Below are 67,014 nucleotides of genomic sequence, written 5' to 3'. Positions count from 1 at the left end.
CCTTTATTGATCCACTTTATGAAATTACTCCTCTCTTTTTACCTATCGCATGCAAAGTTAACCTTAACAACACATATCAGTGGACTGTCATGGAGTGGCACCCAGGGAACTGGTGGGGTCAATGGGTCGAAGCTCAAGGACCTGTAGTTGTAACCTATTGACAATGGGATTCACACCTGCAAACCTTCGATGACAAGTCTGCTTCTTTACCCTCTAGGTCATCCGTGTCCCTCATTAAGCAGTTAACACGCTCACTTGACATGATCCATGGTTGGCGTGTTGTTCTCCTTTCTGCATGCTTTTTTTCCCTGAATTCTTAGGTTACCTCCTACACTCCAAAGGCATGTGTCTGAACTCAGCTGGCTACTCTGCCCATAGGAATGAATGTGTCAGAGAGATTGTCCTTGTGTATGCCTGATAACGGGCATATACAATGGTGCACCTTGCATTAATTCCAGTACTCCACCACCCTGAATTGAATAAAACGGTATGAAAGATGGATAGATTATTGGAAGGAGGTCTGGATCACTCATCAATCTTCTATACAACAGTTCAAGGGCCCTTCTAGGTAAACTCTAGACACTTCATCAGTCCATCACAGGGTAAATGTATTAACAGACACACTCAATTCATACCTGCAGTCAGTTTAGGGTTAATTGAACGCACATGCATGGTTTGGGCTGTAGAAAGAAACCAGAGTGAACACATACCCTCCCGGAGAGAACATGCAAACTCCCCACTGGCCCAAACTTGAATCCCTCAGATTCTCACTGTTAAGCGAGAGTGCTAACGACTATGGCACTGTGCGTACAGGTTCTGAACCATCTGCTTACTCCTTAAGCACAAAAACGATTCATAGAATGTTTGCACTCTAAAATAGTTTATTTGCTCCAATTGCAGATTGGGTTTTGTTGAGTGTTCTTCCATAGGAACACGTGCACTTTGGAAGTAGTGCACTGAGACATAGCTCTGAATCATGAGAAACTGTCAGCATAGTGGTAATACTTGGTATTGCAGGATCATTTGAGACATTGATTTTCACATCCCCAAATAATCATTAGAAAAGAATTTAAAAGCTCAAAATTTGCACCAAGAACATAAAAACCTTGTCATATCCACATAACTAGTGATCAGTTTTCAGTGGTATGACACATTTCTTATATTGTGGGAAAGTCTGTAAAGATTTACTTAAAATTCAAGTAAAGTATATATGCGATTCATTCTTTTTCAAGGCAAAATACAATTTACTGGTTCTAAGGTTTGGTCTAGCAATTGTGATGTCAATACCAGCTAAACTCAGTGTTGAGTGGCGCTGGAGCCCTAATATTAAGATTGACATCGATGTGTGGCTCACTACCGATCATTTGGGGCAGACACTCATTATATGTGCGACAAGACATCAATCTTTCTATACCTTGTCATACACCAATGTTCCGACTTTGAATTCAAATTTTAAATAGAAGATGTTTCACCCCTTCCAAATGTAATATTGGCTTTTTAGAGCTAAATGCTGTTCATCCCTTTGATTGGACAGAGCTTACGTTCCTCGCTGTTGTTATGGAATCCATTAAGTATACTTGAGAGGCCATTGACTTTCCCTTAGATTACTTGTCATCCAAAAGACATGCACCCATAAAGGGATTAGCTGGACCCGTGTTTCTCAAAATAGGGTTTGGGACCCCCTTGGAGTGTAGCAAAGGGTCATGGTTAGCCTGCAGTTTTGTCTGCTCAAAGGATGTCAAGATAGTATTGGTACATGCCAAAGAAAACTATAACGGTGCACTTTCTAAATTGAGTAGAAAACTTTGGGAACTTTCTCGAGCTTTCACTTTGGTGAGAGTTTGTGTTTCACACATTGTTTGCCTCCACTGTAATGTTCAGAAAATCAGAGGCCAAAAAAGGAGGTCTGCAGCCTTTCTCAGAGAAAATCTGAGGATGAGTGCTTCAAAGAAAAAGGCTAGGAAACACTGCTCTGAACATACTCATCAAGTACTTAAACTGTCAATCCCATACCCTTGTTTCCCAATCGCTGTTGCTGAGCAGCCCACTGCCCTGGCTCATTGAAATATTTCTCTGCTCTAGTGCACCTGATTCAAATGAAAATGTAGTCTTGAAGATAATTGATGAGCAACCTAACTGAAGAGCCATCTACATGAGGACACCGTTTCATGTAAACGCAATGTTTTCGGCCGATCATCCACACGAGACGCTGTTTTAGGAGCCCAATTTGTTATTTTTAACACGAGTCCTGGAGTGGGGATATTCAAAAACCCAGATCGCCTCTGAGGCGTGGACAGCAAAAACGATCATCAGTAGAAAAAAGATGACAATCGCCCTGCTTTTTCTCCCCACCGCAGTCCGCGATGTCACCTAATAACCACAAGAATCGTGGACAACATGGTTGAGCTGCAGAAGCTACTGATGCTAGCAGGAGGAAGAGCAGGAGCATACAACTCTGAGATATTTAGAAGTCTATGAGCAGGAGTCTACTTCTAAATTTCTATGTGCGTGTGTCCTCTGCGTTTTTGGTGAGCCACAGCACCCCTAAAGGCCTGGCATATGCACTACATGCCCTTGGGCCTCATGTTGAGCCATGTTCATAGTGACCTGTGGACGGAATTTTTGTTTGTGAAAGCGAGAGAGAAAAAAGGTCCTTTTTGACTCGTGTGGACGGGGCCTGAATCTGGTGTGAAAGAGCAGAACAATATCTACAACATGCAGGGCATTTTTCTCCTGGTGCCTGGTGATTGTAGAGTGCTGTGGAAAAGTATTTGCACCCTTCTTGAGTTCTACTTTTTTTGGATATAATTTAACCGTAAATGTTTTAGATTACAAAACACAGGTTAATATTAGACAAAGATAAACCATGTAAATACAAAATACAGTTTTCAAATTACTTAATTCATTAAAGGGAAAAAAATTTACCTGGCCCTATTTGAAAGAGTAATTGCCCCCTAAACCTAGCAACTGGTTGTGCCATCCACGGCCTCAACTGCAATCAAGCGTTTTTGCATTGACTGCTAAAGAGTCTTTCTCATTGCTGTGGAGGAATTTTGGCCCACTCTTTGCAGAATTGTTTTAATGTAGGCCCTCTCGACACAAGCCAATGCAATCTTTTTTCTCCCCGTTGTTCTCAAATGTCCATGTCACTATGAACCCTGCTCAAACCCATGTAGTAGAAATGCCAGGCCTTTAGGCGGTGCTGTAACTGCCACAGAAATACAGCAAAAATGGAGAAGAAGACATGGATTATGCAAAACCATAGAAGATGCAGAGAATACTCCTGCTCATCCTTATATTCTGGAACTCCAACATATCGCCTTACTAAGCCTACTACGATCAGTAGCTTCTGCAGCATGACCTGGAGCAAGTAGTCCGCCATTATTGTTGCTGTTAAGTGACGTCGCAGAGAAGGTCACAAGGCCTCAAAGCTGAGTCCGTTTTAAAATTTCTGCACTCTGATACCCGTTTCCAAAAAAACCTGTTTTCGGCTCCTAAAACGCCACACTGTGCAGATGATCGGCCAAACACAATGCGGCTACATGAAACAGCGTTCCTGTGTGGACAGGGCCTTAGCCACATTGGAGGGTTTTCGAGCTTGGGCTGCCTGTTTAAGGTCCTGCCACACAGCATCTCCATTAGATTTAAGTCTGGACTTGACATTAGGCCACAGCAAAATCGTCATTGATTGTTTTCACAGCCATTCAGAGGTGGAATTGTTGGTGTGTTAGGACGTTGCTCTGCCTCATAACACAGTTGTGTTTGCGCTTAAGGTAACAAACTGATGGGCAGTCATCCTCCTTCAGAACTGTCTGGTGTAGAACAGAATTCTTGGTCCCATCAGTCGTCCAGGTCCTGAAGCAGCAAAACAGCACCAGACCATGACAATACCACCATGTTTGTCTGTTAGTATGATGTTCTTTTCATGAAATGCTGTTAGTTTTACGCCAGTTGTAACGGGACACTCACCTTCAAAAAAGTTCAACTTTTCTTTAGTCAGTCCACCGAATATTTTCATTAAAGTTTTGGTGATCATCAAGATGTTTTTTTGCAAACGTGAGTTGAGCCTTTGTGTTCTTTTGTTTCGCAGTAGGTTTTGCCTTGTAACCCTCCAATGGATGCCCTTTTTGGCCGGTCTGTTTCTAGTTGTTGAATCGTGAACAGTGACTTCAGCAGAGGCAAGTGAGGCCGGCAGTTCTTTTTAGGGCTGTCAAATTGATGCGTTAACACAAATTAATCCATCATCATAATTAATTAGATTACATTTTTCAAATGCAATTCACCAAGCGCATCACACAAAATCCCTAAAATGTCTCTCGCAATGCATTTCCAACAGGATGTCCAAATAGACATACCATTGTACATGCTGTCGTTCATGCCGCCCGTGTGTGCAAATGGGCAGTTGAGCCAGTGGACAGAACCATGTTGGCATCCTGTATGCAAAATTTAATTCCCCAAAAAAAAACTCCCAAGACAGAAAGTTCTCTCTCAGACAATGTAAACAATTCAATTTGTCATAGTCGCTTGCTGAAAAAGGAGTAACGGGGCCACAATAATGTGGATAAATGTTTGCTTTAAAAAAAGAGAAAATTTTTGTTAACATGAACTGTTAAGGTGTTTAATAAACACTTTAGGTGCAAATATATGTCCTTGATTCTTGAGTCTGTTTGATACTGCAAAATGAAAAGCAATTAATGTAGATCAAAAATGTATATTTAATCGTGATTAATCCACAGCAACCCTGTCATTATTCTGATCACCATGGTTCGCTGGAGTCTTAGAAATTGATTTATAACAATCTCCACACTAAAAAATGTCAAGAAATAACCTTAGACACGTGTTGCTCTTTCAGAGCTTTTAGCTTGTTTCACGTTGACAGACAGGTTATAGGGGGTTATAAGGGATTTCTCGATTTAAAATGTCTGGCCGTAATCGGGTCACGGTGTGGCTAGTGAAATTGAACTAAAAAAAATGCAGCTAATCCATCTTTCAACAAGGGGGGGACAATTAGATTCTCACATAAAGCCTGGTAGGTTTGCATAGCTTTTTTCCTACATACATGCAATCATGTAAAAACTGCATTTTGTATTTACTTGTCTGGATCCGATATTGAAATTTGTTTGACAATGTGAACTATATAAGTGTGGAAAATATTCACCCCCCCCCCCCCCCCCCAAAAAAAAAAATCCAGAAGGGGTCAAATACTTCACAACATGGTAAATCAATGGTGTCCATTTACAATCTAATAACAAGATCATCATAGAAAAGTCTGGCTACTTAACATAGCAAAGGCAACATTCTTTGTTGGATGATAAAACAGAATGGCAGGCTACTGAATAAACTCAAAAACAATACAAATTTGGGCAAAATTGACTTTATACTTGGTATCCTATCGACATTGATGGACTACCAACGTTAAACTTTTTTTCCCGGGACATTGCTTTCACAATTTACAGGTCACATACCTAAGGAACATTTATAAGTCACTTGTGAGTGTCCAATGCAATGCATGCCCTCCGTGTAGGCAAATGGGTGTTCACAAATGTCCTTCAAAACAGAGAATAAATGAAGAGCATTCTACCATATTCACACACCAATGGAAGCAGCTGCCTTGCAAGGCAACTAGTCCATCCATAGGTAGGAATTTGGGATTCAGTGTCTTGCTCAAAGGCACTGTGGCATGTAGAGATGTGGAACTGAACCTGCAACCTTCTGGGTGGGAAACGACCGCTGTACCAACTAAGCCATAGCCGCCATGTGACAATGGTCATTTGGACAAGAAATCCCACAACTAACCAACTAATAGTTGGTGTAGGGGTTTGAATTCCAGGCTTGTGAAGTAGGGTTTGCCATGTAGACACAAGACGTGAACAGGAGCCAAGTGAACAAAAGTGTTGTTTTTTTTAACCTCAAACAAAAACCGCATGGAAAAAGCAATTGGTGATTGGTCAATTAGAAAAAAGAAAAAAAAAGGTTTGAGGAACATAGCAAAGCCTGATGATTTCCTTTTGATATGGAACTACATTTGTAAGATGAGCAGAGTATGTGGGTTGCGCCCATGGAACATTTAGCCAAATCTCTTATCAGCTTTACCTCACGTTTGTTTGGTTGATTGAAGTCTGGCAAAACATCACGAAACAAGTAGGAATCCCATTAGCAAGCAAAAGACCCATACATAGCTATAACAGCCACTTCATCCTGAGGGTGTCTACCAACTTGGTCACACACTGTTGCGGAATAGCATCACGTTCTTCAACCACCATTAGTCACTAATCAGTTAATGTGGTTGTTTTGGTCACCTTGATATGAACACTGTCCCCAAACTGATCAAACAATCAATGGGGTTGAGGTCAAAAGTACCGGAAGGCCCTTCCATATGCTACACTTATATATTCCATGAAGTGTCTCAGATAAACTCCACTCTCGTGGAGGCGAGTGTTGTCATCTTGGACATTAGAATTTGGCCTCTTAAGATTTGGCAATTTCGTCCGAGTTGCCTTTTTTTCCCCAAAGGCATCACCCTTAAAATGTATTTGAAAAAGGAGTGAGATCCACTGTTTGCACCTCGTAATGTGATATGGCGTGCAATAATTTCATAAATGGACCACTGTCACAATAGTTGCATCAGCTGATTTTCACAAACCAAAGCAAAATTAACACATTGTTCCTATTAAATACCTACAAAAAAGTAAAAGCAAAACTGACTTCAAATTAAGTCTGTACAATATTTATTACAAAATTTAAAATCTACAGAGAAGGCAATACTTTTTGAAAAAAACAAACAAACTTGTATATTTTTATATATATATGTGCACATGACAAATTAAAAATGTGTTTTACTGCATCAAGCAAGTTTACAAATACAGCAATATGATTTACATAAACAGAATTGGATCAACCAAAAGAAAGAAAACATTTCGCAGTATTCTGTAATAAGCTGATAGGGCTTGTAAGGTCATCACAACTTGTGTGGGTCATACAATGTCTGAACATGCAATATATCACAATGAATTCAATTTATCACTATAGCTTTGCCTACCAAGCAATGGAGTTTCATTAAAAAAAAAAAACATTTGGTAAGCTCTTCACTCATGATTTACATCTGTTCATAATTCTTTTGACATCACCAGAAAGTAAAATTTTTCAGACCTGCTAAATATGTAATGAAGCACAATCGCTAAAGGAGCATTGCCCAAACTTTATACCACTTAACATTGTAAACATGTGAATTGCTTGCTTTGTAACAATTGAAAACTGTTCACACCAAGTGTGAGGAATGGGTTAGATGGAATAGTTATCCATGGTTTTCTGAGCCATGAGAAGTCTGGTGGTGAAGAAATGTTTCCAAGCAAGAGAACGTTTCAGTACACTCCGTACATTCATACAAAACCTCTGTAGAATTTGCGTTATCTTTTTGAGGAAGGTCCATATAGTCATCCTCAATGTCCTCCGTGTTGCCCTCTTTGAGGACAGAATCCATGCTGATGCTGGGGCTGTGAGATGTTTTTTCCATATCATCTGCTTGTCCAGCGTTTGGGCTATTCTGAAGATCAAGCTCATAGGATGAGAAGTTCTTCAACTTAGTGGAGCCTTGGGGATTCTTACTGGGTTCCTTTTTATGATAGCGTAAATGCCGTTGGTACACACATAGAAGCCCAAATTTCTTGCCACACTCCTGACATTTGTAGTTTCCTCGACCAGCTCTCCCTGATAGTTTCTCTTTTGGACTCTGCTCTGGTGATACCATTTGTTGTTCACTGTCAGAGGAGCTTTTGGCATTCTCTTCAGCAAGACTTGTGTTTTGATTGATCTCAAGCGATCTGGGGAGCGGCAAGTTTTGTGTACTTGTGTATAGCAGTTTCAAACTAGGTTTCTTATCCAGCTCAGTTTTGTGGTACATGACTACATGTCTCCTCAAATCACAACGCTGGGGAAACTGCCTACCACAAAAAACACATGTGTGCATTGTGCCTTTATGGTATCTCATGTGTCGAGATAAACTACTGGAATGGTTAAAAACACGGTGACAGTGCTTGCAAGGATGCAGCTTCCCATTGGGATTGCTGCTACTTCTCCTACGTTTGGCTTTAGGTGGAATTCTTCGCTTAAAAGGCTTTTGGGATTCTTCATTTAATTGATCTATCTCTTCCTGAGTTTGATGAGTGAGATGATGCTCCTTCAGAGTGGTTAAGTTGTGGAACCGATCCCCACATAAACCACATCTGTACGGTGTAGAAGAATATTCACTGTCTATCTCACAACTTTCATCCCCAATGCTTCCTTTAGCCCCGTTGCTTTTAACATCAATGGATGTGCCATTGATTTGAAAAAGTTGCCTTTGTGAATCTTCTAGGTTCTTAGAAGTCACTTCAACTTCAATCTCGGATGCAAACAATCCATCAGGCTCTTTGCCTTTACAATGGTACAGTGAATGCGTTTGGAAGTCTGACATCCAGAAAAAATTCAATTTGCACTTCTTACAAGTATATGTTTTCTCAGGCTTTTTCTCTTGCTTAGACAAAGTGCTGGCCTTTTGGGCTGGGTGATTTTCTTTTTGATGAGCATTTAGTGCGTCCACTTTGAGGAATCGCTTACCACAGAAATTACAGCTGTGAAATCGTTCCCTGACATGGTTTTGCAGGTGCTTCTTTAGGTCCTGCCTATCTTCAAAGATCTTGCAGCACAGGGTACACTTGTAACCCCGCTCTGTGTTTCGATATTGCTGGTGACGATGTAAACTCTGCAGACTATTAAAGGATCTGTTACATATTTCACAACGGTAGTGCCCCTGGCGAGACTTGTCCAAGTTTAGGTCTGATGGCCTTGACTTGAACACATCTCTGTAAGGTAAAGCTTGTGGTCTATGAGTTGGTGAGAGTGGCGTGATGGGAGATGACAGATGAGATGGCAATATCCCAGGAGATAGTGGTTTCACAGGGGAATGCGACTGCAAGCCATCCACAACAGTTAACGTGCCATTTTCTTGTAGCACATATTCTCGAGGGACCTCAAATCCATTTGATGAGCCATCAAAGGCGAACGACTCCAAAGGCCCATGAACAGCCATGTGGCCCAACAAATTGGAGTAATGACTAAATCCATCACCACACTCGGTACAAATGAAAGTACTTGAATCTCCACCTGAATTTGTTGATTTCTTCTCCATTATGAAATGATTTTGTCCATTTGCTGATGGCATCACTTTAACATAGAGATGGCTTTATTTCAACCACTGGGGGAAAAAAATGGGGCTTCCATGTGGTAATGAAAGTCTTCATTCAAAAGATGTCCTTACTCTTTCCAGGTTGTATGCGACACCTTGAGGATCTGAAAAAGAGAAAGATTTGGGCCCATCAACTCAAATTCTTCATAGCCATTATGTTGCACTGTCATCAGACTACTAAATACTTCATATCAAACGGATCAACTTCTACGATACATTGACCACCACCACAGGTTGATCTGGTCTCACTGTGGTTGCCAATATATTATGGAACATAACTGCAACCTTTTTAACACAGATATGGCAAAGGGAAACTTGTTATATAGCAGTTGTGGACAGTAGGTTTTCAGAGAACCACAAAAAGACAAGCTGAGTAAACACCGTTTCCCACGATAAAGACAAAATTAATCTGAAGTCCAACATAAATGCATATAGACCCATGGAGAATCATTTCACAGTAGGGAACAGAAACAGTTCTCAAGACAAAAATCATTACATCTTGGGGGTTTGAGGTTTGATTTAGAGCTGGTGGGCTTATTAACCACAAAACAATCCCACAGTGGAAAGGGAGTTGAAACTACCCTGCCATTATGCCGAATAAACTCCACAATGTACAAAAGTACACAAATCTCCTCAGGACTGTTTGACAATTGGATAAATAAATGTTTAGACGCTAAAGACATAAGTCCATTACATTTTTCAGTAGACAGTTGTTACACCATGGAACTGTTTCCATTTATTGTTCCATAATGCATTGCAGGATCAAACCAACCACAACAGAGATAATGGAGTTGGCCCATGATAAATGTTGGGAAGCCCATTTAAAGTCATGCGATAGGACAACGGCGTCTTACAATCGTCTGTGAGCATGCATAGCAGGGGTGCAACGTTACAGGGAGCCCACGGTTCGGTTTGAGCCTCGGGTTTTGCACCACAGTTTCGTGACCGTCAGAAAGTGAGACATCAAGGTGCTTCTGCTGGAGCTGCACGCTCGTATAGCACACGTTTCAAGCAACACGTTTCAAGCGCGTTAATTCAGTGATAATTCTGTTAACCATTTTCACTCTCTTGTTCTTGTATTCAACAGCGAAACTGGAATGACCCCACAACGCAGACCGCACAATCACCCTTTTTTTTGCATTTTTACTAGCAGTTTGCACAACAGACATGAGGCTGAAATACAATGCTCATGACCTACGTCTTCTGAGGAACCATAAAGCAGGACTGGACGTCGAGGCAAAGTAAAAGGAAACAGATGCGGGGAAGGAGACAGCGGTGTGCCAACGGCAGAAGAGGGTCTACCAACTGGCCCTCTCCTTTTCTCCAACAAAAGAAACGAGAGAGGGAAGACAAAGTGATCTTTGGATTGGTCTATTGCATGAAAAGACCAAGATTACCTCAAACCGTCCAAAAGGAAATCTCTGTCACATAAGACCCTATAAATATTATGCAGACAAATATCTCATTTTAGTTCAAGGTGATTGGCCAATCAGTAAGAACACCAGCTCTAAAAACACTCTACTATGAGGTGCTCAGTTTCTCTTCGGTCAATCCAATGTTCTACAAAATCCTGTTTGCCTTTTTCGCTCTCTTGTTGAATCACAGTAATTTTAGCTTACAATTTTCCTCAGACTGAAAGTTATAGAGTAATATCTGTTGGACAAACAATAACACTGCTTGATATCTCAAGCCCATGGCGCCCATTGGTCGGTAAGATATATCATGTTGATGTTTTAAAAGAAGGTTGAATCAGAAAGCGGATGGATTTAAAAGTTGGGATGGCTCGACGATTGATTTAAAAGAAAAGAAAAAAGTGCCCCGAGTGGAGTGTCCAGAAAAGTGTGGCCCAACTCAACAGATAGACGTAGCTTAAGAAATTTACTTTGATGCACTTGGGTTGTCTCAGCTACAGACTGATTAATCAGTTCAATTTAATATCTGCTTCTTTGCTAGTTGACACCAGAAATATTTTAACCAATTAGTGTCTTACTCATTATTACGAATGCACAAAGGCACAAAATCACTCCAATGAAGCAATGTGTCTACATTCAACTCCAGTGAAAATTAAACAAATATTTTGGAGTAAGAATGTCTGACAGTAGTAGTTTAAATAATTGAGGCATAAAATTCTATGTGGGACAGAGTAGGTTAAAATATTCGTCGCAACTGCTCACCTTCAGTTCGTCATGGCGTCCACTGATTTACACGCAGGACCGAATTTGAGATGCCCAAATGACACTCAAGGTTTACCTCACTATATATATTGCCCCCCTATATTCTTTGTGATCAACCATGCAGAAAGTTATCCCACCACTTGCTTGTCCTGCCGGGTTGAGTCCAGTAGCGCCGTTCAACTGGGCATCTTTGTCGCATCGGTCTACTCAGTACATAAATCATGTATAAAATGCATCTCTGCTGATACAGAAGATGGTGTACGACATGGACAGTTTGATGAAGGAGCGCCGTTAAACTGAGAAGAGTGATCAACGAATACCACACCGGGGGCAGCCATGCTTGTTATTGGCGTCTACTCGCACATGCGCAGAAGAACTGTTTACTATGGCCGGGGTGCGCATGCGCAGTAAGACCGCATCATAGCCTCCGGCAGTCTCTGCAGAGGAGTATCGCGGCTGTGAAAGAGTCTTTCCACCTTGGAAGCTGGGATAAAAACTTTGCGGATACAGTGGATCTGCACACCGGTGTCATGTAAAGGGACCCCCCCCCCCCCCCAAAAGTGAAGAATGTTTTGCGGATACACTTGTATTCATTGTCGTGTAAAAGGGGCCTTAAACTCTGCAGCACTCACTGCTGTTCTACTCTCCACAATCAGTTGTTAAAACGGGACAGCAACCAGATAACCTTTATGCATGACTCATGTTTATAACAAAGGTTAGTCAGACTAATTCAGTTCAGCAACATTAACGTTCCAATGTCCAAAGACTCGGTCCAAGAAACCCTGCATCAGTGAATCTCCAGCACTTCAGGTTCAGTCCATGAAATAGACAACGTGACACCAATGTAAATAATATCGGCGCTGCTTATTTTTGTCCTCTAAATTGTTGAGTACAATTGGAGTTGGAAGAAATAATATCAGAGGGCAGCATACAGATGAATTTACCTCAAAATTTGTGAAATGCATCCGCCGCAGAATAAACCCAAAATGTCCTGAAAGAGTCCTATCGAAACCTCTGCAAATATATATATATATATATATATTAGTGCTGTCAAAATTAACGCCTTAATTGTGGCGATTAATTTAAAACATTTAACTTGTGAAAAAATGTATGCAGTTTTGTTTACTTCCGGGTTTCTTTTCTTTTCTCTAACCTTTTGTCACGTGAGCAGCTGGTGCAGCCACACTGAGCCACCCGGCTGCAGAGCAGCAATACCTCTTAATGATGGGGGACAGATTATTAGACAGAAAGTTTGACTTTTAAAAAGTTGCCTGACGGCCCGTTGGGAGAAATTGAAAGTAATTTGCACACCAGTAACGTAATGACCACAGAAGTAATTCTGCGCAGCTAAACAGCAGGTTGCCATGTTGGCTGACCAGTAGCTCGTCAAACTGCTACAGCTGGAGGAAATACTGGAAACTTGCGGGTAAATAATTAATTTCTACTCCATCTCTGTCTGCTGTGTGTGTATGTGCACGCATGTGCACGCATGTGCCGTTTCTCACTCTTTGGTGTGTGTGTCTGTGCACGCGCTCTGTGTCTACATACATTTTGTGTGTTCTCACTATTTCCTCCTGTTGTGTGTGTGCCGTTTCATTTTATATTAGTGGATTTCACAGTATATCATTGCAACTTTGTTCATGTTATAAGTTTACAACTTTGTTCTATAAATATTCTAATTATCTAGTGTTGGACCTGTACTTTAACATACAAGTCTGGGTTTTATTTTATTATCTCTGTTTGTGGATATTTCTGTTTAATTTGGAGAGAAACGATGTGCACCCAAAGCTAAATGCAAGTATTTGAATATACTACTCATGTGTTGAGTCTACGTTAATTCCAATATTTTCCGTAAATATTGATTACGAGCTTCAGACTTAAGTTGACACAATGCGATTAATCGCAATAAAATTACAGAAAATTGTAAAGTTTCATTATATCTTTGTTTGAATTGTTATTATGATGAAAGACATTTCTTCAGTTTGATAAGTAGTCTTAAACCTTGTTTTCCCGAGAACTACCATAACCTTAATTTCCATTTGTCAAAATTGTAATGAGCCCGGACACTGAAAGATGGGGCAAAGCAGCATTGTTTTGTGCAAAACACTTTATAAATTCACCAATCAGCCATTACATTAAAAACAGCGACCAGTTAAGAGTGTTTAGATTTGATTATCTCTTATATTGACAGAATATATTAAGCAGCTATATTATCAAATATGTTGTTCTAAGTAATACTGTGTTCTAAGCACATTAACAAGAGAAAGGGACTCATCAAGCTTGACCGGCATGTCAAACAATGACGCTCAGGAATAACAAAAGTGTTCCAAGGAAATAAAACGCAGAAAACTTAATGCATTTTGAGGAGCAAATGCTGGCCCATAGGATCAGATTTAATAGATGAGCTACTGTATCTCAGACTGCTGCAGACACTGCTACAGTGTTAAACACAGAGGATCGGTTTGCTGTATCAGGGGGGCTAATACAATATAGAGCATGTGACCATAACGTTAAGGCTTACATCAAGGTCTTTGTATAATATGTGAATCTTACCGAACAAGACAAGTATATTTCCACACAAATCTCTAAACACATTTGAGTGACAGTGCACTTACCATCATTAATAGTACAGTGGACACAGCGAGGGTTCATGTCTGATTCCTCCTTCAGCCTCATCCAGCGTGGAGGATGATCAGTCTTCATCCACCGCGGTTTGTGGCCAAATACAACAAGCGAACCAAGCTAAAAAGAGATGGGGGCAGTTGTGTGGTGATAGGATGCAGTTAGGCGGCTAGATCACATCATTTAAAGGCTATGGGGACAAGAATAAGCTCTGGAGAGTCCACAATATGACGAACTGCCTGCAGACCACGTCCTGTCGTCGTGAGGCGGTTAACGGCTAATGCTACACAGCAACAGCAATGAAACGGTGCAAACTGAGCGCACACGGAGGACCAGACAATTCAACAGCCAGTTCAAATAGGCAACATAAACAAGACTCACCGAGAAAATATGCTACATTTAGGAGTGCGATGTTTTTGTTGCGGAGAATCCAGCTCGGATCAACGTCCGCAGGCTGCCCCAGGCCTCACCGGCCTCTTATTCGAGTTTAACGGCAGTAAACGTCACCGAGCGTCAAAAGTGCACTACCGCCACCTACTGGAGAGTGGAGCAAGAGGGCGGGAAAGATCATCAACCATAGGGGCGTGTCAAACATAAGGCCCGTGGACTAAAACCAGCCCGCATGGGAGACGTTGTAAAATGAAAATTCCACAGAAGCCATCAACTTTTTAAAAGCAGTTTTTATGAGTAGTGGACACAACACAACGCTAAGACCTGAGATGAAACATGGACATCTGAAACTGCTCTTGGTAGTCCCACCTCACTGTGGATCGAGTACTCGTCCCACTGTTCATTTTCTAAATGAATTCATTAAGAGGTGGTGGGGAAGGGCCGATCAACACTCTGTACATAAGGAAATTTTTTAATTTTTTTATTTTTTCAAAATTTTCAAAATAAAATTTTTCTTTTAAAGCACATATATGAAAATACTGAGGTTTTCGATCCCATATCTTGATAGCTTTTTTATACAGCTGTTAAACTGGCTTAAGCGCAGTGATGCCAGCAAATGGCCACACGGTGACGCAGTATTCCATGTGGCAGAATACCATACAGTGGAGGTAGGATTTTGCTGCCTCTGTTGTGATATAAGGTCAGATTTGTTTGAAGTTTTGTCAGTTAAATTTAATTGTATTTGTGACTTTTTAAAAAAAAATAAAAAAATTTAAACGTGAAGTTAGAGTCCAGCATGACCCCAAGGTATTTGGAACACAAAGGATCAGCCTCGCATTGATAGTTGTTTCACAGTTTTCTGCTGAACATCATGCAGACAGAGGTTCAGATGTATATTATTGATATAATTGAATCTATTGGTTTTACCACATAGTGCCACGTCCATGTAATAAAATGTATTCAATCCAGACTGAACATTGAGATATTTAGAGCTAAAATGTCTCTTTGACTCTGTGATTAGATCAAACAAGAAAGCCATAAAAACATCTCAAACAATAAGAAATTCACTTAAACATCAAAATTAACTGAATTACGACAATAGAAGGTCTTAAACTGTGTTTACGTATCTCCCTTATACCTTATAGATGTGTCTTTACGTTGCATTTGTTTTTCCATCAATTCGATTTCTTTCTTCTTTTATTTAAAACGTGTGTTTCTTTTGGATTTTGTTTTCCTTTTATTGAATTTTTTTGGGCATATTTTTTTTTGGCACTGCTTTTGTATGTCAGGGTGAAATCTTATCTCATGTGTTGTTGGGTGTTCACATTGTTTGTTGCACTTTGCATCATATAATTGAAAAAAAAGGAAATGAAATGTGAAAAATGTGTTACGTTACTTAATGACCGCAACTACCCTTCTTCAAGTATATCATGACTTGTGTGGATTTTGTGCCCAGAGTTTTTCATGTAATCCCCCTAACACCCCCCCCCCCCCCCCCCCCCCCCCCCAAAAAAAAAACATGGCGTAGTGGGGTCATGCTTTCATGTGTTATGCAGGTCTTTCTGTGTATAGATTGCATGTAGTGAGGATGGATGATAAAGCAAATATACAAATGACTCCAACTTTAAAAAGGAAAACATTTATTTGCCTGATAACAACACTGCCAGAAAATGGCAGGACACTTGCAAAAGCTTTTATGACCTGTCCAAATGTACATATTTTTCAGAAAACAATGCTCAAAAATGCACCACTCTATGACTTTAGATCATCTTCGCAGAGTTTGTGTTTTCAGCAGGTTTTTGGAGTGCACAGAAACTTCCTCTTATTTGACACAATCATGTCACTGTCACCTCCCATATAAACCACAAACTCAAGTAACTGTGATGTTGAAATTACTGAGCTTTTTTTTTCTTCTTGCCACCAGTAAGAGCCAAAACAACATGGACTCGCTGCATCTATTTAGTCTTATTTAAAACATTTCCCATAAAGCAAAGCATTTCACACAAGACATCTCAGGTTTTTGATAAGAGTTATCAATACCTGACCCGTGTTGTAAGCAAAGGATACAATGAAACTTCCCCTCCAATCAAACCTTACAGCTCAGTGTCAGCAGGTGACTTATTCCTGCTGTGACTGCTTTCATCAGATTTAATGTAACTTTGAGAGTTTGTCTCCTCTTCTTGGAAAACAGTCTCCAGCACAGTCAGGATAGACTTCCGGACCCTATCCTTGAAATCTTGGCCCACAAAGACATAGAGCAGCGGATTGAGACAACTATTCAGAAACGCCAGAGCTGTGGCTATTGGGGCTCCAACTGTGATGACAAAGACCAAGGATACACTTGGACCAGCAGCGCCGAAGTTTGTCAGCTCGATCAGAACCATGATGTGGAAGGGAGCCCAGCACAGGAAGAAAGTGATGATAATGACAGCGATGATCTTAAAGGTGCGCTTGGATTGGCTTGCCAGGGTGCGGTTCCTCCTCAGTCGATGGATTATGACAGAGTAACAGGAGACGATGACAGTGAACGGAATAACAAATCCCAGAACGAAGCGGGTGACGGTCATCGCTTGATGACGAAACTGTCTCAGCTCAAACACCTGATCATCATCAGGAAGACCAAAATGGTTGAAGCAGTGGGTGATGTTTTCATTTTGAAACGACGGTCCAGTGCCCCGGAACACGAAGGTGGGAAGGCTCAGAATCAAAGCCAGCACCCAGACGCCCAGACTCACAGCGGACGCTTTGCGGACGCTCCGGTGGTTCTGTGCCCAGATGGGCCACACCACAGACACACATCTGTCCACACTGATCACCACCAGGATGTAGACGCTGGCAAATATGTTGAGTGAGCCAATGGTGCTGTTCAGTTTGCACATGAGCCTGCCAAAAGGCCAGTGGAACTCCATGGCTGTGTAGGTTATAGTCAGGGGTAAAAAAACAGTGAAGAGGAAGTCGGCCACTGCCAGGTTGAGAAACCAAACGGTGTTGACAGTTTTCTTCATCTTGAAGCCGGTCACCCAGATAACCGCTGCATTTCCAAGCACGCCGAGGACCATGGCCACGGAGTAAACCACAAGAGACATAATGTGCAGAGCCTTTCTCAGCTCAGATAACTTGGCAAAAAGCAGTAACATATCTTCACCAGGTTCGGTGGAGTTGTGATCAGTAGGGGAGGCAGTCATTTCCATCCTTTCGTCTGGCTTTTCTCTGACAACATAAAGAACAAAGAAATTAGCGGATATAAAAATGGTCTTCACCTTGCTTGCTGGTTCTGCTTTGTATTTCTTGGCCCAACAGATACACAAACTGATAGTGCACTGGAATGAATCAGTAATCCTCTTACAGATGAGTCAACAGAAATGCTTCACACTGGTGACAGAAGACACTGATTTCATATGAGACGTCTAATTGACAAGCAGATTCCATGAAGCGTCAGACCAAACTACTGCCATGGAGGCCACACATACAGAGAATATCAGGATAGAGAAGAAGATGAATTCAGCACAAGTTTGTTGCATTTAAACGAGAAGTATCTACAGAGTCTGTACTACTGATAGACGACATGTCAGTTTGCTTTTGGATCCAGTTACAAGAATGGAAGAAAAAAATGGAAATGATGATGATGTGTTTTCTGGACACATTTTTTTTTTTTTTTTTTTTGTATCTGCGCAACACGACTAGTGTTTTGGCAATTTCACTTTTTTTTTCTTCCCTTCAGCCTTGTGTGGTTGAATGTTTGATGCAGTGATTTGTTGAGGCCTCGCATTCTCACCCGAACCTGGTATTTTAGTAATTTGTCAAGCCCAAATATGAAAGGAATAAAATTTCAAGTCAGAATTCTAACAGAAACCAACGTGCGAAACGACAAATGTGACAACATACCTTCTCAACGCTCTTTAGTTGACTCCAGGTGAATCCGCAGCTGGAGCTTCTGACCAAACTGACAGATCACATGGACTAATATTGGAATTCTCACTGCTCGGTTCAGGGTGGCTCCCAAAGCCGTTTGCCTTCAAAAGTGAGTTAAAAAAGTTCTCAGATGCTCAGAAGCTGTAGTTCCCTTTTCCCACGCACTGCTATCTGTAAAAATCGGGAGTGGACACATATGCAAAACCACCACCCATCGATTGGTTTAACAACTTCAAGCTCAAAAGGAACTGCAGGCGACGTAACGTGGCAGGACGCATATTGGCTGCGAAGGTTTGGTTCTTGCAGCAGCTACATCACGCGTGCATTTCACAAGAAAATGTCTCAGCTCACCAGATTTCCTGACTGAGTGGTGCAGGAAAAAACCCACAAAGCTTTAAGGGTGAACTTTGCCAATCGGCAAAAGTGCTTTTCAACATATTACAAGTTGACTTCACCAGACTGATGCGCTTTCAGTTTATAAGCCACTCAAATAAAAATGGCAATATGTCAAATTTTTTATAATGCTGTTGCTCTTTTCATCTTTAGAGGGAATCAGACGTGAAACAGCTTCATCTAGTGGTCAAGTCTGTTAAAGCATATAGAGGGGGGGGGGGGGGGGGGGGGGGGTCATTTTTATTCTGAATCATTCTCTTGGATTGGCTCCATATGAGATCAATAGGTGGGCTATATCTGACTCTTAAACAAAAACCCTGTGGTCTGTGCCCTCCCCTTCTCTCTGCACCTTCCTGCAGTAGAACTGGGTCTGTGATTTATCTCTTCTTCCTCCATGACGCTTGCAGCCTGTGCATTAGCTGGATGTTTGTTTGTTCTCTGTGATGTTTTCTTCGTTCTCACTGTCCCGCACTGCTGGTCCAAGGCCAAAGCTACCAACTCTGGTTTTGGATCTGTTGGAGGTTTATTCCTGTTCAAAGCAAGCGTGTAATAGAAAGATGGCTGGTTTTGAATTCCTAAAAGATAGTGGTGGTGAAAGTAGAACCGCTGTGGGCCCTTGGGAAAGGCCCTTAACCCCCAAATGTTACTCGGGCGTGACCCAGCGGCTGCCCACTGCTCCTGTAGGCTGGGTTCAATGCAGAGGACAGATGCTACTTTACTAATGTGTGACATATTGAGACATCTATGTCTTCAACGGAGACATTTGTGTTTCTCTACTGCTGCCCATGCTTGCAAATGTGTAATGAATGTGGTGTTGTAACCGAGACTAGATACAATTAAATGCAATTGTTTTGCGTGCCAATGAAAACATTGATGAGACGTACGATTGCAAAAGAAAGATATTTATGTCCAAAAACATTTTAATAATAGCAACTGCAACAGGTTGTTTCACCATTTATAGACTGTGAAAGGAGATGATCACTCTGGTGAGAGTGAAAGAAAGACATCGGTACATATTTACATTGTTTACATATCAAGAGCTTTAACAGCTTAATGAAACTTGGGAGTTAGCAAATAATTCATCGATTCCCCCTTTTGAAATAAAAACACTAGCTTTTTACTTTATGATTAATAACCTGAATAGCTTAGACTAAACATTATTGAGACAAAATCCACAATCAAAAACTACATAGAAAATTGTCATATGCCACAACATGCAACAAATATCTCATCGCTCACTGGAGAAAACATCGAGTTTGAAGTCAACGTATTATACAATGTCACTCTCACTAAAGCATAACAGTCTCATGAGTCACTATCACATGTATTAAATGCAGTACACTACACTGTCATAATCGGATGAGAACAAATGAAAGTACCGTCTTTCCAAAGCATACAGAACAATGAATTTATATTAATATGGGAAACAGGTCTGAATGCATGTGAGCGATATCCAAGAAACTGTTACAAGGTGATTTCTTCATTCAAGACGTGGTCAGACTGAATGTCGCATTTAACTGATGTATAGCCACAAATGTGTGTCATGTGTTGCATTTTGTATTACACAATCCAGATAGGTTGAATGGCTGTGTTGAGTGAAAATGGGGATTTGTAATTTTGAATAGTTAATTTGTGTCAAATTATTTCTCAATCTAGATTATTCAGAATGCAATTTTTTGAGTTTTATACCGTCGCGTGAGCTCTTTACATATCAGTGAAGATCATCTTCATGTCCTCAAGTTTACAGAATTGTGATTAACCCTACTACCGTCCGAGCTCTGTATCACAAAGTATACATAAGTCATAAATAAGGGGTCTTCAGCCTTCTCTCTTATTATTGTACAGCAACGGATAGTTTGCATTACAGAGGATTCAACTGGCCAAGTTCTGAATTTCCACTTTTGCACACTGCAAACGTGAATAAAGATTAAATGATCCATTTGTGAATATGTCCACTGGACTCCTGACGGAGGCATCTCGCAGTCTGATCAATATGCAGTGTTTTAAAGCTACTTGAGTTGGAGTAGAAGCGTTGCCTGTGATGCAAAGTACCTGAGCGTGTTGTTGTAATCACTCTTGTCGGCAGCAGGGGGAGACAAAGATTGCACACTGCAGGTTTAAGCTTGATGCTTTGTAAAAGTTGTCGGCCTCATGTTCTATGTACAACAATATTTCTTCTATTGTTTGATCAGTTTCAACTTACTCAACCAAATCATTGTGACATGTTGCTTTTGTGGTTGAACACAAAAGTGCAAAAACAACAACAACAAAAACAAAAACAAAAAGTCCCCCGTAGCCAACAGGTACGAGTAGCTTTGAACCTCAGGATGCTCAAATTAGATGTATGTATAGATGTTTGTTTAGATGTGCAAAAATAAATCTGGTGTTAATGTTTTATTCTCTTATTCTAAACCCTCAAAACTCATAAATAACTGAGCATTAATAAAAAAACAACAACTTACCATTTCAGTATGTTTCAGCTCACAAATAAATCAACTGCAAGCTATAAATTGTTCTGTACTACAAATCCCCAACATGGCATAATGTACTGATGAGGAAGCAAGCTTTAGATCTCTCTATAGTTAGCAAAAAGTCCACAAAACGATGTCAATCTAATGGTGACATACATTTTAGTGTTTGAAAGAGTCCTATTGAAGAACTTTGAAGACAAGGTAAAAAAAAAAAGAAAAAAAAAGTGATGAGTTATATACAGTTATTTGACTATGTATAGTTTTAAGTAGATGTTTTGTTGATGAGATGAACATTCTCACACCTCAGCATCAGAGACTGACTTGTCTTTGCTCCGACTGGTCACCATTGAGTTTGTGTAGGTGTAGGAGCGAGACACTTCCTCCTGGAAGGCATTCTCCAGCACATTCAGGATGGACTTGCGGACTTTATCCTTGAAATCTTGGCCCATGAACACATACAGCAGTGGATTCAAGCAGCTGTTGAGAAAGGCCAAGCTTGTGGCTATGGGGACGCCAATGGTGATGACATGGTCAAGGGTCACGCTGGTGTAGTTTGCCATGTGATTCACCAGCTCAATTAGTCCCATGATGTGAAAGGGAGCCCAGCACAGGAAAAACGTGATGATAATGGCAGCGATGATCTTGAAGGGGCGACTGGATTGGCTCGCCAGGGTTCGGTTTCTTCTCAGTCGGTGGATAATGACAGCGTAACAGGAGACGATGACGGTGAAGGGGACTACAAATCCCAGGAGGAAGCGGGTGACGGTCATCGCCTGGTGACGAAACTGTCGCAGTTCGTTCACAGACGGCGTTTCGTAGTCGTCAGAAAGAGCAAAGTTGTTGAAGCAGTTGATGATGTCTTCGTCGTGGTACGACGGTCCAGTGTCCCTGAAGATGAAGTACGGAGAGCTCAGGATCAACGCCAGCACCCAGACACCCAGGCTCACAGCGGACGCTTTGCGTACGTTCCGGTGGTTCTGAGCCCAGACAGGCCACACCACAGACACACATCTGTCCACACTGATCACCACCAGGATGTAGACGCTGGCAAACATGTTCAGGAAGCTCACCGTGGTGTTCAGTTTGCACATGAACTTGCCGAACGGCCAGTGGAAATCCATAGCCGTGTAGGTCACACTTAGAGGCAGGAACGCCGTGAAGAGGAAGTCGGCCACTGCCAGGTTGAGAAACCAAACTGTGTTCACGGTCTTCTTCATCTTGAAACCGGTCACCCAGATAACCACTCCATTCCCGAGCACACCGAGCACGAAGGCCAGGCAATAAACGATCAGAGACATGATGTTGAGAGACTGTCTCAGCTCAGCATGCTCGTCCTTGTAGGGATGCTCGTCCCTGTAGTCATAGTCCTCGTCATCGTCATACAACGAGCCATTTCCCACCGTGTCATCTGTTGTGTTTAAGTAGTAGAAAGGGGTAGCAGTCAGTAGATCCATCATTGTTTTAGTACCTGTAAGAAAAGCAAAATGTTAGCGATGTAATCATTTCACATTGATCACAAACGTAATTTATTTTCTCAATAAAGTGTGCCTTTAAATGACAGTTTTACAAGAGGAAAGAGTAAATATCCAAACGGTCGTACAGAACATGACAGGACATGAACTTTCCTTCTTATCTGTTTGTTTTTGTTGTTGTCTCTCGCCTATCTTTTTCTATCGTTCTATCTCATAACCCCAGCCAGAAGAGCAGAAAGCCTCCACCTCTGAGCCTGCTTCTGCAGAAAGCCTTTTCCTTTTCACAGTCGGCTCTGCTTGCTCATGTGGAATAATGGAGTTTTTCTCCGTTAAAATGCCGTGAGATGACTGTCATTGGCGCCATTTAAATTCAATTGAATTAACTCAGATTGCTTCCTCGTGAAGAACAATGAAATATGTCGGTCAGCATTGATGAAAGTGGAAAAAAAAAAAAAAAAAGTTGTTGAACTTTCTGTGCATGAGAAGATTAATAAAAATACCTAAAAAGTATATTTCCTCCGCAAGCCCTGCACGACATGGCAAACCACAACTGGCTCCCTGTGTGGAATTCACTTCAGAACAAATATAAAACGGGAACAGGACCCGACGAGCGAAAGTTTCAGATCAAAGTGGAGCCACAATTAAAAACCAGCCTATTGCATGAAACAAAGTTTTCTCACGCTGTGCAGACCTGCAGCGCAGACTGAGGCTGAGTTGACTGTGTGTGCAACAAGGCAACACAGTTCCTACAATTAAAGGTTTTCCAAAGCTGCACCAAACTCATGCGCAGTGCCTCTTCGTCAGTCTTCCATGGGTCATCTGTGCAAGGACAAAGGCCCTACCTCTCTGAGGGATCCAGGCTGAAGCAGCAGCTGCTCCGCGGACGCTCTGAGGAGTCTGAGGAGAATTACGGAGCTCAGCCTCCTGACGCCTTAAATCACTGACGTCACACACCACGTCGCTGCGGGACGCGCGCGCCAGGATACATGCTGCATGGAGGAGTTAAATGCAGTCTCTCTCTCGCTCTCTCTCTCTCTCTCTCTCTCTCTCTCTCTCTCGCTCTCGAATCCCTACAAAAGTAGAGATGTTGCACAAGTTGCACACTCAATCCTTTGACATTATCTATAAGGAAAAAAAAAGGTAATGTAAAAAAATGTTTCTTAATCAGGAGCTGAACTGGACCCAAAGCTAGACCTGGACACATCCATCCATCCATCCAACCATCCTGAACCATTTCAACTCAATCCAGATTATTTAAAGTAAGCAGAGGCTCTATGAACCGACTGACCTCATACTCTTTCAGTTAGACCTGATTTGAGATCCACACCATCACTTCCAGGACCTCACGTTGTTCTTTAGCTCTTAATAAACACTTGTTGAGGATTGTGGTTGTTGTGCCATGCTGCTGAATAAACTTGGAGACAGTCACACCCTTCTTCCTGGTATTACTTGATGGATCGGTAGCATTATATTACACCTCCCTAGAAGTTTATGCAGGCCATGTCATGAAGCTTACTAATTTATACTCTAGCTCTACGAGTGTGGCACCACTAAATGAGGAGCTTTGCAAAAGTTTTGCTGGTGTGTAAAAACCGAGTGACTAATAGGAGTTTCAGATCAACTGGTGTGACAAAACGTCTGAGTAGTTTCCGTCAGATATCAAGGCTATTCAATAAATGCACAACTTTATGAGGCGTTACTTCACTCCTCATGGAGAAAAGTACTGGGAGGTTTGGGAAAACTGACCGTCAGTCATTGATAGATAGTGTGCACCGATGCATGGATGGTGAGTAAGTGCTTGTGCAATCATCGAGTTTCCTCCTCAGGAAAAAGGAATTCTCTTATCAAGAAAGTACGCAGATATAAGTTCTGATGCATAAAATTCCTGCTGGAGACACGTCTTCTTTGTCTGCTACATGATAGAGATATTGTCATTTGGGGAACTCCAAAAGTGAAAACACCTGTCACCAAACAAGTAAATACACAAATTGTGGGTTTGCTGAGATGACTCTGAGAAAGAGTGGGTCTGTGACTTGTCATACGCCCCACCAATGCTCCTGCTGCGTAATGTGTTTTTCCTCTACGTTGGTTGAGCTCATGTTTGTTTGAGGTTTAGTGTAATTGCTCTGTGTTGACCATGCGTCCCGACATCTGGACATGCAGGTAAAGAATTGACATGGTGTCTTTCAAGGGTGGGAAGTGAGAACTTGAAGGTGGGTGGAAGGGCACAGGCTTGTGATATCGTGTTGACTTTTTTTGGGGGGAAAGGGGCGTTTTCATCCAATTAAAGGTGTGATTGACTTTAATATCTCTAATATGTCCATTACTAAGTAAAAATAAACCTTTCACTTGTTGTGTTTCTATTTCTTCATCTTGCTTTAGCTATGTGTTTAAACACACATTTCTTTTTTATTTCCCATGGCCAATATTAATTCTAGGGTTAGACATGTCCACGCTAAGCTAATCCACAGAACCCTAACCTCTGTTGATCCAAACCAAGAACCAAGTTGCCAGTTATCACAGCCAGTTGCATCTATTTCAGTTTTATACCACTGCCAAACCAGATGAAATCATGGATCAAATGCGTCGAGTTCTACACTTTATTTTCAAATTATTTAAGCAGGCATGACACACACACACACACACACACACACACACACACACACACACACACACACACACACACACACACACACACACACACACACACACACACAGGGCAGGGGGTGAAACCAGCCCACCAGAACATCCATTCCGGCTCGTGGGATGAAATTGCAAAAGAAAAATACAGGTTACAAGACAATAACTGGAATTTTCACATAATTTTAACTGTTGTTTCTTTTTTTTTACTTCTTCTAGTTTGTTGTATGGGTTTCGGAGTAGCAGACATAACACAATACCGACACTGAAGCCAACAGATTAGTGATGTAGACAGGGAACCGAGGTACCGCATCTTATTGCTGCAAATTGCTGCAATTGGAGAACATTTCTATTATTCTGCAACAAGGCTGAAACAAATGGAACCAACGTGAGTTGTAACTGTACTTGAAGGTTATTATGCAAATGTTTTGCTGGTATGGCTCACTCATGGTCACAGGCAGCTACTTTTGGCCCCTGGACTAAAATGAGTTTGACAAACATGACTTACAGGCAGGAGTTGTATTTTCTCTTTTAATATTCAATCATGAAAAGAAACTTTGGAAACATGTCCATCCCTGTGACACACTTTATTTCTCTAAACTTCAAAATTGGGCCAATGGAACCACATTGAGATGTTTTTGATCACGTTTGCAGTACACACCAAAGGGTGAGTGTATTTATAGGAATCTAAAAGGCAGCAGTGAACAAACAACCGTAAACCTGATTGCGGGCCTGAAACAAAGGGGAATTCATACAACTACCCCGAAGCAACTGAAAGCCGTAATTGCAAGCAATTTGATTTTTACACACTTGCCTTGCACATTCCTGTTATATCACATCTTAATCAAGCCCTCAAAATCCCCCAACTTTCACAGGCGGGCTGGTTGTTAAAAGAGTTGCTAATTCAACCTCTCATCAAACATACTTCATGGTTTTTCCAATTCCACAGCATGTCCAGTTAATCAAGTATCCAGAAGAACAGGAAGAGGGAGAGAAAAAAGAAGCTTATAATGTAACAAGAGCAAGATGGGTGTGGGGGTGTGCTTGCTGGAGAGCATGAAAATCAGTGTCCTGTCCCTGGTGTAATGCCCTACCTTTCTGTGGGGAGGAATTGTTGACTTCATCCTCATTTTTCCTCCCACGTTGTTCCCCTCAACACTTGAGTTTACTGCACCCCTCACCCACACACTTGTACATTTGTATTACATGGCTTGAATAGAAGAAGCTGCAAGACATGACTCTGAACATGAACACTGCTTCTCTACTTTTCATTGCGGTGTTTAGTCCTCAAAACTATAACTGAAATATAAATCCACGTTGTGAAGCAGGTGCCCAGGATCTTTTAGGATTGACATATCTTTTTCACATCAGTACATTTTTACCACTGGAAAAGGAGAGAATGCACGTCGGCGTTAATAAGATGAACTCGGTGGTGGCAGAGGTTTTGATCGTTTCTTATTCAGCTGGTAAAAAGTACAAAAAAGGCTCCAGAATGTCAACTGATCAGATTCATAACAGCGGGAGCAGCTAGAAAACGGCCCAACCCCAAAAAACTGGGTCCCCTGCTAATGCACGCACATACATACACCATGCAGGAACTGGGTCCTGCCAGAAGTCCAGATGTGAGGGGGAGGAAGAAAGGAAAGAGAGGGGGAAGGAGAGAGCCCGAGAGAGAGAGAGAGAGCGAGAGAGAGACCTTGCACGTCTCTGTATGTGTCCGTTAACGTGCGTTCGGTCTCAGCATGTGTTCAGAGCAACACCCTGGTTTGAGTGTGTGGGAGGACTCCAATCTGTGTTATCTTTGCCCCCTTCTCCTCCACCACACTTTCTTGCAGAATCCGAAAAACTTCCCCATTGAGAGAAACTTTACACCCCGAGCAAAAACAATCCCCTGCAACTCCAGGAAGCTGTTTCACAAAAATATGCTGATTCAGTTGAAATTCTTTATCTCCTCTCAAAAACTGTAGCGTTCGGCTTCACTTGCAGCACCAAATTACAACCCCGTTTTAGCTAATGTCTAGACAGTATGGCTACTTTGTTTGCTTTGGTCATGATTTTCCTGAGAGGTCCATTCAGGAGTTTTCAGTTCTCTGCTAAAATGTGTGTTTTGGACATTTTTGCAGTGCAGCCTTGTCGCAGAGCTGAAAGGCAGAGCGTTTCGCCAAAGTCTGCAGGGGATATTAATAGCTATCTCAAGGCTATAGTTTGAGGGAAGCCTACAGAGCCTCAGGCCTGCCAGAGTTCTTGATTTACCAGCCAAACGTGTAATTATGCGTGTGCCACACAAATACCAATTTGGGTGTGTAAAACAACCAGTGGAGGTTTAAAGAGAATGCAGTTTTAGCAGAGTGTGACACACGCAGCTGAAGTTTTAAGAAGTTTTATTATTCAAAGCGGCAGCTGGGAGCAACGTGAAAGGCACAGCTACAAACGTTGTAGGAGGGTGTATCTTTGTGTGTGTCTGTGAGAGTAAAGCTCTAATGACAAACTGCAGCCCCCACTGTCACTGTAATACAGCCGGTATTTGTGTCGCCTCCGAGTGAAAAACACCGTGAATCCTCAAAAAACAGAAATTTCCTCGGCTTCTTTCGTGGTGTTGGGGGGGGGGGGGTAGACTGGTATTCTGAAGGTTGTGTCGACATTTCAGCGCTCCAGTTTCGCCGCCAGAAAGACTCATACAGTGGGAATCTGTTGCGTCCTGAAACCTCAAAGGTTTGTTGATCTTGTTGCGGTGTTGACTGGAAATCAAACCCTTGTCTCATGCGGGTGGAGAGGTCAGGAATTTTGTTTTTCAAGTCAAAACCAGTGCCAACAGCGTTGGCTCATTTGGCTCCGTTATGCCTTTTTTTTTTTTTTTTTTTTTTTTCCACAAATACACCACACTCAGGGAAAAAAAAAAGCTGAACCTCAATAACCTAAACCACTTCCTTACATTCGTCCCTACTTTCAACCGCAGCGCCTGGTCCCCCTTAGCAGACCTAAGGGATATGAATAATCAGCCTGGGCTCCGTCTGACAGAAAACAAGGCTGGCAGCACACGGGTCCCCAGCACAGTACTCCCTCTGTCTGTACCACAGTATTTTCGAGGAGTGGGATCAGGAAAACCGGAACCGGTAAAGCAGAAAGCACCAGATGGTGAAATAAATGGACGTTTTTATCCTTTTCGTATATTGTAACCAAGGGTGAAAGGAGCAAATGTGGAAATAATGTAGTGGTGCTGGAAATAATTGAAGGTCAGAGGCAGTTTAAGGCTGCTGAGGCAGCATGGATGTCCTTTTCTTTATTTCTCCCTCAGTGTTGCAGACGATCACATCCCCGGGTGTCGCCGTGCAGACGTGCAACCAAACCAAGAGCCTGGGTGTCATATGAGAAACTATCAAAGACCTTTTCACCTTTGAACAATTAGTGAATCACTCTGGATATTTCGATTTCTCTAATAACTTCCACCAAAGGTTGCAGCGAAGCCACGCAGCCTCGTGTCTCCCGTTAAGAACGTCATGAAACTTTAACAGCAGGTCTCGTGAAATTTACAGCAAGCAACTAAACACGAGCTCACTTTTTTTTTTTTTTTTTTTTTACTTTTTTTTTTTCAAAATCTTCATCGAGGGTACATTTCTCAGCAGATGCATGCACTTGCCTGCAGCGAGAGAAGACAAGAAGTTTGTAAAAGTGTCGAGGCTGGCACTGTGTCAGTGTCTCGCAGTAATGAGATGGATAGAACTTGCCTGTGCTGGATGGGAATGCATTATATTTTAAACTTAAGTGTGTAATTATAAGGTTTGAGTAAATATACCCTCCTGTTTAAGTGTTTTCCTGTCTGGTGATGATGAACACCTATACTCATACATGAGTAACGGAGCGCTGCGCCTCTCACAGGACTGACTCAGCAATGATTTAGTAAAAGTTCAAACAGTGAGAGGAGCTGCTTTAAATACTACATATGTCAGTCAGATGTACAGACGTAACACGGGTTTCCAAAGCTGCCGAGGAGAATGAGATTAATAGGAGGAGGGCTCTCCTGTAATTATATCAATTTGAATAATCTCTTTTTTTGTTGTTGTATGTTGCTCTAAAATGAACACTGCAAGAACAGAAGTGTCATTGAATTTTCAACAAAAAGTCACGTTTTAAAAAAAAAAATCAAGCAAAAATTGCTTCATCTGCAAACCAAAATACAGTCGTCCATATAGTACAACAGTGCTATCATGCAGACCGCAAAAAGCACAACACACGCTTTTCCTACCGTTTTACAATAAAGTAAGTTTTCTGTCTCGTTTTGCTGGATTGAGTATTCAGTTGAACACTAACGGCCTCTTTTTTCACTAAAGCAAATAATTCATTCGAGCTAACAAACGCAAAATGAAGATTAAAACTCCATCTCCACTTCTTAAAGAAGTACGTTTATAGCAGTTTTTAATCTTACCTCTTCTGGTTGTCCCTCCACTACCCCGTCCCTCATATAGAACTAATCTGTCTTCATATCCTAGTTGGCTGGTAAGCTGACACCCTGTCCCATATGCATGACCAGATAATATGAAATAGCACTCCTTATAGTGCGTTAAAATGAATTTATTGGTCCCTCTATGTGCTGAAAAATGGCACATGAACATCTGGAACCGCAGGAATCACTCCCACATGCCAAGTCTTAGTCAACATCCAACAACGACACTGTGGTTGGTTTTGAAGGCAGCGCACATCATGTTCAGTGTGTGACTTTACACTCAGCCTGTTGGGAGAAACAACATTGTCACAGTGACAGCTGGAAAGTAAAAATGAACAAAGGGACAGCTTCAAAACACACACACAAACACACACAAATAAACAGAAAGGTTTTTATGTCTGTACATTAAGTCCAGTATCACTGTGGAAATGTAACACATGTTTAATGTTTGAGGTGTACCTCTGACGGTAGAAGACCTTGAGAAAAAGGAGATAAGAGGACTAAAATACTTGAAACCAAAGGAGTCGGAGCTCATTATTTGACCAGTGGGACAGACGGCAGACATGAAGCTTTTCCTTCTCTTGGCTCTGGTCGGAGCTGCAGGTATGAGAGTGAACTTAGAAATCATGATGATGGACGATCGGGGTTAATAACTGCCATAAACACTGCTGATATAATTCTCTGATTTGATCTTTTTTTTTTAATATCTATCGTGACTATCAGTTGCTCTGGAGGAAGATGACAAGATAGTTGGAGGTTATGAGTGCAGGAAGAACTCCGTGCCGTATCAAGTGTCACTCTTCACTGGGTACAACTTCTGTGGCGGGGTCCTCCTGTCTGCTGAGTGGGTGCTCTCTGCTGCACACTGCAAGCCAAAGTAAGGAACGTGACCGCCAGCTTGTTTTGACAGGACCAAACTCTGACAGAGGACACTGATGAACTCAAACTGGAGTTTCAAGATTCAAGCTATAGGTTCTTTGGGGTTTCATGTGAGAGGGTAATGGTAATTTACAAACTGTCCATTAATCTTTCATTAGGAAAGCGACTACGGTAACTTTATGTTGTGAAGTAGTATTGATAGGTTAATAAAAAACCCCAGCAGAAAAGGAATAATGGAACATAAAGTGACATAAGTACTTTTTGTAAAATCCTAAACACGGTTAAGTTTTGCCCTTTAATATGAACAAAGCAGCTGTTACATCCAAGTGAACCAGCACTCCATCTTGATGCATTTAACATTAGACTGTGTATAATTGTTGTGTGTGATTAAAAAAAGGATTTGACTCGACTTAACTAGAAAATATGAGAAAAACACAGTACGCTGTTGCCATATTTCATTATAGTCAATATGCATGTAAATAAGTTGTACAGTATATCCAGACACATAATCTGTCTGGAAATTTATATTTAGGGAACTTTTTTTTATATATATAGTTTACAGGCTTTGGCATTTTTATTTCATGAAATATTTAAATAATAACATAAAGAACTATATCCTACTTTAAAAAAATTCTCATTTTATGATCTGTTACACATTTTTTTTTTTTCACACACAAACACTGATTATTTATTATCTGTAATTTCAGTCGTCCTGAATGAAAAGGAAAAACTTAAGTTAAGAAGAAAAGCACTGACCACCCGTCAAAATATCACCCACATCTGACTCTTCCAGGTCAAATGTGGAAGTTCGTCTGGGCGAGCACGACATCTGGGAGCCCGAGGGAACGGAACAGCACATTATGTCTGCAAAGTTTATTCGCCACCCAAACTACAACCCCCGGAGCCAGGACAGTGATATCATGCTGATCAAGCTGAGTCAACCTGCCACACTGAACAGCTTCGTGCGTCCTGCAACTCTCCCGTCTCAATGTGCCACTGATGGCACGGCGTGCCAGGTCTCTGGATGGGGAAGTCTTCGTCCCAGTGATGAAGGCTGTGAGGTTTTTTTCTTAACCTGTCGGCCAACCTGAGCTCGGTCAACTGTTCAATGATATCGACCCCTTATTATTATTATTTCTTTCTCTTCCCACAGCGAGATACCCACATAAGTTGCAATGCCTGGAGGTGCCTCTCCTGAGTGATGACACCTGCTTCAATGCATATCCTTTCCAAATCACTGAAAACATGATCTGTGCTGGATTTCTGGAGGGAGGGAAGGACTCTTGTCAGGTATACACACACACACACACACACACACACACACACACACACACACACACACACACACACACACACACACACACACACACACACACACACACACACACACACACACACACACGCACACACGTGCACACGCGCACACGCGCTCACACGCACACACGCACACACTGAAGGGTAATCTCTCTTTGTTCTGACCTCAGGGCGACTCCGGCGGTCCCTTGGTGTGTGGAGGAGAGATCCAGGGAGTCGTGTCTTGGGGCCATGGCTGCGCTCTGAGAAAAAAGCCCGGCGTGTACACCAAAGTCTGTAATTATGTCTCCTGGATCCAGAACACAATGGCTTCTGGCTGAATAGCGAAGATGTCTCAGGATTTGCATTTGACATCAATAAAATTGGTTGCCCGATGTATTATATGCAGCGTGTGTGGTTCATACGTGTCAATCGCTGCATCATTTGAAGTATCTAAGTATATAACACCCTTTCTGCCCGGCTCTGCACACTCTCCCATGCAGTGCAGGGAGTATTTTTGCAAAATGCTGAAATCTACTTCAAGACGTTACCATGCCGCAACCGACAGACGGCAATTTAGCTAAACAAGTGTCTGAGACAAGTGTATCATCAGTATACGCTCTCAAAAGCCACTTGTGTATAATTCATAGCCTTAGTAGTCATTGGTGTAAATCAAATTGGCAAGTATTTGGGAGGATGACATGTCATGTGGTACATCTATCTTCTGTGCCGTCCCGACATTTGAAGCTGCGAGATCTTACTCAGAGTGACTCGACAATGAATAGGCAGGCAGCTTTCATGCTCACGGATGCATCAGTATTTGAGGGACAAACCTGACATTTACAGTCAGCCAACAGTAAATCACAAAGGACGACACATGCCGCCACACCGCTCTCTGTGGGTTGGAACTGCAAAGCATGTAGCACACTCTGCTGATACTCCATAATCACTGATTATGGAGTGTTGCTACAAATATGGTATTTGCAGCAGACTGGGACTGCTTTATCATCTATAGTTTACTGAAAATACAAGACATTATGGTGTTTTGGTCCAGCCTGGAAGTTACCGTCGCCCCCCTAAACAGGTGAGCAGCACACTAACAAAGTGCACACTGCTCATCACACAGCATCAGGTGAACACATGGGAAGACTTGATCAGAACAAGTCCTAAAAATGATTTCAGTGGATTTTTGGTGGCTTGGGTGTGGTGCAGGACCAGATGAGTCAGTCACCAGGCGCTCACTTGACCACCACATAAAGACCAGGGCCTGACGAGGTTTACGAGGACTCGTAGAATAAATAGCTCTAATCTCTGTAGTGTACGCCAGAGGCTGCACACGTTGGGCTTTAAATACGTGATTTTGGATTAAATACTGATTCTGGTAACACTCTATAGTTTTGCATCCTCTGGTATACAACAAATTATGTTTACGAGCAACTTAGATGTTCCGCCGTGTTGGCAGAGGCCTCTTCATCATTCTGCAGAGTGCATGTTCTTGGTGCTTGATGTGGTCACTGTGTGCAGTTCAAGCCTGTGTAAGTGCACCGATTAGCCAGCGCGTAACAGAAGAAAGCTGCGCTTTAAATATTGTCTTCTCATGTAAATAAAACAATAGACGGTGAACACAAGCTTCAGAGGGCAGAATAACTGAATACAAATAAGCCAACAAAATAAGTATTCACCCTGACATACTAATGATTTATCAGACCATGGTATCTGAAGCAATCCAGTAGGTTTCTGCATATATATATATAAAAACATCCCCTGCACACTGTTTTCATGCAGATGATTGGAAACATACAGAGAAAACCCACACATAAAAACACATCTGTAAGGCAGGGCCATTCACTAGCTCACACACACACACACATCGCCTCTCTCTGTACATGACATCAGCTTCCTGGTGACTTCTATTTGGGTCTGACATGAAGTGTGCTGACGGCTCGGGCCAGCTCCAGTGGCTTAGGGTGTGGACCCTCATGAGCGGTCAACAAATTTCCCTGTAAAGTAACTCTTCAGGGATGTAATCATGGTTGAGTCCAGGACAGTGGCACCAGTGAAGTGAACCAGAGCCCTTTCCCTCTGAAGCTACAAATTGGCAGTAAAATACAGGCAAGATTGGACTTTTCTTCATCATCTCGGGTTCTGCTTTCCCTCCTCACTGTCATGTCCCCACCCCTTCGATTTAAAAAAATGTATAATACTTGTGCACTTTAAACAAAGCACCAGCAGAGGGCAGTCTCTGACCTGAGTTCGAGCTTTGATTGCAGCCATAGGAGCTGCTGCTGCACTTATCTTTTCTCTCCTAAGCATCGGTGGGCATTCCGTTCTGTGGCCTCATCACATCTGGTGAAATCAATTAAATTTCAGAACCTTCAATACTCTAACCAATATTCTCGGACCACATGTCTACAATATGTGTTCACAAATATATATCTAAGCAGCTTAGATAGTCTAAGCCTTAGACTAAGCTGCAACGTTTAGCACAACAAATGAAAGGAAATAACATACCGATTGTTAAATACTACATTTACATCTATTTCATCATCTTACATACCATTTATTCCAACATAGAGTCACAGGAAGCTGATACTGAAATCATTTGACTATGAGTGAAGGCAGGGCAAACATTTAACAGCCGTTTAAACCAATTAGTACCTCAAATATGCATGTTTTTGGACTGTGGGATGAAACCGGATTACCTGGATGTAAGGCAGGGCACAATGTGACAATGGGACATGCCCACTCTATCTTTAATAAAATCATGAATGATCTAATTGGAAAAAAAAAAGTCCTTCCTTCAGTAGACACATGTGAAAAAAACATGTCTTTATTAATGTACTTCATTCCCCCCCAGCTCTGTTTGACTCGTGGTACCCCTTGTTGTACCCCACATTCAAAGTTCTCTGGAAGCGCGCCTGACTCCCAGCATCCCGCTCCATCACACTTCTCCAGACTCCAGCATTGAAGAGTTTGGGACACTTCTTTCTTTACAGTAGGCGGCAGACTAAACATCTCCATGGTAAGGGAAAAAAAAAAACAAAGCAGCAGTACACACTTAAGTCCTCACCCAGAAGGACCACCGCCTTCCTCCTGACGCACGGCTGAGTCAGCGGGGGCGCGCACTCTTCACAGTCCGCACATTTCATATATAAAGGGGCGCACGTGGCTTCCTCCCATCTTCCACCTTGTGTCCAGCAAATTCAACAAACTTCAGTCCAAGGTGCAGAAGAGGAGTCCCACATATTTTGAAGACTGGAAAACCTGAAATCAGGTAGGGGTTCAGAAAAATCTCTTTTATTTTGTTGCTGTTTAATTGATACAAACATGTGTTTTGTTCAGTGCGGTGATCCGATTACTTTATGTGCCTGTTCAATCAATAATTGAGCAATGATACAAACTAAATCTTTCATGCTATGTTATATTACGGAGAGATTATTTTATTTGAAAATGAAATTAATATATCCCATAGTTATGATTCCTGATTGTTTTGACTACATATTAATTGGTTTTCACGACTTTAGACAATAATCAATTAAGTCATTTCATTGCTAAACGACCCTGTTTTGTTACTTTTATTGTAAATTACTTTAATCTGGCAGGTAACATGACGTTTTTAACTATTTAAGGCATGATGAAATACCAAATACAACGTAATAAATACATCTTGATAATGAGAAATCGCCAAATAATTAGGACAATTTAGTCGTTTGGATCGACTGTGTCAGTTACTAATATGTAAACAGTATCTATACCTGTTACATGTGCTTTTCTTCCCGTTGTCAGTAAACAGTTTTGAATGAACAGCATTGTTACTCTGGGTTTTAAAAACAGTATAGTGAAACTTAAAGCACTTGTGAGCTGTTTTACTTTTCCAAGTTGCATCTTGTTAACAAGTTTTCCACACAGACAATAAAACAACTAATTTCTTTTAACACCCCTGTTATTTCCAAGCTTGAGTGTCTGCACGTGATTTTAGTATGACTGAATGCTTATAGGAGGACTCCCCCCCCCCCCCCCCCCCCTTTACTATTTTACAAGCTATACTGAGAGCAAACCTCAAGGCATATGATGTGCAAGTTGCTCGAACGGCTTCCAACTAATTCAGGTTGATGAACTGATGTTCTCATCTTAAACCACCTGTAACTTTTATATCCTTGAGCTGCGACAATCTGAAAGCCTGTTCAGTAAACTGTAATGTCTCTGTGTCTGCCAGATAAGAAAACAATGGAGCTGAAGCCCTTGTTGAAGAAGCTGGGCTCGACAGTGCGTGCCATCTTCACTTTCCTCTTCGCTCTGTTGGTCCTGGCTTTGATGGTGTGGGCCTACGTTGATGGCTTCCAGCTGGCAACGTCCATGTACGGAATCATATCTTTTGGCTTTTATGGACTCCTGCTCTCGCTCCACGTCTTGGTCCAGAGCCTCTTCGCCTTCATCGAGCACCGACGAATGAAAGCGCGCACAGAGCCCTGCACCTTCACCAAAACCATCGGCTTCACTATTTCTGCATACCAGGAGGACCCGACCTATCTCAGAGAGTGCCTCAACTCCATCAGGGCCCTCAAATACCCCCCTGAACTGCTGCGCATCATCATGGTGATAGATGGGAACTCGCCTGACGACCAGTATATGATGGACATGTTTAAAGAAGTGTTTGCAGACCAGGATCCTGGCTGTTTTGTGTGGAAGAACAATTACCACACGTGGGACCCCACACAGGGACAAAGCAAAGAGAAACTGGGAGTCGAGGTCGGGCCAGAAGGAGACCCTTATTATGTAATGGAGGACGACCCACAGCGAAGAGAAGTCGAGCACCTGATCCAAACCAAGAGGTGTGTGTGCATCATGCAGAAGTGGGGAGGCAAGCGGGAGGTGATGTACACAGCATTCAAAGCACTGGGGCCGACAGTCGACTATATCCAGGTATGCACATCATCACAAAGTATTTCTAGTCATTCGTTTATTAAAAAAATATATTCAGGAAAGTAACACTCATAATATTTATTTCTAATATTTATTTCTTGTTGTTGTTGGTTTTTTTTTCTCTCTTTAGGTGTGTGATTCAGACACGAAGCTGGACACAATGGCCACTGCAGAACTGTGCAAGGTGCTGGAGAGTAACCCCAAATATGGTGCAGTGGGGGGAGACGTGATGATCCTCAACCTCAAAGACTCTTACATCAGCTTCATGAGCAGCCTCAGGTACTGGATGGCCTTCAACATCGAGAGGTCCTGCCAGTCTTTCTTCGACTGTGTTTCCTGCATCAGTGGTCCTTTGGGTAAGCAACGAGGTTCTTTTTTTTTTTTTTCCCACAATATGAAAAGAGTATGCAGATTTTACTCATGGCTTAGATGTATTAATGTTTCCCATAGCTTGTATCATTTTAAGAATGTGTGGTTTCTTGAATCTCTCCCTGAAGGTCTGTACAGGAATGACATCCTCCAGCAGTTCCTGGAGTCTTGGTACAACCAGAAGTTTTTGGGATCTCACTGCACATTTGGAGACGACAGACATCTCACCAACCGTATGCTGAGCATGGGCTACGCCACAAAGTAAGTCAAACAAAAGTGTCATTCAGCATTAATGTTACATAGGATGCAGTAAACCTCATAGGACGTTATTTGGTGTTGAATATAAAACATCTCCCTGGTGTCCTTCCCTTTAGATACACGGCCCGATCAAGGTGCTACACGGAGACGCCTGCTCAGTTCCTCCGCTGGCTCAACCAGCAGACCCGCTGGACTAAATCCTACTTCCGCGAGTGGCTCTACAACGCCATGTGGTGGCACAAGCACCATCTGTGGATGACCTACGAGGCCATCGTCTCAGGTATCTTCCCTTTCTTCGTCACAGCCACCATCATCCAGCTGTTTTGGACCGGCTCGCTGTGGGACATCCTCTGGGTCCTGTGCTGCATCCAGCTCATCGGGCTGATCAAAGCGGCCTACGCCTGCATCCTGCGGAGGGACATGGTGATGGTGTTCATGTCTCTGTACTCGGCGCTGTACATGACCAGCCTGCTGCCCGCCAAGTACTTTGCCATTCTCACAATGAACAAAAGCAGCTGGGGCACGTCGGGCAGGCGTAAGGTCGTGGGGAACTACATGCCCCTGCTCCCCCTGTCTGTATGGGGAGTTATTTTATTAGGCGGGCTCTGTCGCACGATCTACGAGGAGAGTCGAAAGGACTGGTCAACCCCTGCCAAGAAGATGGAGACACGGTTTCTCATATTTGGTTCTGTGGCCTACGTGAGCTACTGGCTGTTTATGATCACCCTCTACTGCGTCTGGTTTCGTGGGGCCTGTAAGAGACGTAGACAGAGTTACACATTGAATGTGTAAAATTTTGAAAAATGGACGGTAATTTATTCACATTTTAACCTTTATTTAAATGTATTTAGATTATTTCGTTTATTTATTTTGTCCCATATCACCAAGGTACAGCTGCATTTCATACAGATGGCAAACAAACCAAAACAAATAGTTCAATTCAAGTAAGAAGTAAAAGAAGTTGGTAATATTTATAAATGAGACACGGCCTTTGTTACCAAAACTAGAACTGTTATATTCATACGGAGGTGTTGTTGCACTTTGAAATGAAACCGCACTGAGGGCTTCTGGGGCTCATGTCATTTTTAAAATTGATGATTTTATTTGTAATTTTCTTTTTGTAACACAGTGATGAAGAGAGTGGCTCTTCATTGCATCTGTCTTCATGATCTGTGATGTTCGGATCACAATATCCATAGACTGAAGAATGTTTTAATGTTGTTGTTGTTGCTATTGTTGTTGCACTGGATCCTGAACAGCACTTTGTTGCGTTACCAACCTACTTGAAACGACAGACGGCACAGCGGGAGACACGGACAAGCAGAACAAAATATCGTCTGTTTCTGACAAAAGTGAACATAAAAACGTGGTCTTGCAACATTTGACAATGAGGACCTTTTCATGAAATATTGCATATTTACATAGTTGCTGTAAATACTCTTGATATGTGAAGTTTGTTTGTTTAATGCACTTTTATTACGTGAATAACAACAAAATTTACAACATATGGATTTATCTATCTTTTCTGTGTGTGTGTTGCTGTGGCTGGAGATGTTCTGAAAATGTGAATAGTTTTGGGGAATGTGGGTGGAAAAAAAATGAAATAAAGTATTTTTCTAGAATGAACAATGTCTGTTTTTGTGTCAATTTAAATCACGATATTCATAGAAATCGATGAAAAAGATAAAAATTGTAAATTGATGCTGCAATTGTTATTAATACAGACATAAATGCACCTCAACAGGATGATGAACGATAAATAAAAGCGTGACAAGGAACATCATGATTTGAGAGCAAAATCCTGCACGGTAAATCATAAGAAAAGATAATTGTAGCAGGATTCAGTACTTGTGTATCCACAGTGCAGGACTGCTTTTGTCATACTGACGTTTAGGAGACATTTGAAGTGTGGAAAGGCATAAAAATAGTTTGTTTGATAATTATTTTGGTCTATAATTGTCATGCCAATAAATCTGCAATGATCCATTACCATGTAGTGGAGGATTAAACAGCTGCTTTCACGCTCCACAATATCTAATCTAACACTCGGATATAAACGTCTACAACAAAATATCACTACAACTCATTTAAAAACAGCCCCTCCCTCAATAAAAAATAATGCATACAGAATACCCTCCCCCCGTATTCATGTTTATATTCTTGTCTGTCTAACATATCGTTATTGTTATATAATAATCATGTCACGCTTCTCCTGATTTCAAAATAGTAAATATGGTGTAAGATGAGTTACTCCCTTTGCAAATGAAGTATTAGTAAAGCTGTCAACAGGAGGCCCGCCATGTCACAAGTTACGTGCGTCTTATGTAAGTCTTTACGTGAAGAATGAGTTTGCAGTTTTGAACCATTAGTTTGTAGATCTCAGCGTTTGCCTTGATCTTTGTCCAATAACACTTCCCTGTGTGTCACTATGTTTTTAGAATATATGTGATCAGTAGTTTGGCATCTGTGACTCAGTCCAGATATGTTTCTACTCTGACCATTCCAATATTATCGCCCAAAGGGTTTTTTTTAACCGAAGGTAGGAAGCTTAATCTTCTGACCATCCTCAGGGGAAAGTTCGTGGTGAGCCCCATGGTTCTATACTGGATCCACTCCTCTTTGTGGATGAAAATTAAGCATTATTTTGTTTATATAATCTTTTCCAAAAATCATGTTATGCTTTACGCAAAGCATTTTTTCATCCGTTTCTTTTCTTCTTCTTCTTCTTTTTTTTTTAATATGGTGATTGCTCTTTTTTTAGTTTGCCAGTTATTTAAAGACACATTTTTGCATAAAGGTTCTGCAATAAAAAGCTTTATTCATTGTTTTTGGTGGTTGTTTGGATAATCCAATAAGTTATAGATATGTCAGTACAGCATTTTGTATTCCGTGGCCACTTTCTTGCAGAACTATAAAAAAAAAAAAAAAAATGTAACTGAAGAATTTGGATTTCCATTAAATTGCTGAAAGGAGGACCAGCGCCTATAAGACACCTGGTACCTGATCTGAAGTGTTGTGCGTTGGACTTTGAAATTCACTCTTATGACAAGTTGGACTGTTTCAGATATTCATTCATCAAACCTCCTCAGACTGATGTACTTCACCTCAGCTCAAGAAAAAGACCACTGTGTTTCTACGTCTTGTGTTTGTTGCTTTGCTCTTTTACTTGCATTTGTAGATGCCGTGATAAAATGCGTTCTCCGGACAATGACTTTCGGATGTTTTGCCCCGAGCCTTTGCATCAGTGTGAGTCAAAACCTTTATGATGTTCGTCTGCACACAGTTAAGAGCAAACATGACACTGGCACAGCACATGTGTACAGTTATTTATTTTGACATAGAAACAGCTTTCTTCTGATGGACAGGCCAACGTTTTTTTTTTTTTTTTTTTACAGAATAGAAACTTAACAGACATTTCTTCGCAGTTTAAAACAGGTGGTCCCTCCTTTGCATTTTAACAGCCATTTAATAAGCTGTAAGCCGAGGCTCCACCCTAAAAGCATTTAAAAACCCGCTGACCATGAAGATTCCATATAAGCCATAAAGTTTTCAGTTTTTGACTTTACTATTAAAAGTGGTCTTGGGATGTATTTGTAAAGAAAAAAATGCAATGACGTGCCGGATTGTGGCTCTCCTACACGGGAGCCTCTCTGGCTTGTATTTCATCACTGCAGATGAAGATGCGGAGGAGTCGCGCTGCCTCAAACCAGTTGCCACAAACCAACTGATAAACAATTGTAGGCTAGATTATGAAGTAAATCAGGAATTTCGGCAATGGAAAAAGCTGGTTTCCCAGGATCCCATTGTGTGTATTTTTTCAGCTCCTCTTGTAGAGGCAAAAATGGGTTAGAATATCTACTTTTTTTTTTTTTCCCCCACTCTATCAATAATGTCCCTTTTGTATGCAGCCCAACAAAAAAGACCAACTCTTGATAATTCACCTGAATGAAACATGAATAAAAGATCAAAATTCAATCATTCACAATCCAGCATTGTTTGCTGAGAATAGTTTGTTAGTTGCGTAGAGATTAGATTTCAAACACAGGGTTGCTGGTTTTTTTTTCCTGATCACTGTAGAGTCATGTGAGGTTTTGAGAACTCTGCTCCTTGGAGGCGCAATCACACGTTGAAATAATGAGAAAAACATGGGGGGCAGTGGCGTCATAACCCCCCACACACTCCCACTTCCTGGTAATAATGTTAACTGCGTCATGACCACTTAAAATGAATGTGTTGACATATTATTTTTAAGCCACTGTAACTCCCAACATTGACCTAAAATGCTCTCGCTTGTCTTCATCCTTTGCCTTTCGTACTGCCGTCTGCTCCGAGACCAAAGACTTCGCAGCTGCGGGTTCTAGTAGAGGACAACAAGATAAGCTCAAGGTCAGGAGACACTGCTGAGACCACACAGGAGACACTATCTGTCTGTGAAGTCAGGATCGCCGATAACAGTTAAAACAATATTTGGGCGAATGAGCAATACTTTCTCACATGAGTAAATGTGTCTGGTGTTTCCCGTCACGCCGCGTCCGGCTTGTCGCCTTTAGACGAGTGAAATCCCGAAGATGTGAGGTGATTTACGACAGGAAGTCTGTATCTATGCAGCGAGAACTTAATGAGTCAAGGGAAGGAGAAGAAGGAAGAAAACCTAAGGAGTGAACCAACAGTATGACGAAGCCAAACATCACTTCCCTCCATGTCTGTGTTCAATTAACTTCTTCTCCCCCACCCTGTCTGGGCTTCGGTCTCTGACATCAGCAGGCGCACATGGTGGGTTGCACGTATGGGAAGAACAAGAAGAATCAGGGTTGTGTCACGTTCACAGTCCAGATGAATTGTATTCCTGAAATACAGTGGCCGCTGTGACGTCAAAACCAACCTGGCAGCTCCATGTAAAAAAAACCCACAAACACCGTCATACGAGATGTGTAGAGAAACACTGTTACAGATTAAGAAATAAAAAAAGATGGACAGGGGGGCCCGTCCAGGTTGTTCCCACAAAGTCTTTTGGGATGAGATTCGGTCCCGACTGAAGCTTCAGTTTGAAAAAGCAGGACAGAAGTTGACGATTACTACATGAAATGATTACTACACGAGGGTAATAATAACGGTTACATGTTTGACACAACAGGACAATTAGACAGCATCCGTGGCTGGCTGTGGTTTTCATCGCCGGTTCAGTCTTTTCCACACTGAATTTATGGCCCTCCGTTTCATTCGCCTCCTATTCCTTATTTCTGGACCGCAAAGACAGAGAGAAATCCGCGAGGAGCAGTGGTGAGAAAATGGACCCATAAAAAGAGAATAAGAATGGACAACTCCGTTGGATCATTGACTTATTTTGGGCTGCCGGGACTCGGACAAATTAAACTGAGGGTGTTCCCCTACATCTGTAGACGGGGCTTTCATCGGCAGCCTCAGGGTCAGCTGCAGGACGCACAGTCATACGAGCGCAGCTGCCGTCATTTACTGGAAAACGGCGCAAAAAGACATCGTCTGTGGAAGCGTTCCAATGGATTGTTATCACACCAACACCTTTCACAACTTTCCCGGGTCACTGTTTAGTGACGGTTTGAGCTTTCATGTTACAACGTCGCCGCAAAGCGCCTCTCCCCAAAAATTGATCCCAAACTGTCCTATAGTCTGCATGGTATGGTGAAACAGACCCACAATGACTTGAGGAAGTGAGTCCCGTGCAGGGGGCAATTTACTGCATGGACGAGAGTCACTGTAACCGCAAATTGAAGGGGAAAACAAAACAACCTGATATTTTTCCTTCGTTGGAATTGGATCATTTTCCCCTGACCTGAAGTGCAGAAAGCAGAGCGGGACAATCACACTGTCGCACACATACAGGCCAAAAGTCAACGTGAGTAAAATGAGCTCTCAGACTACAACGCTTTGTTTACAAACTGTACTTTTGAAGGGTTATTGATGTGATTTTGACCCACGACAAATTGGACATACAAGCCATTATCGCCTCCAAGTGTTAGTTTAAGGACAAATTTCTGTGAACATGACATGATCAAACATTGCTGACTAACCGGAGGAATTTATGTCTTTTATCGACACAAGAAAGAAAAATAACGTCTCTATTGAAGGAGTGTTTTGGGCACAGAGTGTCTTTAACGCCGGGCCACTCCTCGCTCCCACCTGTGACATAATGCAATAGGCTCAGGGTTTGAATGAGAGACACGTGGTGCAGACTCCAGAAACCAGAGGCACAAACTCAACACAGAGCCAGAATGACTAAGAAAATCCCAAACTGGTCTCCCCCCCAAAAAAGAAAAAAAAAAGACACACACACAAGATAATCTTTCACATTCATCAAATTTTGGATTGTTAGTTTTGTCACAATGCATCATGGGTTCCCATAGCAACCGCGCAACTCAGAGGAAAAAAATACGAGCAATTTGCTCATTAAATGGCAAGATGAGCGTTGAGTCATGTCTGACTATATTTGGATTCTCCTCCAGGGTTTATAAGGCTCCGAGATCCCCGTCTGCCTCGGCATTGTGTTTTCCCCCCGCCAATAAGACAACACTCATTTTGAGAAGATTACTACAGGCGCTCCTCAGAGGAGCCTCTTTTCTTCTTTGCTTTATAGGTGAAAATCTTGTTTTTTTTCTTTTTTCTTTTTGGACATTCTGCCGCTGTTTTGTCCTCCTCGTCCAGCTTGGAACCACATAAACCACCGACAACAGAGAAAAGAAGCATTAGAGGGATTCAGGTCACAATAATTCATCAGGAGAAAGAACAGAGTCCATTGGTCATTGTTTGCTTCTGAAAGTAACTAAAAAGTTACTTGGGATCTAATTTAAAAACAAGTGGTCAATAAAGTCACTTAGTTACTTTTAAAGGAGTAACTAGTAATTAGTAATCAGATTTGTTTTTTCAAGGTCACTGTGGCAACACTGGTCCTGGTCCGACCCGATGGTTCTCACAGTTTTTTCCATCCCTATAGTTTTTTTCTGTTTCCCTTTGAAAAAAAATAAAAAAAATAAATGATTGCTTCATTTGTGCCTTTGGTTCCTCTTTCGACGCTCTCTGACACAGAAACTCATTTCATTCTAGAACTTCAACTTGTGAAGTTCTTCTCGGCCTATCTTTTTGAAATATTTTAACACCCATCTGAAGCGTTCATTGAACTTGTTCAAAACGTTTCTGCGACGCTTTGTGAGGATTACAAGACCCTAAAAGATCAAATCAGGAAGATTAAAGCCTAATTTTAAGTTCCACACAACTCATTGTTTGGTTTTAGGGACAGATTGTTTTAGGTCTTTTGGGCATCGCCACAGCAAGCCATGAAATCTGTTTACAACGCATTTCCTTTTGGCCAAATCTCCTGCCGGCGGCGACACACTTTACGTTTCTTTAACCATCACTGCAGTTCACCAACTGAAAAAGTGAACCAGAACGAATCCTGCCAGCCGGAGCTCCCGAATGAAGGCTGACTCCAGAGATTCAAGGCGGATTCTGTAAAACACGACTAATTTAGACCAACAGCTCCGGAGGACGGGACCGGAGACGGCTTCTCGGCACATTGCCCTCAAACTCTGTGAACCACCCATGCAGCCACGGGCCGGGATTTTTAATTAACAGTGAACTTTCATCGCGCGGCTTTGCCGGGACCTTTGATGTGTGTCGCTGCTTGCAGACGTCGGTCGCTTTGTGTCGACCGACGGACGCTGTTGTGGTTTCATGCAATTTGCAGGTACTGACAAGAGAACCCAGAACAGAACCTGGAACAAACAAGTCAAAGTGCTCTTAGAAAATTCTTTGAAAAGTTTTGGACCGCGTTGAAATGCCATGGTGGCCTCGTGTCTCCCCGTGACCTTATATTTCACGTTGCTCGGCTTTCTCCTTCTTTATGAAGGAGTCGCTTTTCTTTAGGAAACGATGTGTGTTTGGGTCCTCTGCCTCTCTTGACATCAGATGTATTGTCAGTATCAGGCAATCGAGCCCATTTAAGCCGAATAAAATATCTCCATTCAAAGTTCATTTCTCAGGAAATATGGTATATCAAAACTGCAGTCAAGGAGTATAGATAAGTCAAATGACATAATTAAGAATATCCTTAAGTACAATCACCGTTTACTGCATTACAGCAGTGATGATGTACTGTAAATCAGTAAGGAGTAGCAGGAATCCCATTCTCAATCACAGTCATGAAGATTAAAATGTCAGAAATTCAATAAAAGCAATGAGTCATTTTTCATTAAATCTTACAAGTATTGACACGATAAGCTAAGTTTTGTTTTTGTTAAAAATCCTTTTCAGATAGAATATATTGTTTGATGTAATTACACTGTTTTTTGTTTTGTTTTTTCAAATTGCCGCTATTGATCAAGACATTCGCAGCTTCGACTCACACTTCACATTAAATTCAGTTTCAGACCTTCACACATTAAAGTATCTCAGATGTAAGGGAAACCAGTCAGCGGACAAGGAGTCAGTCTTGGCGTTGACCTGGGAATTCCAGAAATAGACTGAGCTCCTGCAGCTGAGTGGGCCGGTCATCACTGATTTAAAATACTGGAGGACATCACTTACTGATTCGAGCAATACATTTGGCTAAAAACTGCAAACATGGATTGTCCATTCCTGGCATGTGATCAGTCGTGAGCCGACTTCAAGTTATGGAAAATCAGAGTGTGGGAGACGCAATAGATACCGAGCTAATCAAATCTAAATGACAACCTAACAAAAAAGAGGTCATACCAGGAGGAGCGGGACACCGACCAGAGGCCTTTCATCCTTCACGTCGTGTCAAACAAGGTGATTTACGCTTTTGTTGGTTAAATACAATTATAGCTCGGTACGGTCAACGTCTGTGCTCATTAGCTCTGTACTGGACTCTCATCTAATCGTCTTTACCTGCCGTCGGGACTCCACAGTGAGTTTGAGGGGAATCTCCACCGCTGCACCCGTGTGAATGCATGTGATCAGGTGTGCTCTTGTGCTTGTGTGCACAATGAGTGATCGAGCAATTCGAGTGGAAACGGGGCTGAAGCAACAGGGTGTATCCCGCTGGTCATTTCTCCAAGCGGAAACACAGTAGGTATACAATCTTTGAAGTTGTTGTTGCTTGAGTAAAGAGTGACCATACATCAGAGGGGGTTTATGTCATTCCCTGTGCCGTACACACCAACGAAGGCAGAGCAGCACAAATACCATGTTACATAACACGCTTAATGGCGACTGGCACACACTCTTGACCAGACCACAAACATTGATTAACATCAGAAGATACTGGGTGGGGCATTCATCTATTCATTATTGACAGGCCATTCTTGTGTTGTGTGACACTTTCTGAGTGTTTTGCAATCCAAGAATATTGCTCCTGCGTCATATGATTCTCTATGTTTCTGAGGATGTTTTTTTTTTGGGGGAAATTTTGTTATGGCAACGTGACACTCACCAGACTGTAACACTATTGTGACATTAAGTGAATGTAAAAACAAAGTTCAAATGAATCTATAAATCAATCTAAAGTCATTCTAACTTCCCGGGGACAGCTTCTCTTTCTTGTGGTTTCTTGCAGTTTTCGGCACGTTGGCGCCACCCTGTGGCCAATTGAAGACATTACTTCTTTTTTTTACCCACTCAATAGTCTGCTATTTCCACCCCACGAAAAAAGGATGGGATTTTGACAACTACACACAATATCATAAATCTTTTTTTTCAACGTAACTTGTATTTTGATCAACTATGTATTTTTGTAATGCCTGTTTTTGTAATTCGCTACAAAACTCAATGCCACAGTTTTATTCCTATATACTTTATCATTTTAACTTTAATATTGTTTTCAGGTAAATTGAAATGTATGTCTGCTTTTGACAAAGCAGCACAACATGTTGAAAGGTAGTAGCTTTTAAAGAAGAGGTCTTTGTATTTTTAGCAGAAAACTTTCACTCTTTCAGCCTACAACAATACCGGGACCTCAGGTTCCCTGATGTTACTTCCTGAATCTGAATACGACGACTGTTGTTTTAGCTCTGTATGATAATGTTTTATCAATATCTACCAAACTGACTCTTGTGTTCCTTGAAAACAATATCGGCGACATATTGATGAAAATGTCGGTCAGCAGGTAAGTGAAGATGTGAAATGGGACAAAGGTCGGCCAACATTTACTGTGAACAGTCAGCGTGCTTTTACCCCAGGAGGTACTCTGGAGTGGGTACGGGAGTGTGGAGTGAGATGACGGCAACAGAATGAAAACATTATTTCAGGATGTCTGCTATCTAACTTAATTTATCTGAATGCATCTCTTGACAAAGCTTCCCAAAAAGAATGACGTGTCAGAACAAAAGTGCTCCCGTGGTTCTCGTGAGGGAGGAAGTTGAGCCCTCCGGGGGTTGTCAGGGTCGTCTGAGGATGGACCACAGTGCAAGTCCAAGGAAGACAAGTAAACGCAGGGGATGCGACGCGGCAAGCGAGCCGACACAGACAACAGAGGGAGGAGGGTTTAAATACACAGGGAACGGGAGGCCACAGGTGGAACTCATAACGACAGGTGCACCCAGAGGGAGAAGACCATTGGATGATTGAAAACATGAGGCGAGACACACGGGGACAGACAGACACAGAGACCTGACAACTGACCGTCTGACACTTACAACGTCAACCGGAGCGACTTGTGCGAATCAACAGTGTGAACATATTGAACCACCAGTTAGTTTGAAAAACATTTGTTCAAAACAACTATTCCATATTCTAAAAAAAAAGAAAAGCAAAGGGAGGTTGAAACCATCACATGGTCTGCCAGCTCTTCTCCACCTCCTCTGAGAAGAGCCTCTTTGCTTCTGCTGTTCCACTCTACCCTACTGTTTTTACTTCCTTTGCCTTGCTCTCTCTCCGTCATGTACTTCCTCAACGTCGCCCAGTCAACATTTCTCTCTTTAGCCACTGATCTGATGGACTTTCCAGCCTTGACATCACTGGCTGCTCCCTCCTTCTCTTCAAGGCTTGTTGAGCTCCAGCTTGTTTTAATCTTGTGGATTCCAGACATGATACCTTTTCTACAATGTTGAATACACGACAAACACACCAAACCAGTTGAGTATACTCGACTGAAATGCCATTTAACACCTCAGAGACCATTGAACCATTGACTCAACTCACCCCGCAGCCCTGTGGCTCAGCTTAGACGGGCCAGCTTAGAAATTCATGTGAATCTTTAGTGAAGCGACTCACATGATTTTATACGTTGGAAAATCACCAACATGCATAACATCGAATTTTAGACCGGGATACATTTGATTTGGCGTAACAGTCATTTGACCTGTGATGCAGAAAATGTACTTTGACATGCAAAAACAGTTTTTTGGTGTGTTAAGAAAATGACTCACCCATCTCCCATGTGCTTCTCTGCATCACAGCGAGATGAGTACTACTTGACATTACCTGGATACAAGGGGTGGGTCAACTTACCCTCTGGCTCGTCTTACCCACGCTCACCTACTGATTAAGAAGCCCATCCTGCCCTCTAGTGGCGACAGGACTCACATGCATGTCTCATTTTATGACTCAAGGCTGCAGAGACGACTAGGGGCTTCATGAAATGGATTTATTACATGACGTGACATCTTCCCAAACACTAAGACTCCCAACTGTTCACCTCCAGCTGTTTCCTCAACCTCTGTGACCTCCATCTTCTTGGACTGACAACCAGTACACGGCCCTGAAAAAGAGACCCCAGCTCCATTCGCTCTTGCATCTGCTTCACTCAGGACAGGTGTGCATTTCTCTTATTCTGCAAACATCATTTAATGTGCAAATAATAGTCTGATTTTACCCCAGGGAGAGGAAGAGCAGCAGCAGTGAAGTGGTTAAACAGGCGATGAGCAGCACCGTCAGAGGGAGGAGGAGGGGGGGAGGGGGGAGAAGCATTGGTCTGAGGGACTAACTGCCCTCCTGGGAGTAGAGAGAGGTCAAATATCTCCTGCAGCTCTGTGTGGCCTGCCACAGACAGGGGGGTCACTGAGAGAGAGAGAGAGAGAGAGAGAGAGAGAGAGAGAGTGAGAGAGAGAGAGAGAGAGAGAGAGAGAGAGAGAGAGAGAATGTACTGGTAACATTAAACTTACATAAATAAAAAGGAGAAGAGTAAAATATGGTTTTGATTTGTGGAGTAACCCTGAGACATTCAGCACGATGATCCTTTATCGCTCTTGAAAGATGCATATAAATGAAGACGTTACTCAACGGGGGCAAACGCGCACGTTAAAGGAGGTTTGAGGGACTGAGGGGGGGGGGGGGGGGGGGGGGGGGGGGAGTGGTGGGGGTGTCCAGGCAGGGCGATTAACAGAAACATTTCTCAAGTGCAACATTAGAGGATTCCACAAATTCTATTACCCACTGGGGAACGTGTTACCCCCCACTTCACCCCCCACCCCGCCCCCCCCCAACACCACCACACACGCTCTCGAATACACCATCCTGCCCGCTGGGGTTTCCACCTGTCACTCACTCCCAGATCACAACATCTGGCTTCCTATTGAATGACTGTATATTTTAAGAGCAATGCTTTTAGTATTCGTTCTGATGTATCTGGTCTGATTCTACAAGTAAATTAAAGCATCAAAAAGGCTCAGACAGATTCCTTTTCTGCAGGTTAATGAAATGAAACGGACGTTACTGCTACTGTTATTATTATATATGGAATTTCTCTCTTGCTCATGCAGTTTACACCATTGACACTATTTCACTTTTAAGATTTTTAAAACCACATGTTGCTGTTGGATATGCCACAATTTGTTTCCATCTTACATATTTTACTGTGGATTTTTGCTGCCAAGAATTGATTCTTTTAATAGAACACATCATTAGTTTTTTATTTATATTTCTTATTTTCAATCACCATGTTGTAATCCCTCCCACCCCTCCACCCAGCACCACCACACACACTCACACAAACACACACATTAATTAAAAAATAAAAAAAAACTATTACAAACACCACTACTCATGAGCTCTATGCTCCTGTTGTCACTTAATTAAAAAGGTCTATAGTTCCAAAAATATAGGATGTTGAGGCTTAAATGCACGTAGAGAACCGAGAAAGGGCGATTTTTAGTAACCGGTGTTTTCCTAAAACTGAAAAAAGAAGTGATACTTACAGGTTGAAATGAAGGACAATATTGATTTCAGGATGTTTGACTTGAGAATTAAAGTAAAAGTAAGCATTCAGTTTGTGTAAACTGCCTGAAGAAATCAACTTATTTCTCATAAGATATTTCTTATTAGTGCAGTGAGAAAACGTCTGTCAGGCCTGGAGCCCGCCCCCACCTCGTATCAACCTGACTGGTGACTCTATTACTTCCTAAAGTAGTGTAAAACTCTTATTACCTGTGAGGTAGAAGTACAGTCTGACAATGGAGCGTTGATCTGAGTAGATCTCACACTGGTAGGTGCCCTGATGATGCAGCTCAGTTGTGGGGATGGAGTAGAGCCGGTCCACCCCCACCGTCACTTCTTTAAACTGATCCACTTGCCGGGTTTTCAGCTGAGGAAATAAGTACTTGTATTGTTTATTGAATGTTGGGATGGGACTCTTCTTCTTTGACGCAAATACACATTCACAATGAGTGAATATCAGCAGTGTTTAAAAACATAGATTTTCACAGAAACAGTTTTCAACCCTCGAGTTTTATCGAGCAATGTTTCCAAATGTGTTTTATATGATAAGATATGTTGGTAATGTTAATCTAACAAAAATCGGACATTTTTAATCATTCAAAGCCGAGAAAATCTCCAAAGCTGTCGAATTTCCTTGTGGAATTCAGTCGAATCCTTAACAATCCAGCTGCAAAAGGCCTGAGAAGACCAATATAAGACACTTTGCACTTTAATGGACGGCAGACCTGGAAACTAGCCACTTATTTTATTTGGACAACTTGAGCTTTTCAATATAAGAGTGAGAGAGGGGCCATAGCCTTTCTTAGACTCACTTTGGGCTTTGATAAGCACGACTGATTCCACCCGTTCGTTATTCTATTAAATGTCATCAACATGCACTTGTGGCATGAGCAGTGGAACAGAGTGCGGAACCGACTGAGGTTCCTGTCTGTGGAATACTTCCTGTTTTGAGATCGTTGGGTTTTCCCTCTTTAAAAGTGCCTTGAGAGAACTGTGTGGTTTCTTTGGTGCTATATAAACAAAATCAGAGACAGCCCCTCTATTGTTCATCCCACAAATGCATGTTTGTGCACCCTACACCATGCCAAGGAGTGTTGATACAACAAACTTACTTGAGTATAAATTCATTGAATTCAATGATTAATAAAAAAAAAAAAAAGGAATTTGTGAAGATGATGCAACGTCACACAGATGAAACAGGTTTACCTCAGTGTTTGTGTTAAAAAGATATGAGTGAGCGACTCTTCTCTCCGTCGCAGCTAGGCCAACTAAAGGTATGGCAGTGATCCCCGTGATTCACCAAACATTGAGCCTACCTCCTCTGCAAACCTCCAGATCACCTCAATCTCATCCGACAGGGCAAAAGGCACATCGCACCGCATTCGGCTCCTGCTGCTCTCCGTTACGTTCCTTTCCTCAACTGAAATAAAACACATAGCCACCCACATGTACACAGGCAGACACGCACACATGCAGATAACATTCACAGGGGGGGCAGCTCTTGCAGTCTGAGCCCTCCTTAATGATAATACTTAAGCCCAGTCTCTGAGGAGTGGAGTAAAAATGATGATATGCTAAACAGTGGCTGTGCTGTACAGGGTTGATATGAATACCATCGCGTGTGGGAGTCAGCTGTCACCTTCCATAAAGAAGCCAAGGACTTAAAGAGTACCTCAGGGGCTTGGTGCAAAATATATAATGTGTGAAAATAAAACCTTTCCTCTGTCTTTTTCAAATGCTGACTTTCTGCTAAGAGCATTTCAAGGATCAAAAGCAAAGCATTTCAAGGATCAACAGTGGATGACTATGTGGGGGGAAATATAGTTATTGAGGATATGTCAAGTCTGGATTAGTGCATCTTTTTTTCCCCTTCCCTCATTTGAAAATTGAGATGTAACAGGAATACAGAGTAAGCCGCTGTGGTATGATTACTAACACTCACCTGGACAGTCGAGAGGGAACTCACAGGAGTCGTATCGGCAGGTGATGCAGTTGTACTCTGCACCTGCACTCTGAAAACCTGACAGATGCACAAGAGCCGATACATGGAGTCTGGAGTTTGAATAAAAACTGATTTTTATCGTGTGCGTGTAGAATGAAACACTAACCGCATGGAGGGAAACATCCAGAAACTGGCAAAAGAATGAAAGTTGGATTATTTCACTCACACGAGGTGATTTAGTGTCAACATCTAAGACTCAGACACCCCCCCCCCCCCCCCCCCCCCCCCCCACCCTATGTGAAAGGCTGTAATAGTATAACTAGCTTATTACAGAAAGAGCCCAGAGATCAGAGGGAGCTGTAATGACCTAATATGAGCCTTACTATAAATGAAAAGATGAAGGAAAGGGGGAGAGACTGTGTCTCACCTCTAGGCAGTTGGGAAGCAGCTGCGATGAAATTGTCTGCTGCTGTCCGCAACCTTTGCTCGTACACGTAGTCTGAAAGATGGAGAGGAGGAGAAGGGGGAGGAGGAGGAGGAGGGAAGACATATTTGGCCCGACACATTCTGCTGAACTGTGTGCTTTAGGGTATCATTTTGAAATCTCTCATTTCTCACTCTACACTATTTCGAACCAGTAATTCTCCAGCTCTAAAGACTCATTAGGTCCTGCAGATATTCAGCAGGTGTTTAGCTACCATTATTCTGTTTTTGGTCAAACTCTTCCACTATGGGCAGGATCTCTGCATCCAGAATCTGCTTCAGCTGCTTGTCATAGCCTCCACCTGCAAGAGGGACACATATCACATCAGTGTAGGCCCAACTTTCTTATCAAGATGTTCTGAATTTTTTGCCGTCACTCCTTTACAGTGCTATGAAAGTGGGAACATTTTTCATACCCACTTTGCCGGCATCAATTACTGTCTGGTTGTTGTTGAAGATGCTGTCCAGCATCTTGATGCATCTGTCGATACTTCTGACACCATTTTCAGTCACAGTGTAACCCCAGCACAGCCGAACACTGTCCGTCTCGGCAACAAAGCACTGGTAGCAGCCCAGGGAGGGGCAGAACAGCACGGCGAAGCGCACCAGCCACAACACGCATGTGCGCATATTTCCAAAGATTTATCAAGACTTCTTACAAGGCAACCAGTCAAATCGGTCTACTGAAGCACAAGTGACGTGACAAAAACCACAGTTAGCAGATCATCAGCACCCTTGTCACTGAAAAGGTTGGTACAAGCACTGAAATGCCAGTGGAGGAACCCACACAGCCACAGTGACCTTCAAAGGAAAAGATCAAAGGACAGAGACTGAGAATGAGTGTGAAGTGGCCCAAAACTGTTTCTTTCTTTTAAAAACTTTTTTTTGGGGGAGTGGTGAAAATGGTTTGGACTAGCTGGAACCAGCAGATGGCGGTAGTGTAACTTCACGGATCCCAACTCCTGTTGAACGCAAATGAAAAAGAAGGGAAACTGTCATCAGGGACCAAAAAGCTGCTGATAAGAGAGAGAGAGAGGGAAACAGTCATCAGGACCGACGAGAGCAGTGGGAAACAATGTAGGTCGATAGAACCAGCAGATGGCGGTAATGCAACTTTATGAATGCGAACTGCTGTTAAATCCAAAAGATTTCCTAGAAAAAATAAATAAATCAAAGGACACAGAACAGAACTTCTTTCTTTTTTTGACACGGCACTTGAGGCAACTACAGCAGCAGCAGCAGCAGCAGCAGGACACTCATTTCAGGTGTGCACCTGTAGCTGAGAAGAAATAACATATGTGAGACAACTCCCATATGGGGGGTTGAGGATCCACCAAGGAAAGAGGGAATGCTTGAGAGAGCAGAGACAAGAGACTCGCAGTGACCAGTACTTCTTAAAACTAGTGAAATCAGTGGATTGAAGCACAGCGATGGGACAAAAAACCACAGTTCGCAGAGCATCAGCAGCCATCTCACTGAAGAGGTTGATACAAGCACAATAATACTGGTGGAGGACCCCATCCAGCCGCAGGGACCTGCAGAGGAAAAGATCAATGGGCACAGACCGAGTTTGAAGTGGCCCAAAGCTGTTGATGAGACAGAAGGGGAAACAGTCAACGTCGACCTGTGGGCCGTGCCAATGAAACAACCAGGCAATTCTCACGATTGGGCACAGGACGTCTGATCACCCTGCAGCTGGACACCTTTGATGACGGTGTCTAGTGTTTCAAAAGCTGAAACACCACCCCGGATTCAAAGGTCCCCTGATGATGGGTCCCAAAATGTACGTCCATCCCATATGTGAGACAACTCCCACACCACTCTCAAACAATAAACCTCATGTGATGAGCATCTTTTGGCACAAAGGACATCTTAACATCACCTCCCATGTCTAATGATTCTGATTCTTGTTAACCGGTTTCATTTAAATCCGACTCCCAATGTGACGACAACTGTTACATTTCTGACATTAAATTTTTCAGCAGCAACTTGAAAAGCAGAAAAACCTTGAATATGAGATTTTTATACTCCCCCCCACATGAGATTTAAAGTATAATTTTGACAGTAGTCGGTCTTTGGTTGGGTTTGAGAGCCTCACAGAGTTCTTGATGTACTTTCCTCCTTTTCTATTGTCTCCAGTCCCCATTTCCTGCTGCCTCAATGCACCAGTTTTACTGCAGAGCACAGAGATGGAGCGAGCCAAGGAGGGAGGTGGTGGCGGGGTGGGTGGGGGTTGGGGGCGGTGGGGGGGATGAAGAGGGAGTTTAATGCTTGTGTGCATGTCGGTGGAGGGGGGTGGGTGCCGGCGAGAAAACTAGAGAGAAATATGAAATTTATAATGAATGAAAGTCTACATCAGGGTGTGTGGTCAGTCTGAAGGTGAGAGCCAAACAGAAAGCAGCAAACAAAAGGGACAATGGAATCAATGGAGTAGTAAGTGGCAAGACAAGAGGAACAGCTCATTGTTTTGCAGATAAAGTTCAGAGAAAAAAAAAAATTGAAAAGTCGCAGTTGAGGGAAAATGTGGGTTAACACGGAGACTGAAGTGAGGCTAGAAACAAAGAGGAGCGAAGCCAAGAGGGGCCAAGAGGTAAGACGGCGACAAGCAGAGGCAGAGCGAGAGGGACTACAAATCAAGTCGACTGCCTCATCACATCCTGTATCCCCCACTCTTCTCCCATCCTCCTCTTCCCTCCAACGCCCCTCCCTCCCTCCCTCCCTCCCCCTCCCCGGTCCCTCACTCCTGGTGCATCTCCATGGCAACCAGACAGGGTGCCTAATACATGAACTTAATATATTTCCAGTGGCAGGGTGAGCTGGGTACTAATGCATTCATCTGTCTCCACACAGACAGGCCAATCAATATTAGGCAAGAGTGCGCTCCAGGACTGCCAAAGTCAGAGAGTCAGTCACATGGTTTGACGGGGAAAATCCACAAACGCTTCCAAGTGAGGCGTTTGATTGTGTCTGCCATGTGTTTGAGCAACAAGGACACTTTCATCATTGGCGCATCCAGAACAACTGGGATTTCCCTTTTTGTAATAAAATATATATTTTCATACTTATTCATACTTCTTAAATCATATAGAAAATTTAGCTGGAAAACAGATGGAAAATATATATATATATATATAAAAAAAAAATAAAAAAAAAAACTCACACAGACACACGAGATATCGAAAATTATATTTTATTCAAACAGATTAGGAAATGACAACCCTTCTGATGCAAAGCACATAATCCACAGGTGATGCCACAGATTGGTGAAGGCGACTTGTATAACGGGGTCACAACCCTCGGCTGTCTTCCCACCGGCCCCCACTGGGGGCTCAAACACGAAGCCAGCCAGAAAGGGTGGGCTCCCTGAAAGTGTCTGTAAGCTGCGGCAGGAGGGATTGTCCGCTTCTCGTCCAGCCCGGGACAGGTGAAGGTGGCCAAGCAGTCCGAGAAACTTAAGACGGTGTCATTTCAAATACATTTGAAGAATCGACAAGCACGAAAATAAGTGACAAAGGGTTCGAATACACATTTAATGCTCTCGTCTCTCGCGGGGCGTTGAAACTGAATGCAGCCCTGTTCCCGAGGACCTCACCTGTGACCTGGTATGACCTCACAGGTTTAAGGGTCTCAGGGACAGAGGGGCACGCTAGGAAATTAAAAGGAGAGCTTAAACGTAGACCTATTAAACGTCTAAAATGAAGCCGCAAAACAACTGATGCTCACATCAACCAAATTAACAGGAAAAAAAAACAAAAAACCCCAAAAAACGCAGAGTCACTGCAAAGAGAAGACATGACCTCATCTGACATTTTGGATTCTGCTGCACCGGCTGGCCGCTGTCCTGCTTCTCTCGCAGGCAGTGCAATTAAAGCTTTATTGCTGCAACAATCGAGACACATTTGTTCACATTTCATCCACGCTAATCAATTTTTTTTTTTTTTTCCTTTTCTTTTTTAGTAGTGCAGCAATCAAATGTAAAAGTACCACTTTTCACAGCAGGCTCAAATAATCTCACCCATGCAGAGGAGACGCAATTCATTTAGGGAGAAGGAGTTCTGTTGGTAAATGTCATCAGCTTTTTCCAACATCAGTTATAAAGCTAACAATGTTAAATTATAGTATTTAATAGCGTTCCAGAGATCACTTATCTAATGCAGTTTAAAAATGTAATTTATGCGGAAAAGACACGAGCACAGTTACAAGACAAGAAAAGAAAAGAAACAAGAAACACAACATCCATGATAAAGTACTTTCCAAGATGAACTGTTTTTACCTTTTTTTTTATCTTAGTAAGCAACGAAAACACCCAAAAATCTCATATTTGTATTATAGAAGGGTATTTTTTGTTCATTCCTGATGAATATCGGTAGAACTTTAATTTTCTGCAACTCCATGCGAAGAAATTTACAGTCGAGGTGATTTTCAAAGAACATGCCTGAATCTAGTCACATCATTTTCTTACAGGTATGGAATTGAAACATTGATTTATTGATTTTTTTTGTCTGTACATAACTTAAAATGTAGACAAGACTTAGCTTTCAGACTTACCAAGTCCAGATTATTTTGGTAAGACTCACCAAATAATGTTTGCTTTCACACATTTTGGAGCATGGAAGAGAAGAGCGGGACAGACAGAGGGAGACGTCCACCTGGAAACACAGTAAGAGGAGAACTCCGTCAAAAAGCGAACAATGTCACTGTCCGGCATTTTCAGGGATTTATGAAAGAAAATTCATTGCGCCGAAATATTGCAAGGCGACGCCACCCACTGGCAGACAGGCAGAAAGACATGCGCCGATCGGGGAACACTGCATATGTGTGTGCACATTGTTAATATGGGAAATCTGTGTTCCTTTACGGCTCATCGGCCAGATGGACACGCTTTCTCTGTTTTTGTCGAGAAATTAGCTTAAACACTCGGCGTGATTGTGAGTGAGGTGCAGTCTGTCTGCGTCACACGCCGCATCAAATTGATCTGCGTTAACCCACAATATGTATTACCTTCTCGATTGACTTCATCACCCACAGGCCGCAAGGTTTTGGAATACAGCGGTATTCCTGACATTGGCTTTTGTAAATGTTGCCTGTTGACAGATGTGGCAGCTGGAGCAGACCAGAGGGAAAAGCAGACATTTGTCATAACTAAAATGAATAATGGATTTGTCTGCAGTATAGGCTGCATTTGAGGTTTGTTTAAAGACTCCCGTTCGTGTCAGTTCCAACGAAACAAAAGTGCAAAATTAATCAAAGCAATTTACGGAGCGCAACAGAGACAAACAATTTCTCTGCTGATCGCTTTCACCGCAACTGCATAATGTGTGAATGCATGTCGGTATTATATCAATGACAATACTTAAATTCCTTGACAGCTGCTTCATCTAAAAGGGTAATGATATACTGTGCTTCACAAAAGAGGCGTTTAGAGGAGAAACGCAAGGTGCAAATCAAACATGAAACGACCTCGGCAACATGCAACCTCCATCCTTGAAATTAATGGAAAAGCTGTTCACTATATGCAAACACAAGCGAAACGGCATGTTGAATATAAAGTGGATCCAAGGACATCATCACATGTAACTTTGTTAAATACCGATAAAGAAAATGTGAGAAAATCAGTGGTGAAAAAAGTTTCTCAGAAAATTCTCTGTCACCATTTCGTAACATGCAGTCATGAATGTACAATCCCCTCTGTGAGTGAAACTGTAAAATATTAAATAGAGTCACTTACATTCAGCCTCTTCTTTTCTTGTCTTTCCCGGCCGGAGAGACTGTGCGCCTCCTCTCAGCTCCCTCTCTCTCTCTCTCTCTGACGGTCTCTGCCGGGGCCAGACAGGGAGCCCAGCGGCAGGTAGGTTACAGACAATAGTATTGATTCCATTATTCTGCTCTCTGCCTACCTGTGCCTGCCTGACGAACACCGACGTCTATTCGCCGCTTCACCTTTTGTCTCTGCAGGGCTGCTGTCACAAGCACGTCGAGCTGCAAACAAGAGAGAAACAGAGAACAGAGAGAAGGCTTGCTCACTTGTGCTTTCACATGCTCGCGTACACACCGAAGCGCCTGCTGGTGCACACGCTTAACACTTAAAGGCGTCTCACACGCGCGCACAAGCACACGCACACGCACACGCACACACACACACACGCTTACCCTCCATGCTGCATTACTCTTCTCCAGTCGTCCCTTTTTGTTTCCAGCAGAATCTTAAAGTCTCACATCTTGCTTCTCTTTCTCCCTTTTACGTTCTCCTCTCATCATCCATCCAGCTCCCCTCTTTCTTCTCACACGTTTTTCCAAGCCTCAAGTCTCTACTAGCCCAGTTACCCCCCCCCCCCCCCCCCCCCCCCCCCACCACCACCTCCAACACCACACATACACTCACACACGCTCCAGCCTGTGAGCGATGTGTATGTATGTGTGTGAAAGTCTAAGAGATGGAAAGAGAGTGAAGAGTGCAGTGAGTGCATGCACGTATGTGTGCTTATAGGTGTGTGACTATGAACGAGATTCGTGTGTGTGTGTGTGTGTGTGTGTGTGTGTGTGTGTGTTGTGGGGGGCGAGAAGAGAGACTCGCAGAAAGTGGGGATGTAGGGGGAGGGTCAGAATCTCTAATAGCATGAGAATAGAGAGAAAATATGAAGCCCAGGAGTCTCATGAACCTGAGAGCTTGACATTACCGCCTCGTGCTATGTGTACAGCAATCATGCCATCATCAAATTGATTACAGGATTTATGGTGTTGTGCCAACATTGCTGCGAATTGCAAGTGGAATGACATCAAACGCAGTAAATGAGCCCGTCGTGGAAAGCTCCTGCCAATTATAAAATGTGTCTTGATTAGACAGCTTGACATGTCAGATGAACAATGTGCCGTTAACTGTTGGGTGCAACCAGATTAATCCAAATGGTGCTGTACCGGATGCTGCCTGTACAGCACTGGATGCTGCCTGTACACACTAAGAAAACACAAAACCTCCATGCGGTCCTGCTCTTTGTGTCGCATGCAAAAACAAAGAAAATCAAAGCAGTTTTGCATTTTTAATGTGCGACGCTTTTGAACACATTTTGATCTTTGTCCTCGTCAGTTCTGGTGTCTGCCGGCAGTTCCATCCTAATATTTGTCCAACTCTGTGAGAGGACAGAGAGTTGCAGTTGTATTTGTTGGATAACAGAATCATACAACCCCGAGGGAAATTGAGAAATGAAAGTAAATCTAATTTGGACCCACTGATTGGCTGTCTGTTCAGCGAGATGGAGCATAAACACTACACTCGATGTGTAAGCATCATTAATGGCTCTGAAGTGTTCTGACCATGTTGTACAACAGAGCATGTCACCAATGTCTCACACATTTAGAGCAAATGAGGGTAAACAGACAAAGAAAACACACGGCTGTTGGTCGAGGGAAGTGACTAAGATAAAACCTCTCTGATGGGAAGTGACTTAACACCCTGTCTGACAAGGAAAAGGATAAGGAATTAAGACAATTAGACCGATACATAGTATCATTTAGTAACCTCTTAAAAGTGTTTAGTTTTTTCATTGAAGATCAAGGCACGACGACAAACTTAATAAGTTTCAAAAGGTTTTCAAATAAGTTTGATTTTCAGAAATATTCCAGACAGCCATACAACCTTTCAGAGATGTGGGTTCGAATGAAAAACACTATGTCGTACCTTTATAAAACCTCCTGAATAAACATGACGTATCCATATTGTCTATATAGGCTGTGCCACTTTAGCAGCATGTATTCCAGACACACACTCCGTACAGCTGAATTTATTTCCTGCTTTGATCCTATTCTGTATAACTGTCTTATTCACACCACAGAACTCTTAACATCCTCCTCCATAGCTGCAATCAGAATGTAATGCCATGACACCTGAATTTGCATAGAAACAAGATGCTGAACGTGTTTACACTACCAGCTGCAATGTGTGTATTGAGAGTTCTGCGCTGTTGTTTCGCAACCAGTTGTGGTTCAATAAGGGCTTGTGCAGTGCACGCACGCACGCACACACACACACACACACACACACACACACACACACACACACACACACACACACACACACACACACACACACACACACACACGCGCACACACACACACATGCAATGTGACAATGTGATCCGGCATGAATGTCACTGAGACAAACTTCTGTGCATTTACGGCACACTGACTGTGATTTTGCCAAGATAATAAGAGTGCAGGAGTCTGCGCCTCTTGCCTGAATAAAACACTCGAGCACATCTTTCCAGGGTGGAGGTGCACCGGACGCCATTTTGGCCTAAGAATCAAGAAAAAGCAGTGCCCGCTAGCGTAAGCAGTGTCTGAACCTGAGTGACACATCCAGAATGTCACAGATAGGTGTGTGTGTGTGTGTGTGTGTGTGTGTGTGTGTGTGTGTGTGTGTGTGTGTGTGTGTGTGTGTGTGTGTGTGTGTGTGTGTGTGTGTGTGCGTGCCTGCGGCTGCACTCTGCAGTGCCACTGAGAGACAAAGCACTGGGAGTGCTCCACTAGGATGACATCATCAGTCTGGGATGGTGTCTGCCTTTTCTGTCTCAGGATCGGGATGCTCCAGTTTGCTGTTTTATCCCCAAGATATCACACAACGTTGTTTATGGCAGCACTCTTACTTATCAGACCAGAAGTTGCACATGTACGCGTACAAAAAAACCAAACTGCCCTTTAAGGTGCGTGATGCAGAGATTTTTGCAAAGACTTCAAGGAACTGGCGCGGCTGTAGATCTCGGGGCGTTGTAACACGTTATTAATGACTCCGGCTCTCAAACTCATTTTCAAAGCAACATATGTGCATAGGGATGCAGGAGAGTATATTGTTCTAACAATCTGCTCACACATATGCACAGCGCGAAGCATCTGCTCGGCTGGAAAATCGGCCAAGTATCTCTGGTGACTGGCAGAAACAGGCTTTGCTCCACGTATGTCTGACACAGACACAGAAACACGCTGAGGTAGTCCTGCTTCCTCTGAGGAACATTACAGTTGCCCTGCACACCTTGCAACTGTCAGGTCGAGCGGGAGAGAAGCGTTGTGTGGTGGATGATAAAGAACGCCGCGACTGACAGTGCAGAATCAGCACAATTCTGATATATGCCCCCTTTATTCCCCCCGTCCAGGAGGGGAGGAGAGTCGGCTGTAACGCACTGCAGATGGCTGCTGTCTGGCAACACTGAGGGGAGGCGAGGAGGGCGAGGAGGCAGGGAGGTTGTCGGGTAATGAAACGCGAGAAATCCGTGCGATGATGATGATGATGATGTTGGGAGTAGCATGTAATATGTGGGTGAAAATACGAGGCTGCTTCACCTGCTGGAGCACACGGTAAGACGTGGACGCCACAAATTATCACACAAAAAACAAAGAAAGACCATCCAGGATGTTCACAGAGAGGAGGGACATAATGAATGTGGCACATCTAGTTGTGTGAAAGCGAAAAGGCATGGAAGCTTAGCTGGAGGGACCTGTGGAGGATGGAGCGAGAGATGCATTACAGATCTTATACGAGTAAGATTAGTTTGACACAAGGGCGGCATACGTTAATAATTGAAGGGATATCAAGGCAAGTGAAATGAGGAAGTCCTCAGAGGGAAAGTACAACAACCCAGTTTGTCCATGTGAGGGGAAATATGAAGGCATGGGTGTGGCTGCAGAAAAACTCAGGGATGCAGACTTTAAAAGCAGAAGCTGAACAATCTTTTTGGCGGGTGGCCAGTTGGGGCGGGATCAAGAGGGTTTGTTTTGAGATCAGGTGTCTCAGTCCTGGGGGAACTGAGTGTGTGGGGCAAAGTCTGGGGAAGGCACTGAGTGAGATGTCAGAGGAGGCAAATATGCGCAGCCAATGGATTTGGCTCAGGCGGAGTCGTGTCATTTGTGGCCAGCAGGAGGCTCTGCTGAGCTGCAGTCACTGCTTCCAGAGACCAGGTGGAGAAATCCACCTCCCAGGTCTCTTGAGAACCCAACAAGAGAAAGGGTATTAAATACGAAGTGGCCAATTGTAAGTCTCTCTGAACGTGACCATGCTGCCCCACAAGTCTCATTGTCTCTGCCAGATTATCTGTTTTTTCTGTCACCTTAGCATGCTTGAGCTTTTGTAACGAGCGAGGAAGGTGATGCGTACACCCAAACCAGCGTACGCCTCTGCTTGTGGTCTCTTACAACAGCCGACTGTTCCGCTCTTTTGGGGCACGTGTTCCCTTAAAAACATCTTAGACTTTTGTCTTACAATGGAACTTTACTACTTGGCTTCATCCAAAACAAATGTCAATTATCTAACTATTAACACATGACTTGGCTTTGTCAAACACTCAACCAATTTTAAAATGCTGCCATTTAACATTATCGACGTTTCATGAAATGTTCTGACCGAGAGCGTATGAACATCATTAAGTTCAGTGAATATCAAGTGAAACAAAAACAATTTAGAACAATGTCTTCATCTTGTCACAGAGGCCAAGATTGACACTAAATGTTCTCATATTTGGTTGTAAAAAGTCGGCGCATCGATTCTCTTTTGATTGGCGCAACTGTAATATGTTTTCTCAGTTCCCTCCTGAATCTTATCTGTTTGAAGGGACACCAATCATTTTCTCCCGTGCAATGCCGTTCATTGTGAAGTGACAATACTTCAGAGAAAAACAAAGGTGGAAGAATCTTCCTCACCTCAGTTGAGGAATATTTCATCATCATTCGGTCTGAATAATCGCTGTTCAAACCAATTCAAGCCCTGAAATTGAGAGTGGGGAGAGACATCATCTCAGTTATAGACAGAAGCCCCTTTGATCCTTATGGCAACCTGGTTACCTATTATAAACACACACACACACACACACACACACACACACACACACACACACACACACACACACACACACACACACACACACACACACACACACACACACACACACACACACACACACGGACAGAAGCCATTACTGCCTACAGTCACTGTAAACCTTTTTTTTAAAGTAACAACCCGTTTATTCTTTGTATTGTAAAATATGACAAATTGCACTGAAATACTTCTATTTAATATTTTTAACATCACTGAGTGAAAATCTTCACACTAAATCTCCTACTATGATCACCAAAGGAGAGTCTTCACAATTTGTATTTAAATTAGACCTTATTCCGCTGTATGTTGTTAAATATTTCCCTTTAGTTTTACATTAGGTTAAACTGCTTATCCAAATTCAACTACTGTGCCATTTTAATTTGGATGCTTTCTTTTTTCTCCAAGCATTTCAGCTAAGATACTGAGCATATTGATATTTTCTGCTCTTCTTCCATCTGCTGCCAATCTCGGTTCAATCCTAACCCCAACCAAATTCAACTTTTTCCTGGAGTGCTTTAGCAGAGTTTAAATATTCAATGCGTTTCGGCGTGGTCTTGTGTTTCACTGGGGATGTATGAGTATTATAAAGGAGGTAGAAAGAGGAGGAGGAATTCTTCCTTTTTTCATTTTGTCCGTAGGGACAGTAGCATTAACGTTTCAACAGACGTGACCACATGTTACATGTGTGGTTAAATATAAGACTTTTGTTTTCTTCCATATTACAATTATAGAACAACTGAACTACTCTCCCTTTAACTGGAGCTAGATTTTTCATACATTCCCATCGCCTTTACTCCAACCTCAGAGTTTATATAGAAATGAAGGTTTGCTGTCTGCACCGATCTGTGTCTTTGCTGCAGCAAGAGCGACTGACTTCTGCTGAACCAACAACCTCTCAAGCAGGAGGCAGTCATCCAAACAAATATGTCCATTTGCCACAAATACTGCTACGCTAAAGCTCCCGAGGAAAACACTTCATCACAGCTCTGTCCACAGAGGAGAGGGCATCATGATGAGGCCGTAAGACGACAAAAGATGCTGCGGTGGCAAAAGGGACGGGTTGTGTCATTAAACACCAGGAGCTCCTCTGGCAGAGCAACAACACATACTTACCTCTCTGCTGGTGGTATGCTCAGTGTGGCAAGAAGTGACTCCGCGGGGAAAGCTAGAGGGTTGTACAGTTATCTCCGTGCTGTTTACTATGCGAAACCATACAACCAACTACCTCACACCGCAGAGCACAGATTGTAGAGCCGCTCTCCAGACGGGATCTTCAACAGCTGGACGTGGGTGTCTGTGTACATCCTGGATACACCTGTCTGCCTCCAGCCCTCCACTTAACCATTTACCTCATGCTCCACTTTACTCTTTCACAAATATGTTGCTATAGTTAATGCCCTCCGCACTAAATCATTTAGTAAAGTATTTAGACACGACTGTGCAACGTCACAAGGGATTTTCCACCTTTGATTTTCTTCTGTGGTGTTTTGTTGAGCTGGAAAAATGAGCTGTTTTTTTTATTTTAATTTTTTTATTATCTTGATTTCTGAATGTCATTTATGACAATAGAAAACATTTTTGATTGACAGCACGAGACGAATGAAAGCACTCCATTTTAACAACACGTCTGTAAATTAGGGTCGGATCTACAATCAAGACTGAATGTGACTCGAGGTGAATAACTGACGCTACAATAATGCCGCAGGTATAGAAGTGTGAAGTGGCTTTCGTGGCATTGAAGCTTTGGAGTAAAACAGCTTCACAGCTTGGGAGTAAGTGAGTGCACACACACACACACACACACACACACACACACACACACACACACACACACACACACACACACACACACACACACACACACACACACACACACACACACACACACACACACACAAAACACTCTCATTTGTACCATAAGACATGGATGCAAAACTGTGAAGGACAAAACTGAGGCAGCTTATACAACCAAATGGGCTGAAAGAAGCAAAATATGTGAGTAAAGTTGTTTTTTGACAATTCTGCTCTCAATATTGACAATGTTGGAACAGAATTGGGAAAATCTTTTTTTTTTTTTTGCAGCCAAAGCTTGTGGTGCCGGTGTGAGTACTACAAGGACTTAATTTTCCGTTCATGCATAGTAATTCATCCATTTCTTAGGAGTTGTTGCCCTCTACTGGTTCGTGTGCAAACTTCTGCTTCCCTCTGTTCCACTTCTCGATTTGTTCTTGCAGCTCCACACTGGACTCAGCAATAGTCGAGCGGCACAAGCTGTTATCACATCGGATATAGAAAGCGATGACTTTCGGAACAGTTATTTATTTAATAAATCCCTGACTATTATTGTGTTTCACCCATATTGTGCTTAACACATTTATACCGTCACGCATTGTGGAATTTCATCCAAATCAGCTGTCCGATCCCACTTAAAAGCTGACAGGTTTTCAAATGAGTTAAATGCCATCTGCCACAACACCGTCAGCGCCGTGGAGTCTGCTGTCAGCTGTGATATCTAAATCTGGGAGACTTCTGCTTCAACAGTCAAAATGGAATTTCCTTCAAGTCACACACACACACACACACACACACACACACACACACACACACACACACACACACACACACACACACACACACACACACACACACACACACACACACACACACACACACACACACACACACACACACACACACACACACACACACACACACCAAGCAAAAAACTAAAAAAAGACTTCTGAAGTGAAACTTTTCAGATCTGTGGATACTCTCTGTGGAAATCATGCTGGTTATAAGCTACAGGGCTGAGCTCGCTGGCACAATGCTGCATTCCAACAGCTACAAGCTGGAAGTGTTGCGTTACTCCGAGCACAGATTCAGACATAACTGGGGCAAGATGATATGCTGTGTAAACGCCATTTAAAGAATTCCAGCAGACTCCTATATGAACATAAATATATTAACCCCATGCTGTTAACGTGAGGGTAATTTTTTTTTTTTTTAAAGATTTATTTTAAGTCTGCATTGCTGACAAAAAGAAGGCGCTATGTGGGAGATCTGGATTTTCTGCATGAAATCGTTGCTTGGCATGTGGGATTAAAGGAATCCGTCTCCAAACAAGGAAT

At 42.5% G+C, this 67,014-nt stretch overlaps 6 protein-coding genes across 10 annotated transcripts; 2 read left to right on the top strand and 4 right to left on the bottom strand.

Moving 5' to 3' along the window:
* Nucleotides 1-6,707: 6,707 nt before the first annotated feature.
* Nucleotides 6,708-14,545, bottom strand: LOC308114230 (uncharacterized protein). 2 transcript variants are annotated; one of them, XR_013935601.1, is made up of 3 exons: nucleotides 14,401-14,545; nucleotides 14,013-14,139; nucleotides 6,708-9,327 (listed from the first exon to the last, which is right to left on the bottom strand). XR_013935601.1 is itself a non-coding variant. In XM_080470935.1 (2 exons), exon 2 carries the CDS (start codon nucleotides 9,197-9,199, stop codon nucleotides 7,295-7,297), a length of 1,905 nt encoding a protein of 634 aa, XP_080327061.1. In that variant the 5' UTR covers nucleotides 9,200-9,327; nucleotides 14,013-14,140; the 3' UTR covers nucleotides 6,714-7,294. The 2 variants fall into 2 exon arrangements, 1 of the variants encoding a protein (XP_080327061.1); XM_080470935.1 differs by lacking the exon at nucleotides 14,401-14,545 and having other exon boundaries at nucleotides 6,714-9,327; nucleotides 14,013-14,140.
* Nucleotides 14,546-16,035: 1,490 nt separating this feature from the next.
* Nucleotides 16,036-18,571, bottom strand: LOC308114233 (chemerin-like receptor 1). Its single transcript, XM_080470941.1, has 2 exons — nucleotides 18,295-18,571; nucleotides 16,036-17,619 (listed from the first exon to the last, which is right to left on the bottom strand). The coding sequence occupies exon 2, from the start codon at nucleotides 17,598-17,600 to the stop codon at nucleotides 16,503-16,505; it is 1,098 nt and encodes a 365-aa protein (XP_080327067.1). The 5' UTR covers nucleotides 17,601-17,619; nucleotides 18,295-18,571; the 3' UTR covers nucleotides 16,036-16,502.
* A 1,027-nt stretch (nucleotides 18,572-19,598) lies between these two features.
* Nucleotides 19,599-23,550, bottom strand: fpr1 (formyl peptide receptor 1). Of its 4 annotated transcripts, none has more exons than XM_080470937.1 (2): nucleotides 23,500-23,550; nucleotides 19,599-22,653 (listed from the first exon to the last, which is right to left on the bottom strand). In XM_080470937.1, exon 2 carries the CDS (start codon nucleotides 22,640-22,642, stop codon nucleotides 21,482-21,484), a length of 1,161 nt encoding a protein of 386 aa, XP_080327063.1. In that variant the 5' UTR covers nucleotides 22,643-22,653; nucleotides 23,500-23,550; the 3' UTR covers nucleotides 19,599-21,481. The 4 variants fall into 4 exon arrangements, with proteins under 4 accessions (XP_080327063.1, XP_080327064.1, XP_080327065.1 ...); XM_080470938.1 differs by having other exon boundaries at nucleotides 23,158-23,524; XM_080470939.1 differs by having other exon boundaries at nucleotides 19,603-22,653; nucleotides 23,338-23,524.
* A 6,751-nt stretch (nucleotides 23,551-30,301) lies between these two features.
* On the top strand, nucleotides 30,302-32,251 carry LOC308114235 (trypsin-3-like; the record flags this gene model as incomplete). The annotated part of the gene is made up of 5 exons (XM_080470943.1): nucleotides 30,302-30,341; nucleotides 30,462-30,615; nucleotides 31,411-31,673; nucleotides 31,771-31,907; nucleotides 32,102-32,251. 5 exons carry the CDS (start codon nucleotides 30,302-30,304, stop codon nucleotides 32,249-32,251), a joined length of 744 nt encoding a protein of 247 aa, XP_080327069.1.
* A 2,838-nt stretch (nucleotides 32,252-35,089) lies between these two features.
* On the top strand, nucleotides 35,090-39,084 carry has1 (hyaluronan synthase 1). Its single transcript, XM_080472143.1, has 5 exons — nucleotides 35,090-35,184; nucleotides 36,127-36,833; nucleotides 36,964-37,189; nucleotides 37,331-37,463; nucleotides 37,577-39,084. Exons 2-5 carry the CDS (start codon nucleotides 36,138-36,140, stop codon nucleotides 38,250-38,252), a joined length of 1,731 nt encoding a protein of 576 aa, XP_080328269.1. The 5' UTR covers nucleotides 35,090-35,184; nucleotides 36,127-36,137; the 3' UTR covers nucleotides 38,253-39,084.
* Nucleotides 39,085-41,756: 2,672 nt separating this feature from the next.
* Nucleotides 41,757-53,658, bottom strand: spaca6 (sperm acrosome associated 6; the record flags this gene model as incomplete). The annotated part of the gene is made up of 9 exons (XM_080472451.1): nucleotides 41,757-41,817; nucleotides 49,376-49,448; nucleotides 50,814-50,970; nucleotides 51,920-52,023; nucleotides 52,546-52,623; nucleotides 52,712-52,735; nucleotides 52,973-53,044; nucleotides 53,244-53,330; nucleotides 53,445-53,658. The coding sequence occupies 9 exons, from the start codon at nucleotides 53,656-53,658 to the stop codon at nucleotides 41,757-41,759; spliced, it is 870 nt and encodes a 289-aa protein (XP_080328577.1).
* Nucleotides 53,659-67,014: the final 13,356 nt, after the last annotated feature.

Source organism: Lipophrys pholis (assembly GCF_963383615.2).
Source record: "Lipophrys pholis genome assembly, chromosome: 9".
Taxonomy (NCBI): Eukaryota; Metazoa; Chordata; class Actinopteri; order Blenniiformes; family Blenniidae; genus Lipophrys; species Lipophrys pholis.
This window is presented reverse-complemented; position numbering and strand designations above follow the sequence as displayed.

Excerpts from the sequence above, each read along its gene's own strand:
- LOC308114230 (XM_080470935.1), bottom strand. The coding sequence starts at position 9,199 with ATGCCATCAGCAAATGGACAAAATCATTTCATAATGGAGAAGAAATCA.
- LOC308114233 (XM_080470941.1), bottom strand. The coding sequence starts at position 17,600 with ATGGAAATGACTGCCTCCCCTACTGATCACAACTCCACCGAACCTGGT.
- fpr1 (XM_080470937.1), bottom strand. The coding sequence starts at position 22,642 with ATGATGGATCTACTGACTGCTACCCCTTTCTACTACTTAAACACAACA.
- has1 (XM_080472143.1), top strand. The coding sequence starts at position 36,138 with ATGGAGCTGAAGCCCTTGTTGAAGAAGCTGGGCTCGACAGTGCGTGCC. Across the intron at positions 37,190-37,330 it reads CTGCATCAGTGGTCCTTTGG|GTCTGTACAGGAATGACATC; the intron begins GTAAGCAACGAG and ends CTCTCCCTGAAG. Across the intron at positions 37,464-37,576 it reads AGCATGGGCTACGCCACAAA|ATACACGGCCCGATCAAGGT; the intron begins GTAAGTCAAACA and ends CCTTCCCTTTAG.